The following is a 72,089-nucleotide window of genomic DNA, read 5'->3' as shown; positions in this document are numbered from 1 at the left end:
AGTTTTTTTTTTAACCACTCAACACTAGCAACCACCCGCCACCATTTTCCACCACCGTCTTCCGCCACCACCACCACCACCTACCATCCACCCCTCACCACCACCACTCACCACCCACCTGCCACCACCACCCACCACCTGCCTGCCGCCACCACTACCCACCAGCCACCCACCACCCACCACCCACTCGCCACCACCACCGCCACCGCCACCACCACCCACCACTCACCTGCCATCTACCCGTCACTACCCGCCACTACCATCCACCGCCTGCCACCACCACTCACCACCCACCTGCCACCACCTGCCACCACCAGCTACCCACCACCACCAGCCACTTGCCATCCACATGTCGCCACCACCCACCACCCGCCACTACTATCCACCGCCTGCCACCACCACCCGCCACCTACTTGCCACCACCACTCACCACCCACCTACCACCACCACCATCCACCACCTGCCACCACCAGCTATCCACCACCACCAGCCACTTACCACCCACCTGCCACCACCACTACCACCACCACCACCACCCACTCGCTACCACCTACCACCCGCCACCGTCACCCACCCATCACCACTACCACTCGCCACCTACCCGCCACTACCACCACCCACTCGCTACCACCTGCCATTGTCACTCACCCACCCGCCACCAGCGCCCACCCGCCACCCACCTACCACCACCACCCGCCACCACCACCACCACCACCCACTCGCTACCACCCACCACCCGCCACCTACCCGTCACCACCACCCGCCACCACCACCACCACCACCACCACCACCATCACCCACTCACCACCCGCCACTATCACCCACCACCCACCGTCACTACTTTTCACCACCGTCTTCCGCCGCCACTTGCCATTTCTTACTCTTTTTTATATTTTAAATTTTTTAAACATTTTGTTAATTACCAATCATTTTGCCACTCTGCCTCTACGACTATCATTACTACCACCATCACCACCACTCCACTACCACCATTACTACTACCATTACCTCTCATCCACCACCGCTATTCTATCTCCTCTACCACTACCACAACTTCACCATTAATCTCATTCGCTATCACCACTACCACCACTATCACCTCTTATCTACCACCTTCACCACTACTGCCGCTCCCTATCCTCTACCACAAAAAATTAGTTCCTGATTTTTAGTAACAAACAAAAAAAAATGGGTCGCAGAAAAATATTTTTCATTGATGACAAAAAATTAACTTTATTTTAATGGAAAACATTTTTTATTCAAAATGAAAAAATAATAATAATAATTTTTTATTCATTAAAATAAAAATGAAACAAATAAATTTTCAACCTTAATAACTAAAAGAAAACGAAAAATAAAAAAACAAAAATTTCATTAACTATAAAAAAAATTCTCTTCTCTTTCTCTCTCTCACTCATCACTCTTCTATGTCTGTCTGTCTGTCTCTCTTTCTCTCTATGTCTCTCGTCCATCTCTTTTCTCTTTATCTCTCTCTGTCTTTCTCTCGTTTGTATCTTTTCGCTCTTTTTCTCTATTTTTCTTTGTCTATCTCTTTTCACCCATTGTTTCATCTTCTTCTCTCTCTTCTCTTTCTCTCTATTACTCATCACTCTTCTCTCTCTGTCTGTCTGTCCCCTCTCTCTCTGTGTGTCTCTCACTCATTTATCTCTTCTCTCATACCTTTTCTCTCTCTATCTCTTTCGCTTATCTCTCTTCTCTCTATCTCTTTCACTCATCTCTCTTCTCTCTCTGTCTCTCTCGCTCATCTCTCTTCTCTCTGTCTTTTTTTCTGTGTCCCACTCTCTGTCTCTCTCTCACTCATCACTCTTCTCTGTCTGTCTGTCTGTCTCTGTCTCTGTCTCTGTCTCTTTCTCACAAACAGTGATGGGAAAAGTCAAAGCGTCAAACTTCAAAGCTATCCCCCTTTTTTTCATCCATTTTCTTCATCTCTCGCTTCTCTTTCTCGCTCTTACTCATCACTCTTCACTCTTTGTCTATCTGTCTGTCTGTATATTTGTCTCTCTCTCTCTATGTCTCTCACTCATCTATCTCTTCTCTCATCTCTTTTCTTTCTCTGTCTTTGTCATTTATCTCTCTTATCTTATCTCTCTCATCCATCTCTCTTCTCTCTATCTCTCTCATCTCTCATCTTTCTCTATCTTTCTCGCTCATCTCTCTTCTTTCTATCTTTCTCTCTGTCTCTCTCGTTCATCTCTTTTCTCTTTATGTCCCTCTCGTTCATCTCTCTTCTCTTTATCTCTCTCTGTCTCTCTCGTCCATCTCTCTTCTCTCTCTGTCTCTTTTCTGTCTCTCACTCTCTATCTCTTTCTCTTTCTCTCTCTCTTTCTCACTATGTTTGCGTTACTCACTCTCTCCCTCCCGTCTTCTCTATTTACTGAGCTCCCTTTCGATTTATCAATCCACTACAAGAAAATGCACTTTTAGCGACCACTTTGTCTCTCTCTCGCTCATCACTCTATCTCTCTTTCTCTCTCTCTCTCTCTCTCTCTCCTCTATCTGTCTCGCACTCATCTCTCTCTCTCACCACCCACCTCTTCTACCACCTTCACCACTACTGCAAACGCCATTCCACCACCACCACTACTTCCACTGTCGCCACTTCACCTCTATGACTACCATGACTACTACCATCGCCACCACTCCACTACCACTACCACTGCCACCACTGCTACCACTACCACCACCACCACCACCACCACTACTACTACTACTACTACTACTACTACTACTACTACTACTACTACTACTACTACTACTATTACCTCTCATCTACCGCCGCCATTCCGTCTCCCATACCACTGCCATAACTTCATCACTAATCTCCTTCGCCGCCGCCACCACCTCTTATCCACCACCTTCACCACTACTGTCGCTCCCTCTCCTGTACTACAAAAAATTTGTTTGATTATGATTTTTTAATAAAGTGTTGAATTGAGTTTTGAATTGTATATGGAATTGAGTTTTGAAAGTTTGATGTGACATGTGAAATAAGAAATTTTGTTTGGCGATGAGTTTTCAAAACTTAATTCAACCTATAATTGATAATCAAACACACAACTCATAACTCGATATCCGTATTTTTGATCAACAGTCATAACCAAACTATTTTTAAAATACTCAAATAAAAAAATATTTTTTTTTTCAATTAATTGTTTTTAAGTAATTTTTTTTGAATATTTTTTTTTCAAATCATTTTTTTTCAAACAACTTCTATGTCAATTATTTTCTGTCAATTAATTTTTTAAACCTGTATAAATATTAGAAATATTTAAAAAATTAAAATATTAAAAATATTTTAAAAATTAAATATTAAAAATATTCCAAAAATCAAAATATTAAAAATATTCCGAAAATCTAAACCAAACAAAACCTAAAGTTCCCCCCCTTTTTTTCCCGTCTTTCCCCCTTTTTTTTCATTTCCTTTCAAGTTTGTAGAGCCTAAGTTTCGAAACAACATTGTCTCTCTCTCTCTCTCTCTCTCTCTCTCTCTCTCTCTCTCACTCGCGGAGGCGAGCGGCGATTGGCGATCTCACTACTTTTTTGTACTTGGGTTTGATCTTTAATCCTTATATAAATTCCTTTAATCCTTTTTCACTGTTCTGTAGCTAATCTCACTACTTCACTGTTCTTGAGTTTGATCTAATATCTGGTGTTCCTGGAGTGACGAAGACAGAGAGGTTGGGTACACTCAGGGCTATCTTCACAACCCTAGCTACAATGATGTCTGTTCTGGGACCACGAATCACTCGGAGGTCGTTAGGGTTCAGTATGATCCCAAGGAGTGTAGTTACGAGTCCTTGCTTGATGTTTTTTGGGCCAGACACGACCCTACTTCGCTTAATCGTCAGGTGGGTATGTTTAATTTTGGGTTTTAATCGATGAATTTGTGATTTGGTTGTTGAATTTTGATGGGTTTTGGTTGAATTGCTATGAAATTGAGTTGAATTGGTGTTTGATTCTTGTATCTCTGCTTATATGGTGAATTGGCGATTGTTTCGTGGGTGAACACACACGCTCAAATTAATGGCTTATTGGTTTCCCAATTGTTAGGATAAGGATTATTCATTGTATTTTGTAGCTAGATGCTTGAATTTTGGGGGCTTTTGATAGACAATGACAGGGTTTGATTTTTTTATGGCTTTTTGTTGATTTCATATGGAGAAAGAGTATTTTTTTAAGGACTTGGTTGAACTCAGTGCATGTGTTCATTATTGATTTCATATGGAGAAAGAGTGAGTTTTTAACGACTTGGTTGTCCTCGGTTCGTGAGTGTTCACTATTGGCTTCAGGCATGAACGATGACCTCCCGTTTGGCACTAATATTGCTTCATATTTAGTTATTGATTTGTCATTGAAATCTATGGGTTTTGTTTTTTTTATTATATATAATTATTAGTCACAATTGGGTTTGTGTAATTGTTATTGTTAATCCTCAAGAAATGGATAAGAGAAGATTTTATTTATTTATTTTCATTTTCTTTTCCCAAGATCCAAACACTGTATGTTTGGCTAAATGGGTTTTTAAGATTTTGATTCTATTGCTGTATAGAATGCTTGAAAAGAGGAGTTTGAGCTATATAGATGGCCCAGTTCCAGTGCCTCTAGACGATTCATTCCTGGTGGAAAACGTACAAAGGATCTGCGTTTGTGACACGGGTTCGTGTTTATTTTGTACAAATTTTAGGGTATCTGTTTGTTCTTGTTTTTGGGATCTGACATTTCATTGTTGGTTGTTGTAGATGAATGGGTGGAGAACCATGATATTCTTCTCTTCTGGCAAGTCAAACCCAGTGTGCATGTGTTCCAGGTGATCTGTTTTTCTTATAGTGTATTGAGTGTAATTATTTAAAAAAAAAAAATCCATTTAGGATGTGGAAATAGCATTGATTCTTTCAACATGGTGGATCTCTCTATGAAACATAGACACGGATACATGATGGGGATAAGGGTATGACTCGATAGGAATACGTTGATATGAAGAATTCTAAAAAAAGTCAGGAAAAATGTAGTGTACATGTTAGGTATTTGGAAATTATGAAGAAAAATGTAGTGTACATGTTAGGTATTTGCTTGGCAACTTTTTACTTTTTGTATCAAGACTTATCTTGAGGGAGGAGGAAGGGTCTTGATTGTGACAAAACTCGAAACATACCTCATATGTGCAAATTAAACAATCCCTTAGGTTATTTTTACCAAATGAGGTCAGAATATGATTAATCTAAATCTGTGATTTGCTCATCAAAAAAATTAATGGTGAAGGTAAATTTAGTATCGAATCAAAACTTTCGACTCTGTTAATTGAGAAATCGAAATAAATCATTTGCTATTGTTTAATTTTGTTGATTTGATGTAGATGAGAGGTTTAAGTGATATTTTAAAAAGTTTTATAAAGACTTGTGGAATCCACTGGAGAATAAAGTGAAGAACAAAAACATAAAAAGCTACTCTAAAAAATGCATCTCTTCTTAATTTTTATTGCAAAACATGTATTATTATTAATCTTCAAATACTGTTTGTACTAAATTGACGGACCAATGATTGGGTGCCACGTGTGCATGTAACAAAAAATGTGTAATTTTAGCAGAATCTTTGGTGACAAATTTTGGGAAGAAGGTTACAATGATGGAATTCTAATTTGACCAAATCCCAAGGGCTTAGCGACAAGAGCATGTGTCTCCTTCTCTTTCCTTTAATGATATATGCAGATATATATATATATATATCTAATAAAACAGGACTGGTTTTGAAAATGTGTTCAAATGTGTAAGAGATACAATTCATTTGAGACTAGCATAATTAAGTTACATAACATGCTGTGAGACTAGCAAGGCCTGTATGAGATTAGCTTTTAAACTTAAGAATAGAATGTAATTATTTTTGAATTTGAGATACTTCTACTTATCTTAGAGTAGTGCTATTGTATATCATTTTCCTTTATCTTATTGTTGGATTCCCTCTTCTTTAAAAAATAAATAAAAAAACAAAAAAACAAAAGTCAGTTTTGACACTATATCAATGTGTACTGCAGCCATAATATGGGATCATGTACTAAGTTTCATCTTCCAATGATTAGCGTAATTGAACTAATTCATACAAAAATATGTGGCCATAGTTGTGCATTATAGTTTTAGGAAAGAGGCGCAAGCATGTTATGACAATTGAAATTGGGTTAGTTTCTCGATCTCTTTTATAGCAGTTAATATTTTAGGAGTTAAGTTACAATGTAAGTCAACGTCTCTTCATAAACTCAAACCTAATGAGTTTCTTGATCTCTTTTTTTGCCATGTAATGAGTTTCCTCCAAATATTGTTCTTTTTTTAATCAACAATGGGGAGCCCGAGAGACCATTGATAGTCCATGTTGGACGACTAGGAGTTGAGAAGAGTTTGGATTTACTCAAAAGGTAAGCACACTGTCAGTATTTTTTCCTTTTCACTCAATTCTCGTGATCTTTGTGATTTCCTGTTTTGCTCGTATCATGAATGATATTGAAGAACTGATGAAGAATTTTTCGTTTGGGTTGGCTAAGCACACTGTCAGAATTTTTTGTAATTGTATAAATTTACAGGCAATTTCCAACAACGAAAAAATAATTGAAAAATGAAATAAAAAATTGCCATTTTTAGACATGGGTATTTTGTAGTAAGTGATGCTGCTGCTTGGATTTTGTACAAGGTACCTGAAAAGGTTGTGTCAAAGCCTTGCTCACATGGTGTTTGATTTTTGTTCTGTCTAAGATTTTTGACAAGCTTTATGTGATTTGAGCTGCTAGTAATTTGGTATTTATTTTCTGAATTTCATATGCTAGGCAATCAACATATTTATTTACATGGTATTTTCTTAATTATGTCTATTAGATTGAAGAAGATAGTCACTGAATTCTTTTAGCAAGTGGTTTTCAAGGATTTTGCTTGTAGTGTTGTAAATGGAAAAAACACTTGTGGACCGAAGATGCTGATGAGCAAATTGCGAATAATCAGCCGGGCTGCGTGCGGGGTGTCCTTCATGCTCTTGACTATCATCACTGGCATTACAATGTTAAGAAGCTGCTACCCCACAAGAAGCATAATGGACCAAGACATGTGAAAGGTAAGCAATATGAATTTGCACTGTGCTTTCTTCTTCTTGGTGACTATGGATGACATACAGGGTTAGAAGTCCAAACTTGGTGCTCTATTTACTATTTTGGTCTTTGTAGAACCTTTGAGTGTACACACAATGCTTGTGCAAAGATACATAGTTTATGAACGAAGATGATGAATAGAGTTTTAAATTTCTAAATCAGTTTCACATGACAATTTTTAAACTTACCAATTGTTGTAGGCATTTTTGAAAAATCAAATAGGCGTGACAGAGAAAGTGTTCACATCAACCGACTTATACACTTTATATAATAATATAGTATAGATAGTGTATACATATATACATATGCCAATCAAAAGACATAGAAGTACTTACATGAATGTATATGCGTGAAGATGTGTATATAAATCTTTTATGTTATTGTAACCATCATGTCGTCATTTTGTTCAGGGTTAGGGGGGTACTCATATTTGTTGGAACCTTGGTGGTGGGCTGGGATGATAACTAGTAAGTACCATTAATTTGTTCTGCTTGGCTTCAAAGCTCCTCGTTGTTGTTGTTTTGTAATTTTTTTTTTCCCTGTATTTTTTTGCTTTGTGCTATTTTGAATCTTTCAGTTAAAAGATTGCAGTGTTAGGACATAAAGTTAATCTTTTGCTTTAAAAGATACATCAGAATGTTCTCTCTTACAGCATGAAAAATATTGTTCATGCTTTATATTTGGCCTACCTACCAACCTAAATCTTTTGAATTTGGGTGTTTATAATATGGGTGGTCCTTTATTGACAACTTGTGCATCAATATTTTTTAATCTTAGATTTTTCTGGGCAGTCCACTAAATTGTGTATTTATTTGTTGATTTGTGTTTAGAAAAAATTGATTGGTGTGGAAGTTGAAAATTTTCTCTCAATTATTGCTTTTCCACAACTGTGGCAACAAGTTTTGTTGATTAGGTGTGCTCTCATTTTCATTTTATTTTTGAACAGGGTGTTAGGAATATTAATTAGTGTCAACAACATATATATACACATAATCCTCGTTTTAATGATGCAATTGGGAGTTTCTAAACCCACCACATACCCGCCATGTTCATCTCTGCACCTATATTCACAAATTTTTCTTCGTAACATACAAGATATACAATGCATATAGTGAGTGTAGAGAGAAAATAAGCGAGTGTATTTAGAAGCTCCAATAAATTCTTTTCATAAATGCAGCCTCTACTTCTCCAAAACCTGCTGCGGCTGGTGATAGTAACTGCAATGTATGTACTCTCCCCCCTTCTCACCCCCCTCCCCAAAAAAAATGGAGTAAATTCTTGAGTTCTTATTTATTTATGGTTACCTAGAATTATGGTTCAACAGTAATAATAATATACCTTCACAAAAAGATCGTACACAAGTTGTATTGAGATTTATCATTTTTAAATACTGTGCTTATTAGTGACCTCCTAATTACAATGTCATTGACACTGAGCTGCTATGGCATCTAATTGTTAACAGGGAAGTTACTTCCAAAAGGATTAAGATCAAGCAGAAATGATTAATGTTCCTATTTTGGTTTGTTGAATTAACTTTTTAGTTTATTCATATGCATCAACGGTTTCTGGATTAATTTGTGTTTTTATTTTTCAGGTCAGAAATTTTTTGGAGAGATGCAAAATATGGTTCAAGAATTAAAGAACTTAGTTTTTTTTAAGTTTTTTCATTTTTAAATATATGTAAGCACAGTTAATTTTTTTTTATTTAATTCCTTTGTATATACTTTTGAATATTTAATTTTCATTTATGAAATATATGACGTTATTCTATTCAATATGTAGTTATGATTCAAAATATAGTATATAGTGTGTATTACATTCTTCAAATGTGCATACAAAAATAATATTGATTATTTTTCAAATATGTCGAATCCTTTTTTTATTACAAATTTTATTAGTTATTAATCACACTTAAAAGGTGTGATCTAAATGTTATTAATCACACTTTCAAAGATCACACTTAAAAGGTGTGATCTAAATGCTATTAATCACACTTAAAAAGTGTGATTAAAAATGACCCTTTTTAATCACACTTTCAAAGATCACACTTAAAAAGTGTGATCTAAATATTTTTAATCACACTTAAAAGGTGTGATCTAAATGTTATTAAGCACACTTAAAAAGTGTGATTAAAAATGACCATTTTTAATCACACTCCCAAAGATCACACATTAATAAAACTTAAAAAGTGTGATTAAATAACATACATCACACTAAAAAAGTGTGATCTTTATATGTTTTTGTAGTAGTGAATGGTTACTAATTCACTGTTCTTCATTCATAAGCAACACAAAGCTAGTACTATTGCAACATTTGCCATACTGGTCCATGGAAACAAACAATAGCTAACAATACAAAAGGCCTAATAGCTTGTAAAAAGTATGCAAAAGAATAGCTATTACACAACATCTGCCATACTTTCCATGGAAACAAATCATAGCTAATTAAATATAAAGTTTTAATAGCTTGTGAAGAGTATCAGAAACAAAATAATAACTAGCATACATACCTCCCTCAATCAGATAGAACCACCTTTGTCGCTAGTATGGGTTGATGTAAAGAAGAGTAGCAAATCCAAACAAGAAAGTGATGTATGTTCCAACAAAACTTGCATAAAATACAACTGGATCAATATCATACCATTTCCCCTCTATTTCATCTGAAGATGATGTTGTTGGCTATGGCAAGTAAGAAAGGGTTGTGCAATTTTTCTCCAATGGCGGTCCACAAAGAAATGGATTTCCTTCATAACTTCTTGATTCAAAAGTCCCAAATTGTACTATCCCATCTTGTATTTTAACCGATAAATTGTTGATACCCAAGTGAGAATTTGAAGATCCAAAAAAATCAAGCTTTGTGAAATATACCCAAATCAAGTTTCTGAACATTCTAAGCATATCATCACAAACCCAGGAAAAAAAAATTAAAAAACTCTGAAACTTTTTTTAATGGCTTTGTGTATAGGGCAGCCATTAAAGACAGAGGAAAGTGGAGGAACAGAGAGGAGAGAACAGAAAGGAAGATGAAAGGTTGGAAAGTGAAAGTGTTGAATATCATGTTCATGACATGAGAAAAAGAGCCAAACTTGCGATAAACACATCCAGAAGTTGTTCCTGCAAATCACAATAAGAAAACCAAAAATATATATATATATTCCATGAAAGATAAAGTTAGTTCCATGGAGTGTTTGTTTGGATCTTCAATTTCTGGGTTTATTTATTTATTTTTTTTAACAAAGTTAAGATCAAAACAGTGCAAGAGTATTTCCAGAACCGAACTTGCAGGACCAGAGCTTCAAGTCATTGTTTGAGAAAGAGAGGACCGTTTGCTTTTTTCAGAAAAAAGAAAAGAGACGCACAACACAGTGTGGTCCACAAATTCCGTCCTCACTAAGTCGGGGGGTTGTCGCTGGGAATCGGGATGCTCTCCTTACTCTCTCCCATTGCCATTTTACTTGTTAGGTTATTGGGCTCACTTTTGGGTTCAATTTCAATGATTCGAACTGTTTACATTTTAAAATTTATTGAATATATGATACCTGTAAAAAATCAAATTGATCAGATATTAGAAAGCATGTGTTCAGAAAACTGTTTATTAAATTTTTTAAAAAAATAGCTTTTAATTCGATGATCCGAACACGTAGTTTCTGATATTCGATTAACTTGATATTTTACAAGTATGATATACTCAACAAATTTTAAAATGTAAATGGTTTAAATTATTGAAATTGGGCGCAAAAGTGGGCTCAATGACCCAACAAGTAAGGAGGTAAGGAGAGAGAATAAGGAGAGGACCCTACGTCTTTGTGCGGGCCCTTTTGTGTGGATGTAGTGGGATTGGAGCCTAAATTCTGAAATTTGAGAAGGAATTACATGTAAGTGGAGTTAGGGAAAAAAATTATCAATATATAGAGAAATTACATGTAAGTGGGAGTAGGGAAAGGTGGGAGTTGGAAAAAAAATTATCAACAAATCAAGGAATTACATGCAGGTGGGAGTTGGGAAAAAAAATTATTAGCACATGGAGGGGTGCAAATGACACTTGCACTCTCACAGCCTTTCATTTGCATCCCACTACAGACATATTTGCACCCTCATGTGTGTAATTTTTTCTCCCAACTCCCTACTGCATATAATTCACCCTATTTTTTCTGTGGATCAATCGTTTTTCTTTACAAAAATATAAAAGTTTATGATTTTAATTATTAATATTTATAATATTTATTTAATTTAAAATTTTATTTTTGTTATGATTTAATTTTTTAACATAATTATATTAACTTTTATTTTTTATTTTTTATTTTTTATGAAGATTGACGTAATCAAAACTAATTAATAAAAATGATAAGTAGATTTTAAAATTAATAAAAATAAATATACATTTTAAGTCAATATACCTTTCTGTTTAGTTGCTTATCTCTCAATATTACCACCTCCAACTTGCTTTGGATTATCAAATCCAATTCAAGCCATTACTTTGTATAGTGCTGAAATTGAAGAGGCCCAAATCTATAGTCAAGCCAATCTACCGCTAAGATGAAGCATTTCTGGTGAAGGAGACTGGATGAATATATGGAACATTTTTCTCATTAGAAACAACTTTTTTACAAACACTTGGAACCTTGAAGAAAGAGAAAATGAGAAAATCTTCCACTAGAAACAGCTCCCTTGGCTTACATTGTATTTCTGTTAAAAAAAAGTGTTAGAATTTATCAATAAACCCTACACCTACCACACACACTCACCTACTCCCAAATCCTCTCCTATATAATAAGCATTCTTGTAATATCAACACACAACAATCTTGTAATATATCAATCAATCAATAATACATCAATTTTAACATGGTATCAAAGCAAGGTTAAGAAATTAGTATTTTTTTCGCTTCACCGGCGGGCGGCAACCTCGCCTTGGCCGCCCGCCGGACCTCAACCTAGTCCGCTAGAATTTTCGACACATACCTTCACTCTTCTTTACCACCTCGCCGAAGCAAACCCAAAATCCCTCTGAGACATTTCGTCGAACACCATGTCTGCAACAATGATGGCCACGACAGCACCCTTCCGATCTCTCTCGACGAAATGCTCGTCCACTGTGAGGCACCTTCCAAAATCACTGCCGCTAAAGCAATTGCAGTAATGTCACCCAACTTTGCTATCTCTCTCTCTCTCACTCACTGTTCTTCTCTTCATCCACTCAATTCACCTTTATTGTGAGCAACCCATGTCGACAGACTCCTTCTTCGAAGCCTATTCCATCATTTTTTTGGCAAGACACAGAGGCATTGAGAGAGTTCAAGAACGGACTCGATCCTAACTCAGTCAGACCCGGTTCGTGTCTGAGCTCATGGGACTTCACTCTCGATCCATGCGACAACCTCTTCAGCGACAAATTCACATGTGGGTTTCGATGCAACCTCGTTATTTCAACGCTGAGTCGAGTCACCGAACTCGCTCTCGACCAGGCAGGTTACGTGGGTTCACTCGCTTCCACCTCCTGGAACCTCCTCACTTTTCAACCAAGTCAATTCAATGGTGTTGTGTTCCATGGCAGCTTGGACACCAACAGACCTTTTCAAAGACCGGTGTACAATGCGAGAACAACCGTGTTTCCTTCCGCCACCAGCTACACCATCCTCCACATCATCAGCGATCTCGTCTCCCTCCTCTCATTCACTTCTCTCGTCGACAAAGTATAGTTTTTCAGGCAAACCCTTCTCACCAAAACTTCCATACTGATGCAACCAACCTCATCCATGTACCCGAGCTGGTAAATCAAGTCAAAAGATGAAGATTTTGATTCACCATCCCACGTCAGTGAGAAAGAAAAGTTTGGATCCGTTACAGAGTCGAAAGACATCATAGTGCCTGCCAACGCACTATGATCTTGTATATATTTTTAATGCTCTTTAATGCTCTTCTTGTTTCAGAGCTTAGACCCACAAGTTCTCTCCAAACCACGATCCGTCAGTGCGATTCTCCAACCCATCCTTTTATTTTTTTCCTTCTTTCCACACACTCATGTTCCCCACTCCACTTTCTTTTCTTTTTTTTTTATATTTACTTTACTCCATCTTTTAAACATAAACCGACACACCACCTATTTTACACAAATCCATTTTAATTTTCTTCTTTTATTTCTTTATTTATTTATTTCTTTTTTTTCTTTTCATCCATTTTACACCGCCACACATTACCAGCGCCCATGCTTTCCATTACTATATTATTATTATTATTTTCTTTTATTTTCAACACAAAAAAAAAAAAAAGCCAGAAGTAGAAGAACTACACACCAAACTCATTTTATTCATGTTGGGGGCCACCCCGATCACTATGTTCCACCATACCACCAAAAAAAAAAAAAAAAAAAAAAAAAAAAAAACAAACAAACAAACAACACACCCACACCAACAGTGGGATTTTTCTTCTCTATTCTGCTGCCGGTCTTTTCTTCTTGCCTCCGTCCTGGGCAGTCCTTGCCGGTGCTGCCTCCGTGCTTCCTCGACCACCAAGCCAGTTGCCTCCTCCCTGCTCCTCCACTCCCGCATCTGGTGGCCCTCCAAATCGGAACATCACGGTGGCCTTCCGCTTCAGCTCCTTGTTTTCTGCCCTTAGCACGCTTATCTCTGCTCGCGCATCCTTATACATGCGTTGGAGCAGAGCCAGCTGGGAGTTTACATGCTGCACCTCATTTGTCCTACTCTGCAGCCGGTTCGACAAATTTGTGACCGCCGTCATGCTTTCCACACATGCCTTCAAAGTATACTGATTGGCCTCCACATCCGACTGCACTGCCATTCTTTGCTCCACCGACCGCATCGGAAAGTTCAACGGAGCAAACTCCGGGGCGCTTGGTTGAGGTTCCAGTGCCACCGCACCAGTTCTCTCTCTTGTTGACTCGTTGAGGTCGGGAAAGAGGGTGAGCAGTCCACGGGAAGACGAAGACGAAGCCATTTTCTGGGCAATAGAGTGTTACAGACTCTCTCTCTCAGCACAACGAAGAGTTTTTCAGACTCTCTCTCTCAACACAACGAAGTTTTTTTTCAGAGGTTTTTCGCAGCTTTTCTCTGCCTCAGCCTCAGCATCAACCTTGGTTAAATAGCCAAGGCAGCCACGCGTATCGCGCGCCTCTTGCCACCAGCCGACAAACGGGCGCGCCAACCAAGGCACCCACGTGCCTCGCCATGATGAATCCGGCACACCTTTTGATGAATTGGGCTCGCCTTTTGATGGCACGCCTTTTGAAAAATTGGGCACACCTTTTGAGGGTGTAACTTTTACAACGGTCCGACATGACCCTATAAACTGTCCCGACATTGATTCCGGTTAGCCTTCTACAACGGTCCGACATGACCCTATAAACTGTCCCGACATTGATTCCGGTTAGCATACAGTGTCCTCTACCACGTTATGACACCACCATCCAGTGTCCTCTACAACGTTATGGCGCACCCATCCAGTGTCCTCTACCACGTTATGACACAACCATCCAGTGTCCTCTACCACGTTATGACACCACCTTTCAGTGTCTTCACCAACGGTCTGACACGACCATACAGTGTCTCCTATCCTTTTTCTTTTTTATGTATTTTCTTGTTTTGTTCCTCTCTCCAAACTCAAGTTGGTTAGTTCCTATCCTCCTTGAGTTTGCGGGGGGCTGTTAGAATTTATCAATAAACCCTACACCTACCACACACACTCACCTACTTCACCTACTTTCCTACACCTACCACACACACTCACCTACTCCCAAATCCTCTCCTATATAATAAGCATTCTTGTAATATCAACACACAACAATCTTGTAATATATCAATCAATCAATAATACATCAATTTTAACAAAAAGGCTATTTGGATCATATATTTTGGATAGAAATTTGGTAAAAGAAAAGAAAATGAAAATGGAGAAAAATTTTAACTTATATTTCATTTATGGTTTTTACACTTTTTTCATTTTTTCTTTTTAAATCTTTACTCAAAATTTATAATCCAAACAAAGTCTTAGAATAACTCCAACAATGTACTATTACTAATAATGAATGTTTGACAATTGACTTTTAAATTTTACTATTTTGTCTTTAAAAAAAATGTCATGCCATGTATTTTTTTATAATAAATTTACTAAAATCAATAAATTGATATTAAAATTAAATTTTATATTTTAAAAAAATATTAACCATCTTATTAAAATAATTTAAATTTAAAATACAATTGAAAAGCATTCCAAATATATAAAACGCAGTCACTTGATAACTTTACTCTTATTGTCTTGACCATATATGTTCAAATTTCAATAAAATCATACGAAATCTATGATGGAATTTAAAAGTTTGAATCATGGTGACGAGCAATGTGTTTAATCTATTTGAGTGTTGGATCTCATGATAAACTAATAAGTTGAAGTTTTTATTAATATTAATTATTAGAGTGCATTTAATTTTTAAAAAATAAAAATTTAACACATGCATTGTTAGGGTGGAGTCTCTTAAAATATGACATTTTGACACTATAGAATATTAGAATATGACATTGGCTTGATTAAAATTGCATGATCTACACACACACACAAAAAAAAAAAAACAAAAAACAAAAAAAAAAAAAAACAAACAAAAGAAAGAAATGGCCTTTTACATACAATATCATCTTTTTCGTCTTTATGCAACCTTCTGTGAAATAAACTCATCAACCTTGCTAGTTTACTATTTATGATGATTTTCAACAAGGAACGAATACCACTCAAGTTTGAAAGAACCTTAGGTACAACTTTTTCAACAACGATTCATATCACTAAAAAAAAAAAAATCACTAATAGCACTAATGTATTGGGAATGTCCAAAAAAAAAAAAAAAAACAAGGCATAGGCAGTGGGCCGCCCACTGCCACATCATTAGTGGCGCCCACTACCACATCATTACTATTAGAACACCACTTTTAGTGCTCTCAACTATTTTTCTAACTTTTTTGGTTTCTACAGCACTAGTAAGAATAATCTTATTTGTACACTACAAAAAAAAAAAAAAAAAATCAGTATATATTATTTAAATATAAAATTCTGAACAAAAGTTAAATATTTGGATATGAATTTATGAAAAAAAATAATTATTAGGACATAAATAGTGAACGAAATATATATCTGAACAATTCATTTTTATTCAAAAGTTGATGTTCAAATATTTGACTTTTGTTCAAAAATTTATATTCGAACCACACAAATAGAGTGTATTAAGATCAGGGGCAGAACTAGGAATTTTGTTTCGGAGAGACCAACATATATGCATAAAAATACTGAATTAGTTTTGGTACATTAGTAATTTAATATAATTTCCTATATAAATGTTGTATTAAAAGTATTTCACAAAAAAATTAAATAAATCTAAAAAATAATATTTTTTAGTTTTGAACTATTAGATCTCAATATACAATCAGTTAAACCACTGTTTTGTGTTATTTTATTGATTGATATAATCCAATAAAAAAAATATGAAAAATGTTTAAGACTCCTAAAACATGACCTTTAAATTTACATGTCAGTTATTTCTTTAGAAATCAATTAATTAAAACCTAACTTCTGCCATGTCATTGTGAATAAATTTAGGAGTAACATTTTAAGTTCTCTAACATTACTCATAAGAAAAGTATACATACTATTTAATTTTTAAAATTTAAAAATTAAGTGACATATATCTCTTGTATTAATAAAATTGACTCTATTGAATTGATGCTATTATTTAAAATATGAAATAATTAGAGATTATTTCATTACATATTGTAAAATACTAATGAAATAAAAAGTTAGTAAAATAATTCTTATAAAATTAAAAAATCATCTCATTATACATTTTATAAATATTCATAAATATGAAATTAATAATAAATTATCAAAAATCGAGGGGCCGGACCTACACAGTTCTGCATCCCGAGTAAAATATCAACTTATAAAAGCTGATAGAAGTGTTTCAAATTTTCTTTCCGATGTAGCGAAAAAAAAAAAGAAGTGTTTCAAATCAGCAACAAAAAAAAAAAAAGGTTGAAAATAAGTAGACAATAATGGCTACTAATGGTTGTTTTTTATTCATAAGAAATAGAAAGTTAACTATTACAAACATTTGTTGTGCTTGTCCATGAAAACAAACCATGCATAGCTAATTATACAGAAGGTTGAAAACGTAAAAGCTTGCAAACAGTATTACAAACAAAATAATAACTTGACTACATACCCTCTTCAATCAGATAGAACCACCTTTGTCGCCAGTACGAGTTGATGTAAAGAACAGCAGCAAATCCAAACAAGAAATTAATGTATGTTCCAACAAAACTTGCAGAAAAAGCCACTTGATCGATATCATACCATTTCCCCTTAGTTTCATGTAACAACCCTCACCCCAACTTAGTCGTACTTGCATACATTTATGTATGATCTTGTCTTGTCATGTTGCATTTGCAAATCTTGCCTTGCTTTGCTTGAGTGTTGCTCGCATACTTTGTCCTTGCCTGGTATGTTGCCGAGGTCATCCTTAGCCTAGTCACCTTTGAATCCCTTTTACACTTAGCAGTACCTTGGAATCACTTTGGTTGACCTCCATCTTCACCCTGGCATATTGGCCGAGATGTCATTATCTAGGTCGAGGTGTGCAGCACCAAAGCCGAGATGTGTATTATCTAGGCCGAGATGTTGTCCTTGCACCTAAGTGATCTTGTTCCTGGATTGGTATGACCTAGACCGAGGTGTGGCACATCTAGGCCGAGGTATGGCACAGCTTAGTCAAGTGTTGTCCTCCCAAGCCGATGTCAATATTACCCTACTTGCCGAAGCTTTGTCCTTAGCCGAGATCATCACTTGACGGAGTGCTCTTACCGTCTAAGCATGTTGAACACACTTTGTCATAGTCTTGTCTTGTCAAGTCAGTCACCTTTTGGTGAGGAACCAATTAGCTAATGCCACGTGTCCCGGCAGAGGGTTAAGTCTGTGACTGTTGAGAAAACATATCATTTTGTATCAAATCGTGCCTTTTAGAGAGAGAAGCTCTAGGGAGAAGAGGAAGAAGTTTTGAGTGAGAGAGTAGATTTCCAAGCTTGATCGTTGGAGTTTGAACCGTTAGATTCGAGTTTTGAGGTTAGAATCTTAATCTACTTTTGTTGTTCTTATTGATCATCTAGTTGCATTGCACGATCGAATCTGTTCTGCATGCCATGCATTGATTTAAAGTTAGTTTTAGAAAGAGAAGATAGTGTTCATGTGTTCATGAAGAAAAGTCTTGTTTTGATCCGAAAGTTTGTATCAAGAACCATGTTTTTGTGTTTGTCTTCTTAAGATCTTCAAGTATGGGCACCCAGGTCCATGTTTTCGAGCTCATAGCATGAAATCTCAGATTTTTGTAATAGCAAGCCATGATTTGAGCATGCATGTTCTTCATCTTCTTCTTCTTCTTCACCTTCCTGTTCGTCATGTTCTTCAAAGGGAAACCCAGATTTTCCCGACTTCGCTTTTGAATGTGGTCGTCGGGACCACACCTTGGCGAGAAGGTGTGGGACCTCGGCCAAGACCTGGTTGGTGCCCAGCATGTTTTCCCGTGATGAGAAACAGTGGTTGTGTGGTTCGATTTAGTTTTGAAGAATGCCGAGATCATTGCATTCATGTAAAGCTTGTTTTGAGAATGCATTTCATATCCATCTTTGAGCATCTCTTCTTGTCTACTTGAAGTTCCTTCAGTAGTATTTTCCATGTGATTGTAGGTCTTTGATCTTTGCCTTGAGCCTACACCCAAAGAACTATGCGAGTAGTATTTTTAATAAAGCTATGTTATCATGTTTTGATAAGCTTTGCTTTGCTTTGTTTTGAAAAGTATTTGATCAAGCATGAATGATTATCCCTATTTTGTGTATCAAGTATTAGCTTTGTTTTGGATGACATTCTTGGAAAGTCCCTTGTGCTGGAGGACTCTAAACTTTTGCAGTACAAGTCCTTTTCGTGTTAGAGGACTTTAAGCCTTTGTAACATAGGTCCTTTGTGCTAGAGGACTCTAAACTTTTGTAGCACTCTTGTTCGAGATATCTCCCTTGCCACCGACAGCCTTGTACGGGTGGGTTTGTTTAATCGATTCCGGGTCGATTATTCCCTTGTTTTGCCACTGACGATTTACCGCGTGGGTTTGTTGTTCGGTATGTCATCATTTTGTAATATGTTGATGCTAGTAAGCATCTCTTGGAACTTTGAAAGATTTGATGGATGATCTTGGTTCATCCTTGATTTGTATAAGTTATGATATTTATTGTTTTGAGAAGACTTCGGCTATTATTCATGCAAACCTTTATTACTTGTACCATTCACTGAGTATCCAAGTTCACCCTCTTTATATATATATATATATATATATATGTAGGAGATGAGCAGGACGGCGGCGATGCCTAGATGTGTTTTACAAGCTTGTTTTGGATTCATGTTATGTCGGTTCGATTAGTTTTTATGTCGGCAATCTTGAAGATTATGCTTCTCGACTTGTAATACTTGTATTTTGCATACGTCGGCTTGAGAAGCCTTTTGATCAAGATGTAACGTGTTTTTGTTTATTAATCAACCGATTGTAAAATCATATTATGTATGTCATTTCATTTGATCTATGCACAGCTCTTTTGGACCACTTGGATTTTAATTTACTACTTCCGCATTTGTAAGCCCCTTATTTATACTCTGTGTGTGTGTGAATCCTCGTAAGAGGCCTTGGTAATTTCGGATTACCGGCCATCATGACACCATCCTACTAGGGGCAGTTTGGGGTCCTGACAGAATGGTATCAAAGCACAAGTTCCTTAGTATACGTTATTCACACACTTTGAGTCCTAAGGAGCATAGGATTTCCCTTAGAAGGATGTTAGGATTGCATCATATTGCTTGCTATTTGAACAAGGTGTGCATCGTCTCGGCATGTTTAATTGTTACTTGTCTACGTGTTCATTTGCTTATTTTGTTTTAAAGTCACACTTTGCATATTCATTGCATCATGAGGAGAGGTAGACCTCCAGTTGGCCGAGATCAGTCCGAGGACAGATTAGACAGACTGGAAAGGTTAGTTGAAGGTTTGGCCCGCGAGTTGAGCCAAACAAGACAGCAGTACGCTAGTGCTACTTCGACTCAGGCCGAGCAGACAAACGGCCGAAATGCAGTTCCGCCTCCACCTCCCCCTCCTCCAATACCACAAGTGCTCCCACAGCTAGCCTTATATGGGGGCAGCACGATAGCTTTGATCAGAGAGTTCAAGAAAATGAAGCCACCGAGATTCCAAGGGGGTATAGAGCCGATGAAAGCCAAAGCGTGGGTTTTGGAAATGGAAAAGCTGTTCGAGATCTTCCCCAGCACCGACGCTCAGAAGGTGTCATTGGCAGCATTCACGTTAGATGATGACGCTCGCAGATGGTGGATGATGGTCCGAGAAGGCAATCCAGACTTGACCTGGACCCGATTTTTGGAGTTGTTTTACAACAAGCATTTTTCCCTAAGTGTTCAAGATCGCAAGACTACTGAATTTCAGACTCTGATGCAAGGCAGCAAAAGAGTGGCTGAATACGACCGTGCTTTTACTGAGTTGGTGAGGTATGCACCCCACATGGTCAACGATGAATATATGAAGGCTAGAAAGTTTGAGAGTGGGCTTCGTGGACCGATACAAGACCGAGTTAACATGCTTAACATGCCGACTTACATCGGAGTGTGGGATAAAGCCATTCTGGCTGAAACTAACTTGAACAGGTACCAAAGTTCAAGAGACAGCCAGAGAAAGAGGCAGAATTACGACGATCGCCGAGCACAATTTGGTACCAAGAAGAAAGCAAATGTTGGCAGTTCGAGCAACCCAAGGCAGGAAAGTGGTACTAAGCCGACATGCTCAAGTTGTGGGAAGCCACATTTCGGGGTCTGTTGTCGGGCGTCTGGAGCTTGTTATGAATGTGGTGAAATAGGTCATTATGTGAGAGACTGTCCTAAGACAAAGACTGATGATAGCAAGAAAGGCGAGAATACCTCGGGTTCCGTATAGAAAGGTAACGTCGGGAAAGGACAGATGAGGCAGGGCAGAGTTTTTGCACTAGTACCAGGAGACACTCAGAATGCTGAGACAGTGGTGTCAGGTATACTCCCAATTTGCTCTCAAGATGCATATATATTGGTTGATTCGGGTTCTACGCATTCATTCGTATCTGCTAAGTTTGCCGAGAAGATTAATAGGAAACTAGAACCCCTTGATTATGTGTTATTTGTGTCTACTCCATCTGGGAGATCTATGATTGTTGCATCCATTTATAGAGCATGTGTTATCGTGATTAAGAATGTTGAGTTATTAGTTGATTTGATGCCATTGGACATAACCCATTTTGATGTTATATTGGGAATGGATTGGTTAGTAGCAAATCACGCATCCATAAATTGTGTTTCTAAAAGTGTCACGTTGAAACCCCCAAGCCTAGCCGAGGTTACGTTTCAGGGTAAAGGAGTAGTGTCCCCACCTTACTTAATCTCATCCATGAAAGCCTATAAGTTGATCCAAAAAGGGTGTCATGGTTATTTGTGTAGTGTACTACGTAATCTAAATGGAAGTGTTGAGTTAGCCGATGTTCCGGTTGTTAATGAATTCCCTGATGTCTTTCCTAATGATTTGCCTGGTCACTTAGTTGATAGAGAGGTAGAATTTACTATTGACGTTATGTCGGGAACCCAGCCTATCTCTAAAACACCCTATACAATGGCCCCCGCCGAGCTTAAGGAATTGAAACTGCAACTACAAGAGTTGTTAGACAAGGGTTTTGTTAGGCCGAGCACTTCACCTTGGGGAGCACCCGTATTGTTTGTTAAGAAGAAGGACGGTACACTTCATCTTTGTATTGATTACCGGGAACTAAATAAGGTAACCATTAAGAATAAGTATCCATTGCCGAGGATAGATGATTTGTTTGATCAGTTGTAAGGAGCACGAGTCTTTTCTAAAATTGACCTTAGGTCGGGTTACCATCAACTTAAGGTTAAAGCCGAGGATGTTGAGAAGACCGCTTTTCGAACGAGGTACGGCCACTACGAATTTTTAGTAATGCCTTTTGGAGTGACCAATGCCCCTGCAGCATTTATGGATTTGATGAACAGAGTCTTTAAGCCATATCTAGACGAGTTTGTGGTTGTCTTCATTGATGATATATTGATCTACTCTAAGAGTAAAGCTGAGCATGAGGATCATTTGAGACTTACCTTATGGACTTTGAGAGAACGGAAATTGTATGCTAAGTTTAACAAGTGTGAGTTTTGGCTTTCCACTATTTCATTTTTGGACCATGTGATTGATGGAGAGGGTATTTCGGTCGATCCTAGTAAAATTGAAGCCATTGTGAATTGGCCGAGGCCGACTAATGTGTCCGAGGTTCGTAGTTTTCTGGGATTGGCAGGTTATTACAGGAAGTTTGTGAAGGATTTCTCAAGGGTTGCAATTCCATTGACACAACTGACTAAGAAGGGAGCAGCTTACGAATGGATTAAGGATAACGAATCAGCCTTCCAGGAGTTGAAAACGAGGTTAGTCACAACACCAGTTCTTGTACTACCATCAGGTAATGAAGAATTTCATGTTTATAGTGATGCTTCGCATAAGGGCTTGGGTTGTGTATTAATGCAAGGGGGTAAGGTCATAGCATATGCATCTCGTCAGTTGAAGCCACATGAGAAGAACTATCCTACCCATGATTTAGAACTAGCAGCCGTAGTGTTTGCTTTGAAGATTTGGCGTCACCATTTGTATGGAGCTTCTTGTCAGGTTTTTACAGATCATAAGAGTTTAAAGTACTTGTTCACTCAGAAAGAATTGAATATGAGGCAGAGAAGATGGCTTGAGTTGTTGAAAGACTACGACATGCAAATTCAATATCACCCAGGTAAAGCTAATACCGTAGCCGACGCTTTGAGCAGAAAGATGGTTGGAAATTTGGCCTGCCTAACCACGATCTCAGTGGAGCCGACTATTGTTGAGGAAGTAAAGACAAGACAGATGGAGGATGAATTCTTCAAGAAGGTAGCCGATGAGATTATCACAAACCCGAGATCAGGGTACACCATTGAAAATCAAGTGCTCAAGTTTGAAGGAAGATTGTGTATGGCCGAGGTCCCAGAGTTGAAAAGAAAAATTTTGCAGGAAGCTCATGGTTCCAAATTTGCTGTTCATCTAGGGAACACCAGGATGTATCAGGATGTAAAGCAAACGTTTTGGTGGCCGAATATGAAAGAAGAAATAGCCGAGTTTGTGTCCCAGTGTTTGCATTGTCAACAAGTGAAAGCAGAACATCAAAGGCCAGCAGGGCTTCTCCAACCTTTGCCGATTCCTGAGTGGAAATGGAAACACATCTCCATGGACTTCGTGGTTGGTTTTCCGAAGACACAAAAGGGTATGGATTCGATTTGGGTTATCGTGGATAGACTAACTAAGTCAGCACACTTCTTGCCTGTTAAGACCACCTTCAACGCCGATCAACTTGCTTTATTGTATGTGAATGAGATTGTTAGACTTCATGGAGTGCCGATGTCCATTGTGTCAGACCGAGATCCGAAGTTTGTTTCCAAATTTTGGCAGAGTCTACAAGGAGCTTTCGGAGCCGAGTTGAGGTTTAGCACAGCTTTTCATCCCCAGACTGATGGGCAAATAGAAAGGACAATTTAGACACTTGAAGATATGCTTAGACTATGAGTATTGGACTTCCAAGGAAGTTGGGGCGTACATTTGCCATTGGTGGAATTTACCTACAACAACAGTTATCAAGCTAGCATTGGCATGGCGCCGTATGAAGCATTGTATGGAAGGAAGTGCAGATCGCCGATATGCTGGACCGAGGTAGGAGACAAAGCTATACTTGGTCCCGAGTTAATCCAAGTGACAACCGAGAAGATTAAGCTCATTCAGCAAAGAATCAAAACTGCTCAGAGTCGACAGAAGAGTTATGCCGACCAAAGAAGAAGGGAGTTAGAATTTGAAGTCGGGGATCATGTATTCCTAAAGATTTTGCCGATAAAAGGAGTTACAAGATTCGGGAAGAAGGGTAAGTTAGCACCCCGTTACATCGGACCTTTTGAAGTTCTTGAGAAGGTTAACCTCGCTGCCTACAGACTTGTTTTGCCGCCAGAGTTGAGCCAAGTCCATAATGTGTTTCATATCTCGATGTTGAGAAAGTATATTCGAGATCCACTGCATGTGATCGACTATTTTGGGATTGTAGTTAATGAGGATTTAGGCTACGAAGAGAAGCCAATACGGATTATCAATAGGCAGGTGAAACAATTGAGAAGTAAGGCGATACCAATGGTGAAAGTTGACTGGAAGGAGCATTACGGTGAAGATGCTACTTGGGAAATGGAAGAGGAAATGAAAGTCCGACATCCAGAATTGTTTCTGGAACAAGGTAACTCAAGTTTGGGGACCAAACTTCTTTAAGGGGGGTAGGATATAACAACCCTCACCCCAACTTAGTTGTACTTGCATACGTTTATGTATGATCTTGTCTTGTCATGTTGCATTTGCAAATCTTGCCTTGCTTTGCTTGAGTGTTGCTCGCATACTTTGTCCTTGCCTGGTGTGTTGCCGAGGTCGTCCTTAGCCTAGTCACCTTTGAACCCCTTTTACACTTAGCAGTACCTTGGAATCACTTTGGTTGACCTCCATCTTCGCCCTGGCATATTGGCCGAGATGTCACTATCTAGGCCAAGGTGTGCAGCACCAAGGCCGAGATGTGTATTATCTAGGCCGAGATGTTGTCCTTGCACCTAAGTGATCTTGTTCCTGGATTGGTATGACCTAGACCGAGGTGTGGCACATCTAGGCCAAGGTGTGGCACAGCTTAGTCAAGTGTTGTCCTCCCAAGCCGATGTCACTATTACCCTACTTGCCGAAGCTTTGTCCTTAGCCGAGATCATCACTTGCTGGAGTGCTCTTACTGTCTAAGCTTGTTGAACACACTTTGTCATAGTCTTGTCTTGTCAAGTCAGTCACCTTTTGGTGAGGAACCAATCAGCTAATGCCACGTGTCCCGGCAGAGGGTTAAGTCTGTGACTGTTGAGAAAACATATCATTTTGTATCAAATCGTGCCTTTTAGAGAGAGAAGCTCTAGGGAGAAGAGGAAGAAGTTTTGAGTGAGAGAGTAGACTTCCAAGCTTGATCGTTGGAGTTTGAACCGTTAGGTTCGAGTTTTGAGGTTAGAATCTTAATCTACTCTTGTTGTTTTTATTGATCATCCAGTTGCATTGCACGATCGAATCTGTTCTGCATGCCATGCATTGATTTAAAGTTAGTTTTAGAAAGAGAAGATAGTGTTCATGAAGAAAAGTCTTGTTTTGATCCGAAAGTTTGTATCAAGAACCATGTTTTTGTGTTTGTCTTCTAAAGATCTTCAAGTATGGGCACCCAAGTCCATGTTTTCGAACTCATAGCATGAAATCTCAGATTTTTGTAATAACAAGCCATGATTTAAGCATGCATGTTCTTCATCTTCTTCATCTTCCTGTTCGTTATGTTCTTCAAAGGGAAACCCAGATTTTCCCGACTTCACTTTTGAATGTGGCCGTCGGGACCACACCTCGGCGAGAAGGTGTGGGACCTCGGCCAAGACCTGGTTGGTGCCCAGCATGTTTTCCCGTGATGAGAAACAGTGGTTGTGTGGTTCGATTTAGTTTTGAAGAATGCCGGGATCATTGCATTCATGTAAAGCTTGTTTTGAGAATGCATTTCATATCCATCTTTGAGCATCTCTTCTTGTCTACTTGAAGTTCCTTCAGTAGTATTTGCCATGTGATTATAGGTCTTTGATCTTTGCCTTGAGCCTACACCCGAAGAACTATGTGAGTGGTATTTTTAATAAAGCTATGTTATCATGTTTTGATAAGCTTTGCTTTGCTTTGTTTTGAAAAGTATTTGATCAAGCATGAATGATTATCCCTATTTTTTGTATCAAGTATTAGCTTTGTTTTGGATGACATTCTTGGAAAGTCCTTTTTGCTGGGGGACTCTAAACTTTTGCAGTACAAGTCCTTTTCGTGTTAGAGGACTTTAAGCCTTTGTAACATAGGTCCTTTGTGCTAGAGGACTCTAAACTTTTGTAGCACTCTTGTTTGAGATATCTCTCTTGCCACCGACGGCCTTGTGCGGGTGGGTTTGTTTAATCAATTCCGGGTCGATTATTCCCTTGTTTTGCCACTGACGGTTTACCGCGTGGGTTTGTTGTTCAGTATGTCATCATTTTGAAATATGTTGATGCTAGTAAGCATCTCTTGGAACTTTGAAAGATTTGATGGATGATCTTGGTTCATCCTTGATTTGTATAAGTTATGATATTTATTGTTTTGAGAAGACTTCGGCTATTATTCATGCAAACCTTTATTACTTGTACCATTCACTGAGTATCCAAGTTCACCCTCTTTATATATATATATATATGTAGGAGATGAGCAGGACGGCGGCGATGCCTAGATGTGTTTTACAAGCTTGTTTTGGATTCATGTTATGTCGGTTCGATTAGTTTTTATGTCGGCAATCTTGAAGATTATGCTTCTCGACTTGTAATACTTGTATTTTGCATACGTCGGCTTGAGAAGCCTTTTGATCAAGATGTAACGTGTTTTTGTTTATTAATCAACCGATTGTAAAATCATATTATGTATGTCATTTCATTTGATCTATGCACAGCTCTTTTGGACCACTTGGATTTTAATTTACTACTTCCGCATTTGTAAGCCCCTTATTTATACTCTGTGTGTGTGTGAATCCTCGTAAGAGGCCTTGCTAATCTCAGATTACCGGCCATCATGACATCATCCTACTAGGGGCTATTTGGGTCGTGACATTTCATCTAAGGATGCTGTTTTTGGCGAGTATGGCAAGTCAACAATGGCTGTGCAATTGTTCTCCAATGGTGGTCCACAAAGAAATGGATTTCCCTCATAACTGCTCGCTTCAAAGGTCCCAAACTGTGCCTTCCTGTGTAATATTTTACCAGATAAATTGTTGTGAGCCACAATGAACACTGCCAAAAAAATTAGATTGATTAGATTTGTTGGGATGTTTCTGCTCAAATTGTTGTAAGAAAGGTCCAAACTTTCTATTTGAGTAAGGTTTGAGAAGGTCTTCGGGATGGGTCCAATCAAGAGATTGTGAGACAAGTTCAGTGCACGAACACTACTTAACTTCCCTAGTTCAAAAGGTATTTCGCCTGTTAGTTTGTTACATGACAAATCCAATCCAGACATGAAGTTAAGGATGCTGCCAGCCTGGTAGGAGTTAGTCCTACTCTTAGTAATAAACTCAACTTCATCTACTTTATCATATGTGCCATCGGGGCCACCAATCTCAAAGACCATATCTAGATGTGGAAGTAGGACATTTTCATACACATAGAAGATATGCCTAGTGCTGTAAAATTCTAAAGGTGTTTGAGCGAAAGCAAGATCAGTAGCCCCTATTGCCCCAAATGTGATATTACTTAAACAACTTGGTATAGACCCCGTAAAAGAGTTTTTGGAAAGATCCATCAAGCTTATCTTATTCAGTTGGCACAGTTGTGTTGGAATGGAACCACCCAATTGGTTTCCTCTCAATATAAGAATGCTAAGGTTGGCAAGTAACCTAATGGACAGGGGAATGCTGCCAGACAAGTTGTTGTCACTAACATCCAATGTCACAAGTTTTGATAAATTAATAAGTGCTTCTGGAATGAATTTCGTAAAATGGTTCCCTTGCAAATGCACATGCTCCACGACTCCCAAGTTTGGGTTTGAGCAAGAAGTAAGTGTTCCCAAAAATGAGTTATGAGAGATGTCCATGAACACATTTGGAATCAGTGCACATGGGAACTGACCATTAAATGCATTATTTCGCATGATCAATGTTGTCAAACGTATCATGTTATTCATCGAGTCTAGAATCTTACCTGACATGTTGTTGTTGCTAATATCCAACATAGAAAGTTTAGACAAATTGAAGACCACATTTGTCAGAGGCCCTGTGAACTGATTATCGTTCAATCGTAAATACTCTATCTGAGTCAATTTGAAGTCATCTGAAAACATTTGGCCATAAAATTTGTTATTTGATAACGCTAAAGAACGTAGAGATCTGCAATTTCTGACTAACTGCTTCGGTACTTCTCCTGAAAGATTATTACTGGATAAATCTAGAACCTCCAAAATTCTCATCTTACCATTTGAGGATGGGATACTACCTCCAAAAGCATTCCAGGATAGGTTTATGTGTATAAGATATGGAACCATCTCCCCCATATTAAGTTGAATATGCCCAATTAATTGATTGTCTGAAACATCCATCCAACAAGTATAAGAATTGTAATATGGCGACAAATGAAATTCACCAACAAAAGAGTTATTCCGCAGACTTAAATATTCCAGTTTCGTATTGTTCACAAGTAGCCAGTTTGGGAATGAACCTTCCAAGTTGTTGTGGGAGAGATCAATAAAACTTAGTGTGTTCTGGTGAAGAAGAAACTTCGGAAAATCACCAGAGTGCTTGTTCAGATTACAGTTTGGTAGCACAAAGACCTTCAACTGAAACATGGGTAACCAATCTTTATATTCAGTTTCCACCTCAAATTTGTCATTATCACTTTTAATTGCAACCACCTCAAGCTTGGAATGGTTCACAAATGAGCTAAATGAGAATAATCCCTCAAAACGATTATGCCTAAGATCAATGTACTCTAGGGAATTAAGGCTGCCCAGCAGAGATGATAAATGGTTTCCTGTGAATTCGTTACCAGAAACATCAAACAACCTGAGAGATGTCAAATTGCTTAGGCATGAAGGAAGGATTCCTTCAATGTGGTTATAGCTGAGGTCGAGCTCTTCAAGTTTCTTCAGTTCACATAAACCTGCAAAAGCAACAATTTTATGTAATGGCCATCTCACTGGTCATGCTAGAAGAAATTTATATGCTACTCTTTAAAATGTTTGCTATTATAAGAAATTGACTACCTCTTAAGAGAAAAGGTAATGATAGTTCAAAGTTTTCATCAATGATGAACAAATTAAACAAGCACAAAGCAATGAACTTAAATAATAATAATAATAAATAAATAAATAAATAAATAAAACCCAGCAAATTAGCATCTTTATTTAAATTTCTTTTTGTCTGGCTTTTAGTTTGTAACAACTACATTAACAAACCATCATGGTAGATTTTTACCTTGAATGGGTAAAGAACCATTAAATTTATTTGAATTCAAATATAAAGCTTTCAGAGAAGATGCCCCTATGAATGGAGGAACACTCCCATAGAAACCATTCTGTTGCAAATCCAAGATCTTCAGATGGTAGAAAGATGCCAAACCTGCCAAAACATATAATAAAAGATAAATGATGCCAAAAGAACGTACAAAAATAACAGAGCTCAAAAATGATCTTAAGATTAGAAAAATAATAATAAAGACGATGAATTGACTTCCATTTGAAAACAAATTAACAATGTAACTTAAAATGAAAAATTTCTTGCCTTCTATTGGCAATGTTCCATTGAGCTGATTCCATGAGAGGATGAGGACCTCCAAATTGCTAACATTTTAAGTCAGTTCTGTTACCAAAGTGAAGGGACAATATGTTAAATACATTGAAACAAAGAAAATAGAGATGAACAGAATTGGATTTGATGTTGCAATGCAACCTGCATTTATGAGCACCTCGATTACCAAATTGAAGGGACAATATAAATATACTAGCGTATGCCCAACACTATTTAAATTTACTTTTTTATTTGATAAAATCACAAATTTATTATAAAATTTTGGAGTTCTCACAAAACTCCTCACAAAAACTCACTTTTGCTTATATAATATATAGCTAGATAGATAGATATGCCTAATATACATACAATTTCCACAGGCATACGTACAATATTGCTTTTGCTTATATAATTATACGAAAATTGTACGTGTATCCATAATGTTCTAGTGTATTACGGCCATACATACATTGTATGGAAATATGTATAAAATATATTAAACAAAAAGGAAAAAATAAAAAAATAAACAAATAGAGAGAAAAATAAAAACGGGAGAAAATAAAAAAATGAAAAGAAAAAAGGGAGGAATGTTGCATCATGAGATCATGGAAGGATGGATGAGAAAAGGAAAAAGTAAGAGAGAGAGAAGCAAAAAAGTAGAAAATATATTTGTAGAATATTTTTTGAGGAAATATATCTTAGCCATTATTTTATAATTTGAACAGATCTGAGCAATCCAAATATCCTAATAGGACAAAAATATGTTGAAGATTCAAAAACCGTCCTAATTTATTAAAATATGTTGAAGATTCATATAAGGTCTAAATTTATGAAGTCTATTAGGTATTCAGTATATTTAAAAATAATAATTAATTGCTCAAATTCATTTAATTTGTGGACTGTAAAATTCATTAATTTAATCTTCACTACACACAGTAAAATCTGGCTCCTAATTCAGGGATGGTAGACTTTTCCATATAATATGAATAAAAATAAGTGAACAAAAAGGAGAAAAAAAAAAAAAAAACAAATAGAGAGAAAAATAAAAATGGGAGAAAACAAAAAAACAAAAAGAAAAGAGAGAGGGTGGTGGGATCATGGGATCATGGAAGGATGGATGAGAAAAGGAAAAAAGTAAGAGAGAGAAGCAGGGAAATAGAAAATGTACATGTAGGAGAATAAGGAATGGATCACATCATTTATCTAATTCTTATGTGAATACGGGACAGAAGGAATAAGTTAACCGACCTTGAACCTTCAATTAATCCAAAACAAAGTTAGGATAAATTACATTGAGCTCTCTAAAAATTTAAAGTACTACTCCATAGTTGCATGTTTTGTGCAACCATGCCTGATGCTATTGTTCTTCTTCTTCTGTTATGAAAAACAAAGAACCTACTTTTATGAAATGTTTCAGGATATACTCAATTTATGGGCAGTTGAGACCTATAACCATAAATAAATTCAAGAACAGAGAGAGAGAGAGAGAGATCCATTGATACATTGCATCATAATCTTTGTTGAAAGAGAAAACACGGGAAGGGAAGGGAGGGTGGCAGTGGGTTCACATGGATTCACATACTGACACTATTGCCCATTGTGTCAACAGTAGTAGGACATTGAGTTAGTGAGTTTACAGCAATTTACAAATGTCCCTTTCAAAGAAAATGACCCATTTCCAAGGAGAACACACTCAACAAAACCACCACCCACCCTGCCCCATCATTTTGTTCTCTTCTCTCTTCCAATAATCCCATCTCTTTGGCTTCTTCCCTCTTTTCGTGTTTCTGTTTCCATTCTTATCTCTCTCTCTCTCTTTCTCTCTCTCTCTCTCTCTCTCTCTCTCTCTCTCTCTTCTATTCATTTAGACTCTGTTTAGATCATGAATTAGATAAATGAATTTGATTTTTGAGAAATTCTCTCTACAATCTAAAAGATCAATGGCTATTTACTATGAAAATTTATCTAAATTTCTTCTTCAAACTTACAAATATTAAAAAGAAAACAGAATATTTTCACAAACATAATCAAGTTAAGAATATTTTGACAACCATAATCAATTCTCTCTGCAATCTAAAAGATCAATGACACTTCATACATACTACTACTACAAGACATTGCCATAGTTTTTGTGGCAAATTGCTTGATTCACCCCAAGCATTGCCCTAAGTTTTAATTTCAATCACATTTCAATAACAATGCCCTAATTTTCAGCATTTCCTATATGATTTCTGTGTGTTTTCACACACATATATATATATATATATATATATGTGTGTGTGTGTGTGTGTGTGTGTAAATAGAGACAGAGAGAAAGAGAGGGAAATCGAGAGGGAGATATAGAGAGAGGGAGAGACAGATGCGAAATGGAGGATATACCTAGAAGGGAGTTCAGGGGATGATCCAGCAAGCCTTGCGATGATGGCGATGGAGACAAAGCTATAGAGAAGAGGGCAGAGGTGTGAGTGAGACCCAGTGACAGAGACGTGAGTGTACCAGTGTATAATCGAGTATATATAGAATCAAGGTTGTGTATATATGATTTGTGTGTGTACATGTATGTGTGTGTGTGTAAATAGCGAGAGTAAGAAAGAGGGAAACCGAGAGGCCTCTATGAGAAGGAGGCAGAATTCGAGAGGGAGATACAGAGAGATAAAGAGAGAGAGAGAGAGGCGACATGGAGGACATCCCTGGGAGGGAGTTCGGGGGATGATCCAACAAGCCTTGCAGTGATGGCGATGGAGACAAAGCAGAATCAGATGCAGGAGTGCAAGAGGGAGGGAAATGAACTACTTTTGCAATAAAAATAAAACAAACAAATATTTATTACCGACCAAAATTAATTTTCGTTGCTAATAAATTTAAGACAAATCTAATATTCCCTCCAAAATTTTGTGGCACGTTTGGCTACTGAATTATAGTCAGTATATAATTAATCATTAGCAACCAAAATTGAAATAGTCGCCAAAACCCAATCATTTCCACGACTAACACACAATTAGTAGCCAAAAATTAAATAAATACAAATTAAAAAAATTATAATAGCCAAAAGACTCTGCAATTCGCGACGAACATCATATTTAGTCGCCGAAAATTATATTTTCAACAACTAACACGTAGTTAGTCGCCAAAAGTGAAGACAATTCCCACTACAGATTATTTTAGTAGCGAAATAGCAGACTTTTACCAAACAAAAAAGTTTAGTAGCTAATAAGTGACCATTTGGCAACCAAATATTGTTTGGTAGCTAATGTGTGAACCATTGGCAACCAACAAATTTTTAGTAGCTAATGTGTACCCCTTTGGCGACTAAATTTAGTTTAGTCGGCAAAATTAGTCACATAATCTGTTTATTGTTGTAGTGACAGTTAACCCATAATGACATGACAAATAGGTTATCTCCTTCAAATCATAAATAATTAAAAATATATAAATTATGTCTTCTATGATTAAATTTGTGATAAATAAAAAATTAACACATAATTTATCATATTATTGTGAATTTTAATACATTAAGGCCTATTTTAAAAATTAATTTTTAATATTTTTTTTATAAAAGTACATTTTTTGACTTTTTAACTATTTTAATCAAAATAACCCAAAATTGTGTTTGGTTTATGAATTTGAATAGAAATTTAGAAAATAAAAAAAATAAGTAAAATATAATTACATTCATACAACTTTTCTTTTCCTATTTTTAAATCTTTACTTAAATTTATGAACCAAACATTTTTTATTTTTATTTTTTTGGTACAAGAAAATCCTCACATCCTCCTGCAGATCCAAGGCAACACTCGTGGCGAAAACACCAAGGTGTCCTGTTGTTCATTCCAAACCAAAAACTATAACATGGGAGCTTGCATCGACCCCTCAACACAAGTTCCGTTTTAGACTTGCGTAGTGGGGGAAAATTGAACCCACACTAAATACTATGTTGATAGCAACTTGAGTGTTACTTAAATTTGTGATATTGACCAAAGTCCATATCCACTTTTGTTGACCTTATTCATAGTTTGGTATGCAAAAAGCATAGGTTTCTCATCGTGGAAAAATTTAGGATAAATGATAAATTGAACCATTAGTCTATGTTGGATAAATTACATCATTAATTTAGGTAATTTAAGTGAAGAGTCACTTTAGTTATCGAAGTTCTAATTTAAATAACTTGAATGCTACAATTTCAATTTTATTGAAGTGTAATTCCTCCATCACTTATTGTTAAAATTTTGAATGGAAAAACTATGTACAAATTAGAGAAACCAAAATGAAATTCTAAACAAACTATAGGGATCATCGATGTAATAAATAAGTTACACCAGTGGTCGCTATAGTTTTATTTGAATTTCACTTTGATTCCTTTAGTTTTGTACACGATTTTTTTCCATTCAAAATGTTAACAATCCATGACAGAGAGAGACTATATTTCAACAAAATTAAAAATGTAGATTAAAACTGCGAAGATCAAAATAAAATTTCGCTCAAACTAAAAGAACCAGTCGTATAATTTACCCAAAAATTTGCTGCCTTGTCCAGGAGATTAATGTTTTGGGACCAGTCGTATACTGAAAAATTGTATAGTTACATACACAATAAATCTGCACATATAGATTACTAAACGACTACATAAGTTGTAAATGTAGAATGTAAGTTTTGAAGCGTTATTATTATTTTGTAATGTTGTGATAGCTCTATGTTGTACTGTATCTTTCAGTTAATATATTGTTGCAGTTATGTTTTCCTCAAAAAAGTTGTGAGTGTAATAAATAAATAAATCATTTGACAATCAAACATGCTGATTTTTATTAGTATGCCTGGAGCGTAACTTACCGTCTCAGATTTGGGTTAAGAATGGAGTGTGATGAAAATTAAAAGGGTGTATTATGGGGGCCATGTGCAAAACGCATCTAAATCACATATTAGTATTTCTAAGTAATTTTTGAGTAAATTTTTCTAAATTTGTAATATTGCTCTATTTTTATTAGATGTTGAAATAGAACGCTGTATATTTTACCACAAAATGTAAAGTGAAGTACTAGATCATCCTATATAGAGTATATCCCGAAGTACTCCTATGGCCAATCTTTTCCTTCTACCTTTTCAAATCCATGATCTAAACATACCTTAAATGGAATGCCATACTTACCACCCGTTACAAAATAACATGACACCTCCTAAAGCACCATGTAAAGTAAAGTACGTAAATTTTCTTCTTGGTTCGCATAACACTCTGCAAAATTTCCAGATTCTACATACTTTTAGGACCCTACTGCAATAGTCAGCAAGCTCTGCAAAATTTCGAGAAATAACAGAGGTGTCAGAGAATCAATTTGGGTTTATGCCTGGTAGGTCAACAATGGAAGCGATCTATCTTTTAAGGAGAGTAATAGAAAAGTATAAAGAAAAGAAAAGAGACATTCATATGGTGTTTATCGACCTTGAGAAAGCATATGATAGAGTGCCCCGGGATATAATATGGTGGGTGTTGGAGAAGAAATGGGTGACAAAAGATTATATTGACGTGACTAGGGACATGTATGAAGGGGTGGTGACCACTATTAGATCGCCAGCTGTAGAGACAAATGAATTTCCTATCACTGTAGGGTTACACCAAGGATCTACCTTAAGTCCTTATCTTTTTGCTTTACTTATGGACGAGTTGACGAGAAATATTCAGGATGACGTGCCATGGTGTATGCTTTTTGCAAACGATATTGTGCTAGTGGATGAGACTAGAGAAGGAGTTAATACAAAGTTGGAGATTTGGAGAACAGCTCTTGAATCTAAAGGATTTCGGATAAGTAGAACTAAGACAGAGTACATGGAGTGTAAATTTAGTAATAGTAACAATGAAAGCAAAGGAGAAGTGAAGATTGAGAACCAAGAACTGCCTAAGAGTGAACATTTTCGTTATTTAGGGTCGATTATCACAACAATAGGAGAGATTGATGCAGATGTGTCCCATAGGATTAAGGCGGAATGGTGTAAGTGGAGAAGTACATCTGGGGTATTGTGCGATAAACGAATACCCACTAGACTAAAAGGTAAGTTCTATAGAACGGCTATTAGACCAGCTATGTTGTATGGGACGGAGTGTTGGGTAACCAAGAAACAACATGTAGATAAGATGAGTGTGGCTGAGATGAGGATGCTAAGGTAGATGTGTGGTAAGACTAGACAAGACAAAATTAGGAATGAGTGTATTCGGGAATGGATAGGAGTAGTACCGATAGAAGATAAGTTGAAAGAAAATCAATTGAGATGGTTAGGTCATATTCAACGGAGACCAACAGAGGCAGTAGTGAAGAGATGCGATGCTGTAACGGTAGATGGAAGTGTTAGGGAACGGGGTAGGCCTAGATTAACATTGGCTAGCGTTATAAATAGAGATATGAATCTACTTAATTTGACTAATGAAATGGCCTTTGATAGGGCCGTGTGGAGAAGAAGAATTCATGTAGCCGACCCCATTTGATGGGACGTAAGGCTTTGCTTGGTTTGGTTTGGTTTGGTTCGGTTTAGCAATATTTCCAATTAAAGCATGAAATGAAATGAAAAATAAGTAACCAATAATGGTTACTAATTCACTGTTCTTCATTCATAAGCAGCACGAAGCTAGCACTGTTACAACATTTGCCATACTAGTCCATGCAAACAAACAATAGCTAATAATACAAAAGGCCTAATAGCTTGTAAAAAGTATCAGAAACAAAATAATAGCTATTACACAACATTTGCCATACTTCTCCATGGAAACAAATCATTGCTAATTATATAGAAGTCTTAATAGCTTGTGAAGAGTATCATAAACAAAATAATAACTAGCATACATACCTCCCTCAATTAGATAAAACCACCTTTCTCGCTAGTATGGGTTGATGTAAAGGGGAGTAGCGAATCCAAACAAGAAAGTGATGCATGTTCCAACAAAACTTGCTTAAATACAATTGGATCGATATCATACCATTTCCCCTCAGTTTCATTTGAGGATGTTGTTGTTGGCGAATAAACAATGGTTGTTCAATTTTTCTCCGATGGCGGTCCACAAAGAAATAAATTTCTCTCATAACTTCACGCTTTGAAAGTCCCAAACTGTGATTTCCCGCCTGGTATTTTACCCAATAAATTATTGTGAGCCACAATGAATCTATCTTTCTGTCTTTTGTTTCAGAAACTAATTAGTTTAGGCAACTATATATGTCGGATGTGTAGGGAAAGAGAGAGAAACATATGCGTTGACCAAGAAATTTCAGCAAAATCAACAGTTTGTTTAGTGGTAAGAGTGGAGGTAAAGGTGGACAATGATGGTGGTGGGGATGGAGACAAAGGTGGAAGCTATTGCTGCTACTGTCATTGTGAAGCCTCTGTATTGACCATACCCTATTGAACCTCTCAAGAGATGGAACCCTTTGTCCACCAACATCCATAACTACTATAACCCAAATCACACACCGTTACCCAACACCGCTGACAATTGTTTCAACACCAATTACTGTGAAATCCTCTTCTTCCATCATGAACCGCAAAACCCTTTCTTCCATCGACAATTTTGAATCACATAAGAAATGGTTAACAGGGCTGCAAATGAACTAAGCTATTCACGAACAGGCTCGGTTCGGCTCGAGATGAGCTCGAGCTCGAATATTAGGCTTATTTAGTAAATAAACCGAATTTGAGCTCAAATAAATTTGGCTTGTTTACCTTTGTTTAAATTATATAATAAATATATTATTTATATATTAAATAATATAAATAATATTAAAAAAAATCTTATCGAGCTGAGTTGAGCTTGAGCTCGATCTCAATAAACGAGCAATCAAACTCGAACTTAGCAAAGTTTGACTCGGCTCATTTGCAACCCTAGTTATAGATAGGAGGCAGTGATGATTTGGCAATAGAATCATGCTCCATTGTAGAGGGCGGGATGAGGCTCTATAGGATATGTAAATGTTAGCCACCTATAATGGATGGGGAGTAGAAGGAAAATGATGGAAGATAAAGGTTGATTTAGGAGAAGAGAATGAAGAGAACGGAGTGGTGAGGAAAAGAAAAATGGGGGTTAAAAATGGTATTTTGTGAAGTTTAGTTGCTGACATAAAAAAAAAAAAAAAAAAAAAAGGGTCTTAGACTGGCTTAACGGCTCACTAATGGGATGGATATTTTGCAATGCAATTTTAAACCTTCAGAGAGGGGAATATAATTTTTTAAATTTCAAGAGGGAAATTGTATTAGATACAAACCTCAAGCAATATCAATGTAATTTATCCAAAAAAAAAAAAAACCTCCAAACGAGGCTACACCTCTTGAAATTTGTTTAAAATACAAGTTGTCCCTATGGTTTTAGAAATTACATGTACTCCCTTGTTAGAATTTTTTATTTAACATAATTAATTAGAAAAAATAAAATTTATAACTACTCTCCTAGATAATAATAAAATTACTTGACTTATTAATTAAAATATAGTTATGATATTATTAAAAATTATTAACTGAATTCATAATTTATTAATAAAATGAGTCATCTGTTATTTGATTAGATCATAGGAGACAATTTATATTTTAAGCAAATCTTATATGGTGTATTTGTAATTTATCTATTTTTGTTTGAAGTGAGTTTTTTATTTTTATTTTTTTATGAGATGAAAAAAAAAGCAGTTAAGCATTTGTTTAATTTTGAATTTTTAAATACATTTTTTGAGTTTTCTATTTTTTTTATATTTCGTTGTCTTGATTTTTTTTTTCTATTTTAAATGTATCGTATAAAATTTTGATTAAAATATAAAAAAAATTACTAAAAATACAAAAATATTAAGCACAAAAAATTCAAAAAGTCAAAAATTGTATTTGAAAACTCAAAATCCAAAAAGACTTGTTTTGGAAATGACATGTTTCTCCATTTGTTTGGGTATAAAATATTTTCCGTATTTTCAGTCGTTTGGTATAACGGAAAACAAAACTTAATGGAAAACATTTTTTTATGATCAGTGGAAGACAAGCTTATTTGGGCGGAAATTTTTTTCACTTTTAAAAGACGAAAAATTTTATTCGTGCCATTACATTACCACCACTACCATCGTCTCTTCCACCACCATGGCCACAACCACCGTCGCCGCCGCCACTGCCACTACCATCTCTACCTCATTATTACGATTACTACTATCACCACCATCATACCTCTATTACCGCCACCGCCACCCCTATTGCCGCTCCATGGCCACCGCCGCCACCGCTGCCGTCGCCACCACCACTACTTTCACTTCTAGCTTGCTGCCACCACTACCACCGCCAGTAATGCAACCATTAGTACATTAATTTCAAGAATGCAACCAAACATAAGAAAACGTTTTCTATGGATAATATTTTCTAAAAAAAAGTCTTTTTATAGTAAATATTTTTCGTCGAAACAAACGGAGTGTAGTTTTAGTAGAAAAATATAAATAATTGAAATATATGATTATTTTTTAGTCAATCTTTAAAATTGTTTTTTAGTATTTTTTAATCTTTTAATTTTTGACCTTTTTTAATTCTAAAATCTGTTTGAGTTGGAATTTTCAAAAATAAATTTCTGAATTTTTATTCCATATATTTTTATTTTTAGTGAATTTTTAAAAACATTTTGAGTCATTTTTTTTTTTAAATTCACTTGATCTTCATATACTTAAAAACTAAAAATTTGTGAAAATTCTTTTTAAAAATTTATTTAATACAAAAAATAACTAAATAAAAAGTACAAAAATTCAGATATTTTCATAATTTGTTGTTTTGAATGCACAACAATGCAGGGAAGTACGGCATGGTAAAAAAAAAAAAGGGAGGGGGGAGGGGGGAATTCTTGCTTAGAATCGACGATTGTGCTTAGGGGCATTCGGTTTGGATTAGTTTGGGATGAAATTAGTTTGGATTAGTTTGTGATGAAATGAAAATCAATTCATTGTTTACGGTTTCATAAAAATTAGAACCATTAAATGTTAGGCTTAGGGACACCAAGGAAATAATCAACAAGCAATCACACATACAAATGAGACATAAATATTTACGTGATTCAGCCCAATGCCTAGGTCCACAGACAGAAATGAGAATTTTTCTAAAATAGAGCAAATACAAAGCAGAATAGGAGAAACACTCTCACTCAACTCACAACTCTTTGTCTCTCAAATTTCTGATGATACAATTCACCCTCTCCCTATTATACACAAAGATGAGAGAGAGAAAGAGAGAGAGAGAGAGAGAGAGAGGGGGGGATAAACCCACCAAAATTTCTAGCATCTGTTGGTGAGAGTCAATAATGGCAACAATGTGACGAGAAGGGAGAGATGCTCAGCTCAGACTTCCTTTACTTGTGGTGGAAGTCGTCATACGCCACTCTTCGCTTTGCATGCATGTGAGTTGGAACTAACAATTCTCCCCCTCTATACCCACATGTATAACTAACTTCTCACTTGAAGTCCATCCCAACAATGTCTTTGCAAATTTTGAGTTTAACTCTCGTGACCACCTTGGTAAGCATGTCAGCTAGATTCTTATTTGTATGGATTTTGATCAGTTCCAATAACTGATTTGCCATCACTTCGTGTATCCAATGATACCGAACATCAATGTGCTTCGTGCGAGAATGGTACATAGAATTCTTGCCAAGGTTTATGGCACTCTGGCTATCACAATGTACCGTGAACTTTTCTTGCTTTAGTCCCAACTCTTGGAGAAACCACTTTAACCACAACATTTCTTTCCCAACTTTTGCTGCGTCAATATACTCTGCCTCAATTGTGGATAAAGCAACACACTTTTGCAGCTTGGACTGCCAAGACACAGCTCCCCCTGCGAAAGTGAACATAAATCCTGATGTAGATTTCCTACCATCAAAATCTCCCGCCATATCTGAATCCGTATAGCCTTCCAAGACTAGTTTAGCATCTCTAAAGCACAAACACATTTTTGTTGTACCCTTGAGGTACCTTAGAATCCACTTGACTGCTTCCCAATGCTCTTTCCCTGGATTGGAAAGGAATCTGCTTACTACTCCAATAGAATGAACAATATCTGGTCAGGTGGTCACCATTGCATACATTAAACTCCCTACAGTGGATGAGTAGGGAATAGCCTTCATCTCTTCTCTTTCTTTTGTAGAGGAGGGACAAGAATTCTTGCTCAGTTTGAAATGATTAGCCAACAAAGTACTGACTGGCTTGGCATCTTTCATGTTGAACTTTTCAAGCACACGTTCAACATACTTCTCTTGTGACAACCACAACTTCTTGGCTTCCCTGTCACGCATAATTTTCATGCCCAAATTTGTTGTGCAGGGCCTAGATTCTTCATATCAAAGGACCGTGATAATTCCTTCTTCAGTGATCTAATTGCTGTGGCATCTTGTCCAACAATCAGCATGTCATCAACATAGAGCATGAGTATGATGAAGTTTCCACTAGAAATTTCCTGATGTATACACATTGGTTTGCAACAGTTCTCTTATACTCATGGCCCACCATGAATGAGTCAAACTTCTTGTACCACTGTCTTGGCACTTGTTTGAGGCCTTAGAAACTCTTCTTCAATCTGCAGATTAAGTTTTCTTTCCCTTTGACTTCCAAACCTTCTGGCTGCTCCATGTAAATTTCTTCCTTTAGATCACCATGGAGAAATGCCATCTTTATATCCATCTGTTCAAGTTCTAAATTCAAATTGGCCACTAGTCCCAAAACTTCTCGAATGGATGTCATCTTTACAACTGGAAAAAGGATTTCATCAAAATCAATACCTTTCTTCTACTGAAAACTTTGATAACCAATTGAGCCTTATATTTGACTAGCGCTCTGCTGCCATCTTTCTTCAACTTGAGCACCCACTTGTTCTTCAGTGCTTTTCGACCTTGGGGAAGTTTTACCAAATCATAAGGCTGATTTTTCTACAAGGATTACATCTCTTCTTTCATAGCTTGCTACTAAATACTCTTCTCCTTACGATTCTGAGCTTCTTGAAAACCTTCTAGCTCCCCCTCATAAGTAAGCAAAATATACTTAGAAGCAGGGCATTTTGACGACGACTTAGACTCTCTTGTTGATCTTCATAACTATGGACCAATAGTCTCTGGCGGAGAGGGTTATGGCTCCCCTTGCTCAACACCCTTTTCTTCTGGATCTTCTTTTTCTGGAAATCCATCCTGCAACTCTACATCATTGGTTGCATGCTGCGGTAGCTCTTCTTCATTAGTTGCATGCTGTGATGGTGCAGGATTCAGAACAATTTCTGAAATATTATCAACTTTGGGTTTGGCTGGTTGCCCAAAGTCTTCTGAGGTTTGGCCTTCTTGAAACACCATATCTCGTCTTCGAATGATTTTCTTATTTTTCGGATCCCATAATCTGTATCCAAACTCTTCATCTCCATAGCCAATAAAAATGCACGGAGTAGCTTTATCATCCAGCTCCTGCTTGTGCTCCTTAGATACATGTGCAAATGCTTTGCACCCAAACACTCTCAAATAAGAGTAAAAAATCTCCCTTCCAGACCATACTTTTTCTGAAATCTCAAAATTCAGTGGAACTGATGGCGATCTGTTGATCAAATAGCAAGCAACACGAACAACTTATCCCCAAAATGGCTTTGGCAGCTTTGCCATTTTGAGCATACATCTGACCTTCTCTACAATGGTTCGGTTCATTCTCTCGGCTACACCATTGTGTTGTGGGGTTCCAGGAACAGTCTTCTCATATTGGATGCCGCTAGTAGAACAGTAGGCTTCAAACTCCTTTAACGTGTACTTGCCTTTATTGTCTGTTCGGAGACACTTTAGCTTCTACCTAGTCCTCCTTTCCACCATAGCATGGAATGTCTAAAAATGCTGGAACACCTCAGCTTTGGTCTTTAGAACATAAACTCATACCTTCCGTGATGCTTCATCAATAAACGTCAAGAAGTATTTTCTGCCACCCAAAGAATCCACTTCTATGGGACTGCATACATCAGAGTATACTTTGCTTAACAACTCTGATTGTCTTCTCGATGAGGAATAGAAAGAGACTCTATGTTGCTTTCCAAATAAACAGTTGTCACAAGGGTTCAATTTCGCATCTTTGGTAAAAAGAATAAGAGACTTCTTTGCCAGAATCTCTAACCCTTTCTCACTCATGTGACCCAGCCTTTTGTGCCACAAATTTGGTGATGCCTCATCTTCTACTGCGTTGAGGCTATCTGCATTCACCTCCACATGAGTCTTGTACAGCATGCCACTTGTCTGTCTTCTGGCTACCACCAGAGATCCTTTTTTTAACTTCCACATGCCTTTGTCGAAGTAGTTCTCATAGTCTTATCGATCTAAGACTATCCCTGAGATAAGATTAAGGCGTAAATCAGAAACATGCCTGACATCTTTCAACATCATCGTGCACCTAACTTTGGTTTGGATATGAACATCGTCGATCCCCACAATCTTCGAAAAACTGGAGTTACCCATCTTTACTGTACCAAAATCACCAGCTTGGTACGTACTAAAGAACTCCTTACGGGGTGTGGCATGGTAAAAAGCTGCTGTGTCTACCACCCACTCAGTGTCGCTGTCTGAAATGTGGAGGCATTTTTCTTCTTCAACAGAGAATAATGCAATATCCTCTAAGATAATAACTACAGTGTTCCCATCTTCGGTCTTCGACTATTTATTTCCTTGTTTTTGTTCTCCCTTCAAGGCATAACAATATTTCTTTATGTAACCCTCCTGGCCACAATGGTAACACTTGAACTTTGGTCACCTCGTACCTTCTCTGGATTTCCCTCTGTCGTGAGATCTTCCTCTGCTACATGCTCTACTTTTGCTTCTTCCCCTATCTCTGCCTCGACCTTTATTTTCTGTAACAAGTTCATGGGACTGATCTCTACCTATGTCTTTCTTTCTTGCCTGTTCACTAAATAGCGCATCTGTAACCATGCTCATGGTCAGTTTTCCTTCTGGGGCAGAGTTGCTAAGGGACAACACTGTCTCCTAACTGTTTGGCAAAGAACTGAGCGGCAATAGGGCTTCCATCTCATTATCTAACTCCATTTTGACAGTTGCCAGTTGGTTCATCAGTTTTTGAAACTCACTGGTGTGTTCAAAAACAGAGATACTGCCTTTTAGCTTCAAATTTACAAGTCTTCTCATTAGGAGGGCTTTGTTCCGAGCAGTCTTCAACTGGTACATGCTTTCTAACTTCATCTAGAGAGCATAGGCATCAGTTTCCTGGGCGACATGGTGGAAGACACTGTGATCGATCCATTGTCTGATTTGGCCAATGGTTTTTTGATTCTTCCATTTCCAGTGTTTGTTGTTTTCCGTTGCTAGTTTGACTCCATTAAGCTCAATGGGGTTAAACAAACCTCAACAATATAGGACATCCTCTATTCTGAGCTTCTAGATTGTACAATTAGAAGCATTCAGCTTGATCATAGATCCCGAAGTTGATGTTGAGTCCTTCATTAATAATTGTCTCTACAGAAAATGATCTCTTTTTGAAAAATCAAACTTCGCTGTTGAGTCCGGAATGATCAAATTGGCCGAAAAAACACTTCGGATTGCCAAAATAAAAACTACAAATTTTTGAAATCTTCTTTGCAAAATTTGACCATACAGATGTGTCCGAAATATTCCAAATAGTTGGAATCCACTATTGGATCGTCAAAAACAGACTCAGAATGGCTCAGATCAAGCCAAAACAGGTTGAACAGTTCAAATTGGTGAAATCTGGTGCAACTGAGAAGCACCGAATTATTTCTTTGGCTCAGCTGGCGTCAAGATGACGTTAGTGGCTTGGCGCTGGCGGCGCAGCTTAGTCAGCGGCTCGGTTTGGTCAATAGCTCAAGCCAACGGGTCAGAGCGTGGGTCGAATCGTGGGTCAGCCCGATGACATCATCACCACGGGCACTTCCACTCGTCTTTTCCCTGGTTTTGCGTGTGAAGCACGTGCTCCCAGTCGCTGGTGAGTGGGAACGGCGTTAGTGGCATGTGCGGTCTCCTCCGATCTCCATTTTTGACGCGGTTTTTTCTTGTGTGCTCGTTTCGTCAAGAGCTTCCACCTGGTGTGATCAAAAGTGGATTTTAACCACTTTGATTTCTGGGCAATTCTGAAAAAACGCACTCTGTTTTTTCGAAAAAGACACAACTTGGCGCTAAGACCATTTTGTTAGGCTTAGGGACACCAAAGAAATAAACAACAAGCAATCACACACACAAATGAGACACAAATATTTACGTGGTTCGACTCAATGCCTATGTCCACAGACAGAAATGAGAATTTTTCCAAAACAGAGCAAATACAAAATAGGGGAGGAGAAACACTCTCACTCAACTCACAACTCTCTATCTCTCAAATTTCTGATGATACAATTCACCATTTCCCTCTCGTTTCTATTTATACACAAAGATGAGAGAGAGAGAGAGAGAGAGAGAGACAAACCCACCAAAATTTCTATCCTCTGTTGGTGAGAGTCAACAATGGCAACAACGTGAAGAGAAAGGAAAGATGCCCAGCTCAGACTTCCTTCACTTGTGGTGGAAGTCGTCATACGCCACTTTTTGCTCTGCATGCATGTGAGTTGGAACTAACATTAAAATCATGGAATCAATCTGGATCAAATCGTTTAAATGTGGTTTGATTTGATTTGGAACCACAATTTCACATAATTTGTTCACGAGAAAAATCATAAAACGTTTTTAAAAAAATTCAACCTATCATAAATTATAAAAATAATAATAACATTCCCATCAAACAAACTACTCTCATCGTATTCACCAATTACGTAAAAACATAACATTAAGCAAACATTTTTCAACATTAATCTGTCATATTTTTTGAAATATAAACATGCACATTATTCTACCATTAACTAAAACAAACATAATATCTAGTAAATAAACATATGTGGTTTAAGTTAGACGATCTGGTTCAGTTAAAATCCGAAATCGTGAACTTTATTCAGGACCACCCTGCAGAGGCCGATTCTTCAATTTTTCAAACTAGGACTGAACCACAAATTAAAAAACCAAACCAAACCTACCAAATTAGTCTGGACCGGTTCAATTTGCAAATTTTGTTTCCTCACTCAGCCTTGTGCTGCCGATAACAACCTTTTATACAAATTCAGGTCAAATTTTACTCATATCTTTTGAATTTCGTTGTTGATTGGTTCTTAATCAGCATTTTAATTTTTTTATTTCTGTTGGAAAAAAAAAAAAAAAAAGTTATCTATGCCTTAATTGCCTTTGATTATGCGTAGAAAATAAGACAAACCTTAATGTTAGTCTTCCCATAAACTATATAATTGGACAATTGCAAACAATTCTGCCGTAAATCATCTAGTCCCATTACTATAGTTTAAGCAAATAATTTCAAGTATGACTTTCTTTAGGCAGATAAGTTATAAGTTTACTCAATTGAAACTTACTGAATCATCACCTCAAATTTCATGCCTCCTGAAAATTAAATTTTTTCTAATCATTTTATTCAACAAGAAGCCACAAAAGTCTTGAAAGTCAAAAGTAGCAGGTATAAAGTGAGTTGCGTTACATGTTGGAGAGGGAAACAACAAAGCAATTGGGATGGGTTGACTACAATCTCAAGTTTGAAAGAGGTATTTGGAAATTAAGGATTTTACGGATACAAAATAAATCACATAACTAATTGTAAAATACTCATTTATGTAAGCCTAATAGCAGTTGTGTCTAAAGTACAATCGTTAATATTTCAGTTCAAATTGACAGCATGGGAACTTCAGGCACTATAATTCAATTTTTAGTTTCAAAATGAAGTTTTAATACATTAAATGTTAACACAACATGAACAGGTACGAACATGACAATAACACAAAAAGTAAATCAATTGAGTTATTATTGAAAAAATTCCGCCACAAATCCTAGATGACACAACATGAATGTGATTAACACAACATGATTTTCACCCTTTACTTTCGCCACAAGTAAATCAGAATAAAAATTGCATGAATCTAGAGGGACAAAAGCACCAGTGGGACAGTATAAAGGTATTTGTTTAATTGGTTAGCATGCTCATGAGTAACAACAAATAGGATAATATAAAAGGCTCCTAACAATATTCCAATTATCAAATAAAGGAAATGAAACTAAGTTATCAATAATGGTTACTAATTCACTGTTCTTCATTCATAAGCAACACAAAGCTAGTACTATTGCAACATTTGCCATACTGGTCCAAGGAAACAAACAATAGCTAATAATACAAAAGGCCTAATAGCTTGTAAAAAGTATGCAAAAGAATAGCTATTACAGAACATCTGCCGTACTTTCCATGGAAACAAATCATAGCTAATTAAATATAAAGTTTTAATAGCTTGTGAAGAGTATCAGAAACAAAATAATAACTAGCATACTTACCTCCCTCAATCAGATAGAACCACCTTTGTCGCTAGTATGGGTTGATGTAAAGAAGAGTAGCAAATCCAAACAAGAAAGTGATGTATGTTCCAACAAAACTTGCATAAAATACAACTGGATCAATATCATACCATTTCCCCTCTGTTTCATCTGAAGATGATGTTGTTGGCGATGGCAAGTAAGAAAGGGTTGTGCAATTTTTCTCCAATGGTGGTCCACAAAGAAATGGATTTCCTTCATAACTTCTTGATTCAAAAGTCCCAAATTGTACTTTCCCATCTTGTATTTTAACCGATAAATTGTTGATACCCAAGTGAGAATTTGAAGATCCAAAAAAATCAAGCTTTGTGAAATATACCCAAATCAAGTTTCTGAACATTCCAAGAATATCATCACAAACCCAGGAAAAAAAAAATTAAAAAATTTTGAAACTTTTTTTAATGGCTTTGTGTATAGGGCAGCCATTAAAGACAAAGGAAAGTGGAGGAACAAAGAGGAGAGAACAGAAAGGAAGATGAAAGGTTGGAAAGTGAAAGTGCTGAATATCATGTTCATGACATGAGAAAAAGAGCCAAACTTGCGATAAACACATCCAGAAGTTGTTCCTGCAAATCACAATAAGAAAACCAAAAAAAAAGAAAAAATATTCCATGAAAGACAAAGTTAGTTCCATGGTGTGTTTATTTGGATCTTCAATTTCTGGGTTTATTTAATTTTATTTTTTTTAACAAAGTTGAGATCAAAACAGTGCAAGAGTATTTCCAGAACTGAACTTGCAGGACCAGAGCTTCAAGTCATTGTTTGAGAAAGAGAGGACCGTTTGCTTTTTTCAGAAAAAAGAAAAGAGACGCAGAACTAGGGCTGCAAACAAGCCGAGCCGAGCCGAGCTTTAGTATGTTTGGGCTTGTTTATTAAGATTTTAACGAGCTTGAGCTCGAGCTCGAGCTGAATAAAAAATTAACGAACCGAGCTCGAGCCGAGTTGGCTTAGGCTCGACTCGAGCTCGAGCCTGTTCACAAGCCTTAACGAGCCAAAAAAATTATAAATTCATACCTACATGTGAGACTAAAGTCACAATTAAAACTTTGATTATACAATTATATATACAATATATATAAACATACTAAAAAAAAGTTCATATTTTACTAAAATAATAATATCAACTATCACTATTATGTAAATGTACTATCTATAGTTAACTATTATTTACATTTATATTTTTTAAATATATAAATAGCATATTTCTCTTATTTTTTATACATATTTTTATATTATTTAATATATAAATAATAACTATTAAACGAGCCAGCTAACGAGCCGAACTTTAGAATGTTTGGGCTTGTTTATTAAAAATTTAACGAGCTCAAGCTCGAGCTCGAACGCAGAAAAAATTTAACGAACCGAGTTCGAACGAGCTCTTACCGAGCCGAGCTCGAGCCTGTTCATGAACGGCTCTGTTCATTTGTAGCCCTACGCACAACACAGTGTGGTCCAGAAATTCCGTCTCACTAAGTCGGCGGGTTGTCGCTGGGAATCGGGATGCTCTCCTTACTCTCTCTCATTGCCTTTTTACTTGTTTGGTTATTGGGCTCACTTTTGGGTTCAATTTCAATGATTCGAATTGTTCACATTTTAAAATTTATTGAATATATCATACCTGTAAAAAATCAAATTGATTAGATATTAGAAAGCATGTGTTCAGAAAACTGTTTATTAATTTTTTAAAAAAAATAGCTTTTAATTCGATGATCCGAACACGTAGTTTCTGATATTCGATTAACTTGATATTTTATAAGTATGATATACTCAACAAATTTTAAAATGTAAACGGTTTAGATTATCGAAATTGGGCGCAAAAGTGGGCTCAATGACCCAACAAGTAAGGAGATAAGGAGAGAGAATAAGGAGAGGACCCTACGTCTTTGTGCGGGCCCTTTTGTGTGGATGTAGTGGGATTGGAGCCTAAATTTTGAAATTTGAGAAGGAATTACATGTAAGTGGAGTTGGGGAAAAAAATTATCCATATATAGAGAAATTACATGTAAGTGGGAGTAGGGAAAGGTGGGAGTTGGAAAAAAAATTATCAACAAATCAAGGAATTACATGCAGGTGGGAGTTGGGAAAAAAAATTATTAGCACATGGAGGGATGCAAATGACACTTCACTCTCACAGCCTTTCATTTGCATCCCACTACAGACATATTTGCACACTCATGTGTGTAATTTTTTCTCCCAACTCCCTACTGCATATAATTCACCCTATTTTTTATGTGGATCAATTGTTTTTCTTTACAAAAATATAAAAGTTTATGATTTTAATTATTAATATTTATAATATTTATTTTTTTTAAAGTTTTATTTTTGTTATGATTTAATTTTTTAACATAATTATATTAACTTTTATTTTTTATGAAGATTGATGTAATCAAAACTAATTAATAAAAATGATAAGTAGATTTTAAAATTAATAAAAATAAATATACGTTTTAAGTCAATATACCTTTCTGTTTAGTTGCTTATCTCTCAATATTACCACCTCCAACTTGCTTTGGATTATCAAATCCAATTCAAGCCATTACTTTGTATAGTGCTGAAATTGAAGAGGCCCAAATCTATAGTCAAGCCAATCTGCCGCTAAGATGAAGCATTTCTGGTGAAGGAGACTGGATGAATATATGGAACTTTTTTCTCATTAGAAACAACTTTTTACAAACACTTGGAACCTTGAAGAAAGAGAAAATGAGAAAATGTTCCACTAGAAACAGCTCCCTTGGCTTACATTGTATTTCTGTTAAAAAAAAAGGCTATTTGGATCATATATTTTGGAAAGAAATTTGGTAAAAGAAAGGAAAATGAAAATGGCGAAAAATTTTAACTTATATTTCATTTATGGTTTTTACACTTTTTTCATTTTTTCTTTTTAAATCTTTACTCAAAATTTATAATCCAAACAAAGTCTTAGAATAACTCCAACAATGTACTATTACTAATAATGAATGTTTGACAATTGACTTTTAAATTTTACTATTTTGTCTTTAAAAAAAATGTCATGCCATTTATTTTTTTTATAATAAATTTACTAAAATCAATAAATTGATATTAAAATTAAATTTTATATTTTAAAAAAATATTAACCATCTTATTAAAATAATTTAAATTTAAAATACAATTTAAAAGCATTCCAAATATATAGAACGCAGTCACTTGATAACTTTACTCTTATTGTCTTGACCATATATGTTCAAATTTCAATAAAATCATACGAAATCTATGATGGAATTTAAAAGTTTGAATCATGGTGACGAGCAATGTGTTTAATCTATTTGAGTGTTGGATCTCGTGATAAACTAATAAGTTGAAGTTTTTATTAATATTAATTATTAGAGTGCATTTAATTTTTAAAAAATAAAAATTTAACACATGCATTGTTAGGGTGGAGTCTCTTAAAATATGACATTTTGACACTATAGAATATTAGAATATGACATTGGCTTGATTAAAATTGCATGATCTACACACACACAAAAAAAAAAAAAAAACAAAAAACAAAAAAAAAAAAAAACAAACAAAAGAAAGAAATGGCCTTTTACATACAATATCATCTTTTTCGTCTTTATGCAACCTTCTGTGAAATAAACTCATCAACCTTGCTAGTTTACTATTTATGATGATTTTCAACAAGGAACGAATACCACTCAAGTTTGAAAGAACCTTAGGTACAACTTTTTCAACAACGATTCATATCACTAAAAAAAAAAATCACTAATAGCACTAATGTATTGGGAATGTCCAAAAAAAAAAAAAAAAACAAGGCATAGGCAGTGGGCGGGGCCTACTGCCACATCATTAGTGGCGCCCACTGCCACATCATTACTATTAGAACACCACTTTTAGTGCTCTCAACTATTTTTCTAACTTTTTTGGTTTCTACAGCACTAGTAAGAATAATCTTATTTGTACACTACAAAAAAAAAAAATCAGTATATATTATTTAAATATAAAATTCTGAACAAAAGTTAAATATTTGGATATAAATTTATGAAAAAAAATAATTATTAGGACATAAATAGTGAACGAAATATATATCTGAACAATTCATTTTTATTCAAAAGTTGATGTTCAAATATTTGACTTTTGTTCAAAAATTTATATTCGAACCACACAAATAGAGTGTATTAAGATCAGGGGCAGAACTAGGAATTTTGTTCGGGAGAGACCAACATATATGCATAAAAATACTGAATTAGTTTTGGTACATTAGTAATTTAATATAATTTCCTATATAAATGTTGTATTAAAAGTATTTCACAAAAAAATTAAATAAATCTAAAAAATAATTTTTTTTAGTTTTGAACTATTAGATCTCAATATACAATCAGTTAAACCACTATTTTGTGTTATTTTATTGATTGATATAATCCAATAAATAAAACATGAAAAATGTTTAAGACTCCTAAAACATGACCTTTAAATTTATACTCAATGACGTGAATATGTTACATGTCAGTTATTTCTTTAGAAATCAATTAATTAAAACCTAACTTCTGCCATGTCATTGTGAATAAATTTAGGAGTAACATTTTAAGTTCTCTAACATTACTCATAAGAAAAGTATACATACTATTTGATTTTTAAAATTTAAAAATTAAGTGACATATAACTCTTGTATTAATAAAATTGACTCTATTAAATTGATGCTATTATTTAAAATATGAAATAATTAGAGATTATTTCATTACATATTGTAAAATACTAATGAAATAAAAAGTTAGTAAAATAATTCTTATAAAATTAAAAAATCATCTCATTATACATTTTATAAATATTCATAAATATGAAATTAATAATAAATTATCAAAAATCGAGGGGCCGGACCTACACAGCTCTGCATCCCGAGTAAAATATCAACTTATAAAAGCTTATAGAAGTGTTTCAAATTTTCTTTCCGATGTAGCGAAAAAAAAAGAAGTGTTTCAAATCAGCAACAAAAAAAAAAGGGGTTGAAAATAAGTAGACAATAATGGCTACTAATAGTTGTTTTTTATTCATAAGAAATAGAAAGTTAACTATTACAAACATTTGTTGTGCTTGTCCATGAAAACAAACCATGCATAGCTAATTATACAGAAGGCTGAAAACGTAAAAGCTTGTAAACAGTATTACAAACAAAATAATAACTTGACCACATACCCTCTTCAATCAGATAGAACCACCTTTGTCGCCAGTACGGGTTGATGTAAAGAACAACAGCAAATCCAAACAAGAAAGTAATGTATGTTCCGACAAAACTTGCAGAAAAAGCCACTTGATCGATATCATACCATTTCCCCTTAGTTTCATCTAAGGATGCTGTTGTTGGCGAGTATGGCAAGTCAACAATGGCTGTGCAATTGTTCTCCAATGGTGGTCCACAAAGAAATGGATTTCCCTCATAACTGCTCGCTTCAAAGGTCCCAAACTGTGCCTTCCGGTCTAATATTTTACCTGATAAATTGTTGTGAGCCACAATGAACACTGCCAAAAAATTTAGATTGATTAGATCTGTTGGGATGTTTCCGCTCAAATTGTTGTAAGAAAGGTCCAAACTTTCTATTTGAGTAAGGTTTGAGAAGGTCTTCGGGATGGGTCCAATCAAGAGATTGTGAGACAAGTTCAGTGCATGAACACTACTTAACTTCCCTAGTTCAAAAGGTATTTCACCTGTTAGTTTGTTACATGACAAATCCAATCCAGACATGAAGTTAAGGATGCTGCCAGCCCGGTAGGAGTTAGTCCTACTCTTAGTAATAAACTCAACTTCATCTACTTTATCATATGTGCCATCGGGGCCACCAATCTCAAAGACCATATCTAGATGTGGAAGTGGGACATTTTCATACACATAGAAGATATGCCTAGTGCTGTAAAATTCTAAAGGTGTTTGAGCGAAAGCAAGATCAGTAGCCCCTATTGCCCCAAATGTGATATTACTTAAACAACTTGGTATAGACCCCGTAAAAGAGTTTTTGGAAAGATCCATCAAGCTTATCTTATTCAGTTGGCACAGTTGTGTTGGAATGGAACCACCCAATTGGTTTCCTCTCAATATAAGAATGCTAAGGTTGGCAAGCAACCTAATGGACAGGGGAATGCTGCCAGACAAGTTGTTGTCACTGATATCCAATGTCACAAGTTTTGATAAATTAATAAGAGCTTCTGGAATGAATTTCGTAAAATGGTTCCCTTGCAAATGCACATGCTCCAGGACTCCCAAGTTTGGGTTTGAGCAAGAAGTAAGTGTTCCCGAAAATGAGTTATGAGAGATGTCCATGAACACATTTGGAATCAGTGCACATGGGAACTGACCATTAAATGCATTATTTCGAATGATCAATGTTCTCAAACGTATCATGTTATTCATCGAGTCTAGAATCTTACCTGACATGTTGTTGTTGCTAATATCCAACATAGAAAGTTTAGACAAATTGAAGACCACATTTGTCAGAGGCCCTGTGAACTGATTATCGTTCAATCGTAAATACTCTATCTGAGTCAATTTGAAGTCATCTGAAAACATATCGCCATGAAATTTGTTATTTGATAACGCTAAAGAACGTAGAGATCTGCAATTTCTGACTAACTGTTTCGGTACTTCTCCTGAAAGATTATTACTGGATAAATCTAGAACCTCCAAAATTCTCATCTTACTAATTGAGGATGGGATACTACCTCCAAAAGCATTCCTGGATAGGTTTATGTGTATAAGATATGGAACCATCTCCCCCATATTAAGTTGAATATGCCCAATTAATTGATTGTCTGAAACATCCATCCAACAAGTATAAGAATTGTAATATGGCGACAAATGAAATTCACCAACAAAAGAGTTATTCCACAGACTTAAATATTCCAGTTTCGTATTGTTCACAAGTAGCCAGTTTGGGAAGGAAGAAATGGAGGTAAGAGGAGATGGATGGATTCCAGTATTTCGCAGGAAAGCAAGGGTATCCAGGAGACCTCAAGATATTCACACCGTTTTTGTGGATAATCTACCGGAAACTCTAGATCCTAAGGGGCTGTTCTCACTGTTCTCAAAGTTTGGAGTCGTAATGGATGTTTACATCCCGATCAAGAGGAGAAAGGCAACAAGCTCATGCTTTGGTTTTGTCAGATATAATTGTCCAGTCGCGGCGAAAGTGGCTATTCAAAAGGCGCATGGCACTTGGTGTGACAATCGCGAGATCAAGGTAAAGATGGCGGAGTTCATCAAAGCCCAAAGCAAACATGGGCAGCAGCGGGTGCTGCAGAAAGGCGTAGGTAATACAACCCATACAAATCACGTCAGTATGCCCAGTATACGGAATACTGTACAAAGTTATGCCGATGTGGTGACTGGTACAAGGACTGCAAAGGACGAAAGGATAGTAGTTAAAGCAGAGGAATATGGAAATAGGTGGCTACACGACAGCCTAGTTGCCAAACTCAAGCCTCTCTGCCTTGTATCTGATTTCAGATTAGAAGTGACAAGCAGGTATGGACCTGACACTCACGTTAGAGAGATCGGAGGCAAATCGGTGATTCTCTCTTTCAAATCAGAAGAGGCAATGAATAGTGCAAGGAAGGAGTTGGAACTTTGGACCCTCGAATGGTGTGAGTTCATAACACATTGGACCAAGGACACAGTCATTGAGCATGAAAGGGAGGTATGGATTAGCTGTTATGGAGTACCCCTCAATCTCTGGAACTCTACCAATTTCAAGAGTATTGGCATGCTATGGGGTGATGTCATTGCGATCGATAGAAGCACACTTGAAATGTCACACCTTTGCTGTGGTAAAGTCAAAATAGCAACCAAAGTAATGGAATGCATTAACCAAGTGATAATTCTGGATTGCAAAGGCACACTCCACCAGATCCGAGTTTGTGAAGAGCAAGTAGTCATCATTGAAAACCCAAGTTTCTCTAATATTCATATGCAGGAGGCCACTTCTGTTAATGCAAGCAGGGGGGATGAGCACTCTGTTGACAATGGTGTAATCCTCAGGAAAGAAGATGATGAGGTGGCAATGAACGATGAGGTGGAGCCTGCAAGGAACTCTGGCGGTGGCGCGTGTACACAAGGAGCATTAAAGGAAAAGGAGTCGTCAGGTAATGATAGTCTGATGGCTATCTCTGTAATAAAGGAGACGGCTCGGGACTTGGAGAAGACGAGTATTGGAGACGCATGCTTGAGGAATGAGACAACCATGTCAGACAACATCGGCTTTGTTGCAGACTGTGAAAACAGATTAGTTGATGGGCTTATCTCCACTCCTGGCTTTGCGAAAAGCGTCAGTGGGTCTGATTTACCCCAGCCCAGCGTGAATCTGGAAGTGTTTTTAGGCCCAGTCCAGTTTGTTCATTCAAACCTCACCATGCCTCTAATAGTCCATGGGCCTAATAGGGTGGACCTAATAGGGTGTGCTGACCCAACCAACTCTGGGTTATCACAACCCAGGGATGTTATAAGCAGAGCTGACCCAACCGACTCTGGGCTGCATCAACCCGTAGCAGCTGCTCCCTTACTGCAGTCAAGACTAAAGGGGGGGACTAGTAAAGCAACAGAGGTTAGCAGATTTCACTCTGCAGCAAAGTCACACCGTTCGAAAGCTCCAAAGAAATCAAAGGCCAAGGTAAATGGAGGTGCAAGATTTAACAAGGGCGTGCTTCTCAGAGCTGCCACTAAGGCACTGTCAGACTCGATCTCATTGAGTAGCAGCTCGGGCAAACGAAGATTCCTTCTAAATGAGGCACAAGCCACCTTACAAATTGGCAATCTTCTTGGCATTAATTGTGAAGGAAAAGAGGCCAAAGTTATTGAGAAGATCATGGAGCTTGAAACCCAAGACCTGGAAAGGAGGAAGCAGCTTGACGCTGCTAAAAAGTACTGATCCTGCAAGCCTAGGTGGTTTGGGAGCCTTAGTTTTGTTTATCAATGAAGTTATTTTCTTGGAATATTAGAGGGTTGGGGAATCCGGAGAAAAGAAGGAAATTAAAGGAGCTTCTTAGAGTAAGAAAAGTGGATATTGCTTTAATTCAGGAGACCAAGAAGGCAGAGATTTCAGAACCATTTGTTAGATCCTTATGGCCTGGGGACCAAATGGAGTTCATGGCTGTTGACGCAGTAGGGAATGCAGGTGGGCTGTTGTGTATTTGGAAACCTGAGGTTTTCTCTTTGTCAGATTGTTGTTGCAGCAAGAATTTCATTTTGCTCTCAGGTATCACCTCTCTAAACTTTAGATGTATTATCGTCAATGTTTATGCTTCTAATGATTTGCTGAAAAGGAGGAGACTGTGGGAACTATTATGCAGTCTTAGAACCACTTTCACTCATCCTTGGTGTATTGGGGGTGATTTCAATGAAGTCAAAAGTATAGGAGAAAGGAAGGGTTGTGTTAGAAGGGATGTGGGGATGAAGGATTTCGGCAATTTTATTGAAAAAATTGGAGGGGTAGACTTACCAATGCTGGGCAGAAGATACACCTGGGGTCGTTCTCAGGATGGTGATAGGTGGAGCAGAATTGATAGGTTCATTTTAAATCCCGAGTGGCTTGAATCTTTTAGGTTCAAACTTTGGGGTTTGCCTAGATCCTTGTCTGATCACTGTCCTCTGTTGCTAATGGAGGATGAGAGGGTCTGGGGTCCTAAACCCTTTAGGTTTATTAACTCTTGGGCTATGCACACCAGCTTTTATCATACAGACAAGCAAAACTGGGAGCACTTAAATTTGGAGGGCTGGGCAGGTTACATCCTCAAGAAGAAGCTACAAGCTCTTAAACTGTGTCTGAAAAAATGGAATAAGGAGGTATTTGGTAACATCAAGGAAAATCTCCAGGAGAAGGAAGCTGAACTTCATTCATGGGACTTGCTAGCTGAGGTTAGAACTCTCCAAGTTGATGAATCTGCTAGAAGGATGGAATTACTAGGGGAAGTTTGGAAATTGAGAAAGATGGATGAGAGATTATGGTTACAGAAATCTAGGCTTAACTGGTCATTGAAAGGTGATAAGAACACCAGGTTCTTCCACATTACTGCCACAAACAGACATAACAGAAATTCACTGGATTCAATAGAAGTCAATGGGATCTCAGTGGTGCAACCTGTTGAAATCAAAACTGCTGTGATGAATCATTTCAAATTACTCTACTCAGAGCATTGGAAATGTAGGCCTAAACTAGGAGGCCAATTTAATTCCATTAACATGCACAATAATGCATCAACCATGCTGGAAAGTGTCTTCTCTGAAGAGGAAGTTTCGGCTGCTATTAAGGACTGTGATGGAAACAAAGCCCCAGGTCCGGATGGCTTCAATCTGTCCTGTTTCCAAAAATGCTGGAATTTTATGAAACATGACATTCTAAACTTTATGAAAGAATTTCATGAGAACAGTACTTTGGCCAGGGGTCTTAATTGCTCATTTGTGAGTCTTATCCCCAAAAAGGATAATCCTGTATCTCTGTCTGACTTCAGGCCCATCAGTTTGATTAGTTCCATATACAAAATCCTTTCCAAGGTACTAACCAAGAGACTGAAGCTTGTTTTGCCTATCATTGTGAATGAAACTCAATCTGCATTCATTGGAGGTAGAAATATAATGGATGGTGTGCTCATTGCTAATGAGATTGTAGATTGGTGGAAAAAATCAAATAAGCAAGGGGTGATCATTAAGCTTGATTTTGAAAAAGCCTTTGACACGGTGAATTGGGAGTTCTTATTTGATTTGCTTGCAAAGTTTGGTTTTCGATCAAAATGGCTGGGCTGGATGAAAACTTGCTTATCAACTACAAGTATTTCCATCCTTGTCAATGGCTCACCTACTGATGAAATCCAACCGGAAAGAGGTCTCAGACAGGGCGATCCACTCTCACCCTTCCTGTTCAATATTGTAGCAGAGGGGTTGAATATCTTACTTTCAAGAGCTAAGGTTATGGGCTTACTTAAAGGTGCTAATGTTGGACCTAATGGGCTGGAATTCACTCACCTGCAATTCGCTGATGACACCATTCTCTTTTGCGAGGCGGATTCAATGGAAATCACAACTTTAAAGAGAATACTTAGATGTTTCGAGATTATGTCAGGTCTGAAAATTAACTTCCACAAAAGTGTTGTTTGTGGTATTGGAATCTCTGAGACTTTAGTCAATGACTTCTCATCAAAACTGAACTGTCTCACTCAGAAGCTACCATTGAAGTATCTTGGTCTTCCACTTGGTGCCAACCCTAGAAGGAAAGCTACCTGGAAACCGGTTCTGGATAAATTTAAAAGTAAGCTTTCTGGATGGAAAAAAAGACTTTTATCGTTTGCTGGTAGACTCACCCTTATTAAGTCAGTTTTATCAAACCTCCCTATCTTCTACCTTTCCCTGTTCAAAATGCCAAAGGGTGTAATCAAAGAGGTGGATAAAATTCAAGCTTCTTTTCTGTGGGGCGACACCGAGGTCAAAAGAAAGGTCCACTTGGTCAATTGGAAGGTTGTTTCTATGTCAAAAAATCAAGGAGGATTAGGTGTTCGAAGTTTGGGTCAAGTTAATGAGTGCTTACTTGCTAAATGGTGGTGGAAGTTTTGTAATGAAAAACAAGCCCTTTGGAGAAGATTGATCTGTTGCAAGTACAGCAGCAGATCCGGTAGTTGGTTTCACTCCCAAGGTACTATTACTAATTGCTCTTGGATCTGGAAGGACATTATGGGTTTAGCTGCTGATAACCCTACCTTACTCAACTATTTCTTGGTTAACTCAGAATTGGTTGTTGGTAATGGGGCCAATATCTCATTCTGGAAGGATGGTTGGCTAGGTGGTGACTGTCTTCAATCCCTCTTTCCTAGACTATTTTGTCTTTCTTCTGATAAAGATGGTTCTCTTAAAGATTTCATGGATAGAAAAAGTAGCTACCCCAACTGGAACTTAACCTTTAGGAGACCTCTGTTGGCTTGGGAAGAGGAGGAAGTCCAAAATTTGCAAGTCCTACTGGGCAATGGGCCATTATTAAGGCATGAGGTGGAGGATGGTATGAGATGGAAAGCTTCGAATCAGGGTGCCTTTAGATCATCTGACTTATTCTGTTGGTTGCAGTCTAATAGAGGTCCAGTTGTGTCCATGCCCAAACTTATCTGGAATAACATCACACCACCAAAAGTTCAATTTTTTTCTTGGCTGGCTTGGAAAGGCAGAATCGAAACATCCGTGTTCCTTCATAGCATTGGTGTTCTTAGCGGCGAGGCTGTTACCCAGTGTCACTTTTGCAGAGAAGAACCTGAGTCCCTTAACCATGTATTACTCCTTTGCCCCTTTACCTGGAAAATTTGGTCTGACATCATAGATTGGTGGGGTTTTCTCTGGGTATGTCTAGGCTCTGTGGTGGCCTTACTTGATTGGTGGAGTGGCACTAAAACCAGAAAGAAGGAACTCCAAACATGGAAAGCCTTACCACTTGCTGTTTTATGGTCAATTTGGAAGCTCAGGAACGACTGTGTGTTTAATAGTGCTCAACCTAACTCCCTGCAGCTTTGCGAGCTTATCAAGATTAGAGTTGCCATTTGGTTGAAGAGTCACTCCATTGGGAACTCTTGCTCTTATTCCATCCATGATTTTATATTTAACTTCAACCAGACCAGGAGGTGCCTCTGATGAATTCTGTTTCTGTCAAGTGCTCTGTGTGTGTGTTCTGCTTCTGTGTGTGTCTTCCCTTCTTGGTTATTTTCTGCGTGTTTTCTGCTTTTGTTGTGAGAACTCTGTTTCTGTGTTCTGCTCTGCATTATTCCGGGTGTGATTTTGGGGCTTTTGGCGTCTGTGTTCTGCCTGTGTTCTGATTTTGGGGGATTATTGGAGGTTGAAGCTTCTGTGTTCTGCCTGTGTTCTGCCTGTGTTCTGTGTTCTGCCTGTGTTCTCTGCTGTGTGTCTGTGGCTTCTGTGTTGTTTGCTGTTGCAAATGCACATAGGAGTTTGGCTGGTCTGTTTCTAGTGTGTAGGTAGAAGGTGTCTGTCACCAATACTTGGAAATATTTGGAAGGCTGATCTGGCCTGTTCTGGTTGCTCCCTTGGTTGTATCTGTCTGTTTGGTCCTGCAGTTGGAATTATGCTCTATGTATCTGTCTGTCTGTTTGGGCCTGCAGCCGTGTGCTTTACTGTGCTTCAGTTTGAAGAATTATGCTCTATGTTTGGTCCTGCAGTTGGAATGGTCTGAGGTGCATAGGAGTTTGGCTGGTCTGTTTCTAGTGTGTAGGTAGAAGGTGTCTGTCACCAATACTTGGAAATATTTGGAAGGCTGATCTGGTCTGTTCTGGTTGGTCCTGCAGTTGGAATTATCTGTCTGTTTGGTCCTGCAGTTGGAATTATGCTCTATGTATCTGTCTGTCTGTTTGGGCCTGCAGCCGTGTGCTTTACTGTGCTCCAGTTTGAAGAATTATGCTCTTTGTTTGGTCCTGCAGTTGGAATGCAGTTGGTTTGTTTCACGTTTAGTGGTAGATCTTATTTATTATTCTGTTTAGTCAATGTTTAGGTGGCTGGTCTGGTTTTTCTTTTTTTCCTTTCCCTTTCTCTTGCTTTCTCTGGATTGGTTTCTCGCCAATCTTGGGTCAAGTGCTAGCAGATGATTTTGCTTCCCTAGTGGTGCCAACCTAGTTGGGATTGCTAAGGCCTGCGGTGATGCTTTTGCACTTCCCTCTTTATTGATGTAAGTTGTATGCTTGTTCTGCTTTCTTCATCAATAAAGCTCTCTTTTGCTTATCAAAAAAAAAGTAGCCAGTTTGGGAATGAACCTTCCAAGTTGTTGTGGGAGAGATCAATAAAACTTAGTGTGTTCTGGTGAAGAAGAAACTTCGGAAAATCACCAGAGCGCTTGTTCAGATTACAGTTTGGTAGCACAAAGACCTTCAACTGAAACATGGGTAACCAATCTTTATATTCAGTTTCCACCTCAAATTTGTCATTATCACTTGTAATTGCAACCACCTCAAGCTTGGAATGGTTCACAAATGAGCTAAATGAGAATAATCCCTCAAAATGATTATGCCTAAGATTAATGTACTCTAGGGAATTGAGGCTGCCCAACAGAGATGATAAATGGTTTCCCATGAATTGGTTCCCAGAAACATCAAACAACCTGAGAGATGTCAAATTGCTTAGGCATGGAGGAAGGATTCCTTCAATGTGGTTATAGCTGAGGTCGAGCTCTTCAAGTTTCTTCAATTCACATAAACCTGCAAAAGCAACAAATTTATGTAATGCCCATCTCACTGGTCATGCTAGAAGAAATTTATATGCTACTCTTTACAATGTTTTCTATTATAAGAAATTGACTACCTCTTAAGAGGAAAGGTAATGATAGTTCAAAGTTTTCATCAATGATGAACAAATTAAACAAGCACAAAGCAATGAACTTAAATAATAATAATAATAATAATAAATAAATAAATAAATAAAATCCAGCAAATTAGCATCTTTATTTAAATTTCTTTTTGTCTGGCTTTTAGTTTGTAACAATTACATTAACAAACCATCATGGTAGATTTTTACCTTGAATGGGTAAAGAACCATTAAATTTATTTGAATTCAAATATAAAGCTTTCAGAGAAGATGCCCCTATGAATGGAGGAACACTCCCATAGAAACCATTCTGTTGCAAATCCAAGATCTTCAGATGGTAGAAAGGTGCCAAACCTGCCAAAACATATAATAAAAGATAAATGATGCCAAAAGAACTTACAAAAATAACAGAGCTCAAAAATGATCTTAAGATTAGAAAAATAATAATAAAGACGATGAATTGACTTCCATTTGAAAACAAATTAACAATGTAACTTAAAATGAAAAATTTCTTGCCTTCTATTGGCAATGTTCCATTGAGCTGATTCCATGAGAGGATGAGGACCTCCAAATTGCTAACATTATAAGTCAGTTCCGTTACCAAAGTGAAGGGACAATATGTTAAATACATTGAAACAAAGAAAATAGAGATGAACAGAATTGGATTTGATGCTGCGATGCAACCTACATTTATGGGCACCTCGATTACCAAATTGAAGGGACAATATATATATATATATTAGTGTATATTAGGCTTAGAATATAATTGTAATCTCAACACTATATAAATTTATTTTTTAATTTGATAAAGTCACAAATTTATTATAAAATTTTGGAGTTCTCACAAAACTTCTCACAAAAACTCGCTTTTGCTTATATAATATATAGCTAGATAGATAGATGTGCCTAATATACATACAATTTCCACGGGCATACGTACAATATTGCTTTTGCTTATATAATTATACATAAATTGTATGTGTATCCATAATGTTCTAGTGTATTACGAGCATACATACATTGTATGAAAATATATGTAAAATATATTGAACAAAAAGGAAAAAATAAAAAAATAAACAAATAGAGAGTAAAATAAAAACGAGAGAAAATAAAAAAATAAAAAGAAAAAAGAGAGGAATGTTGGATCATGAGATCATGGAAGGATGGGTGAGAAAAGGAAAAAGTAAAAGAGAGATAAGCGGAAAAATACAAAATATATTTGTAGGATATTTTTTGAGGAAATATATCTTAGCCACTGTTTTATAATTTGAACAGATTTGAGCCATCCAAATGTCCTAATAAGACAAAAATATGTTGAAGATTCAAAAATCGTCCAAATTTATTAAAATATGTTGAACATTCATATAAGGTCTAAATTTATGAAGTCTATCAGGTATTCAGTATATTTAAAAATAATAATTAATTGCTCAACTTCATTTAATTTGTGAACTATAAAATTCATTAATTTAATCTCCACTACACACAGTAAAATCTGGCTCCTAATTCAGGGATGGTAGACTTTTCCATATAATATGAATAAAAATAAGTGAACAAAAAGGACAAAATAAAAAAAATAAACAAATAGAGAAAAAAATAAAAATGGGAGAAAACAAAAAAACAAAAAGAAAAGAGAGAGGAATGTGAGATCATGGGATCATGGAAGGATGGGTGAGAAAAGGAAAAAGTAAGATAGAGAAGCGGGAAAATAGAAAATATACATGTAGGATATTTTTCGGAAATATATCCCAGCCGTCGTTTTAAAATTTGAATAGATCTAAGCCATCCAAATGTCCCAGTAGAACAAATGCGTGTAGGACAAATTCAAAAATAATCTTGTTTTATTATATAAATGTTGAAGATTTATATAAGGTCTAAATTTATGAAGTCTATCAGGTATTCAATAGATTTAAAAATAATAATTAATTATTCAAATTCATTTAATTTGCGGATTACAAAATTTATTAATTTAATCTCCACTACACAGTAAAATTTGGCTCCTAATTCGGGGATTGTAGACTTTTCCATATAATACGAATAAAAATAAGTGAACAAAAAGGAGAAAATAAAAAAAAATAAACAAATAGAGAGATAAATAAAAATGGAAGAAAATAAAAAAATAAAAAGAAAAGAGAGAGGAAGGTGGAATCATGGAAGGATGGGTGAGAAAAGGAAAAAGTAAGAGAGAGAAGCAGAAAATAGAAAATGTACAAGTAGGATATTTTTTGAAAAATATATCTTAGCCGTTATTTTATAATTTGAATAGATCTAAGCCGTCTAAATGTTCTAGTAGGACAAATGTGTATAGGACAAATTCAAAAACCATCCTGTTTTATTATATAAATGTTGAAGATTCATATAAGGTCTAAATTTATGAAGTCTATCAAGTATTCAATATATTTGAAAAATAATAATTAATTTTTCAAATTCATTTAATTTGTGGACCATAAAATTCATTAATTTAATCTCCATTACACACAGAAAAATCTGACTCCTAATTCGGGGATGGTAGACTTTTTCCATATAATATAAATAAAAATAAGTGAACAAAAAGGAGAAAAAAAAAAAACAAATAGAGAGAAAAATAAAAATGGGAGAAAACAAAAAAAAAAAAAAAGAAAAGAAAAGAGAGAGAGGAAGGTGGGATCATGGGATTATGGAAGGATGGGTAAGAAAAGGAAAAAGTAAGACAGAGAAGCGGGAAAATAGAAAATGTACATGTAAGATATTTTTTGGAAATATATCCCAGTCGTTGTTTTAAAATTTGAATAGATCTAAGCCGTCCAAATATCCTACTATGACAAATATGTGTAGAACAAATTCAAAAATCATTCTTCTTTATTATATAGATATATATATATATATATTTTTTTACAGGTCAATCAGTTAGTGCTTCAGGGCCAACTAAAAAAAATGATTTTAATTTTTTATGGTCTACAATGGCATTGATAGATTAGAAAAACCAGAAAAGGAAAACACAGCAAACAAAAACGTAGTTTCCACAGTTTGCTTGCCAGGAGGTGGAAAAGGAAATAAAGATGTGAAAAGTCACTTGGCCAATATGTAGTGTAGCTGTAAGATTTCATTTTCCTTTTAAGTCTTCTCAACACTCAAATGAAGCTTAAAAAATAAACTTTAAAAACCAAGAATTAAAAAAGAAAAGAAAAGAAAAGAAAATTCGTGCACTTTGGATAGAAAGTGGTCCTTTTATTGCATTGTCATGTAAGGATAGAAACTTAAGTGAGGGGAGAGCACCCAAAATCCGTAAGATGTCCTTACCGAAAGAATTACGACTTAGATCTAGATGTCTCATCTTGCTCCACTTAGATAGTAGTTTAGAATCTGAGCATATGACCACAATCAAATGCCATTAGAAGTCAACTACAGAGCACATAGTGAACATGACAGACTTATTGCTTTTATAAGTACTTCAAAAGATTTGCACTTCATAATGGACCGAACTGAGACTGGCTTTCTTTTTTTTTTTTTTGATCGGCAAGAGACTGGCTTTCTTGACATAGGGTAAGGAGGAGTAATTTTTTTTTTTTTAATTATGCTTCCTGACAGTTTTTTTTTCCCCAATAGTTTTGTGTGAGTAATCTAAGGCATGTTGGAAAAGTAGGGAATTAGGCAACAAACTTAAAACAAAATAGAAGATAAGCCCAGATCCAGCTTAAAAGATAAGTTGAGTTATACCTAGCATTGTTAGGGAGCTAAGTCCACATCCAGCTAATTCCAGCATCTCCAAGTTTTCGAGCGCTGTTAATTCCGCAATAAAAAAAAATAGAAGATACTAGTAAGATAAGGATGAATAACATATATTATTTTTGGGAGTAATATTAAAGATAGACATGCCTCGGGAAGGAAACAAATCTCCCAAGTTAGCGTAACCAAAAAAAAGATTCTTCAGAGATATCAATGAACTTAAACATAGAATGATGCTCTTGTTGAAGTAGTTGTCACTAAGAGATAAAGTGTCCAGCTTTTTCAATCTTGACAAGGTCTCACAACCTGCAGTAAATTATTGTAAACTTACGTTCATATTTATAGAACTATGATCATATTAGTTAATGCAAATTTAACTCGATCTATCTTTCAGTAAAGTTGTAAGGTTAAAAGAACGACATTAAACAAAACATATGATAATCAATCATGTTCATAGTTACCACTTTTGGTTCAGTTTTTTATTTTTTAAGATCATTGTCATTTTTTAGTTTATCCTAGAAAATCAAGTTGATTGAAGAAAGTGAGTCGTCCTCCAAATAATATATTCTGGAGATTACAAAGAGTTGAGGTAAATAATGGTTGAAGGAGAAATTAAGCTACATGGACTCCTCAAAATAAATAAAATACACGTAACACTTGAACAAGGGTGTGAGATATGTCTGACACTTTCCATATGACACTTCGTATATATTCATATTTAAGACTATCACTATATGCATATATTGTTGTATATTGCTATCAAATGAGTAAAATAGCTTTTTGACACTAAAGTGGTATTTGATAACCTAATTCAACACTTAAAACTAAATATATTAAGTAAAAATCAATTAAGCTTGTTTGATAACCACAAATGGTATAACTTAAAAATTGAAGTAGCTCTTAAAATGTAAGTTAAAAATTAAGAAAATTTTAAGTGATAGGAAACTTATCTAATTCTGACTGAATTTATAAATACTTACACATAAGTATCAAGATACACCATTATAACCTCACAACCTCCATCATCATCACTGCCGCTGCTACCATCACCACCTTCACTGCTGTCGCTGCCACCACCACCCACCACCCTTCCACGACCACCATCATTTCACTACTATCACAGTCGCCACTGCCACTGCCACTGACATTGCCACTACCACCAATACTAAAAAACTACTACAACCCTTGATATTCACAACCATTGCCACCGTTGCCATAACCACCACCACAATAAATACCATCATTACACCGCTGCCATCACTCCCTTTTTATCACTACTACGTTACCCCTCTACCATCACCACAACCACTATCTCTCTATCTACGCCACCATTGTTATTGGTGCTATAGGCATCATTGTTATCTCCACCACCACCACTGCCAACTCACTATTATAATATAAATTGAAAAATATAATTTAAAAGTAATAAATTTTAAATTTAATATTATACATATCAAACAAATTGTTTTAATTCAGTACTTAAATTTTTATCAAATAGCATTTTAACTTAAAAAATTCAATATTCAATTTTTAATACTTAATTTTTAATTTTATCAAACAGTACCTAAATGTCACATAAAACATTATTTTATCTCACATAATAGATTAAACATATATAAATATGATCATATGCATTAGGTCGTGGGACCCACAACTAAAAAGATTACTCCACTAATGTCATTCAAAGTATATTTTCTACGGTAGATTCTATGATCGGTTGCGTCTGTAGAATTATTGGTGAAAATAATGATAATGAATGAGTATACTTCCAGTGACTCAACTCCCCACATTAGGAGGAGCTTTTCTACCTATCAAGATTATGGTTCAGCTCATAATATTGCTGAGGTATTATGAACCAAATTAGTGATTACAATGCAAATGGATGGGAAAGGTAGTACATTATTTTTAGTAACTAACATCAAAATCTACAAATGACATATGGTTCTTCTACGCTTCTAATTGAAAACTTGAGGCAGGAATGTAAGTTTCAGGAAGTTGTAAGTTTTACCTTGGATCCCACTAATTAGATTAGAACTTAAATCCAACGTTTCCACATTCCCCAAATATGCCAATTCTGCCCAAAGAAACATCATAATAACAATATTTAATAAATAAAGTCATGAACTTATAACATAGTAATAACAATTAACAATATAAAATAGTAAGAATGATTATGTAATTATAATTATGATAACAATTTCTTGACTAAAAAAAAATCATAAATTTTAAGAGACAATGACACAAAAGAAGATACCGTGAGTTGGAAATAATCCGTCAAATTTATTCCCACCAAGATTAAGCGTCTTAAGGGATGTAAGTGCACTCAAAGATGGCAAAAGACTATTATTGAATGTGTTATGTTCGAGATTTAGAGTCTCCAGTTTTCTCAAAACTGATAGCTTTTCAAAACCTGCATGAAAATTTTGAGAAAATAAATCATGTAGACATCATGAAAGTATGCGTCAACATGAAAAGTTTGAGGAAATAAATCATCAGCTCTTGCTAATAGATAATTCAGTTAAAATATGCAGGAATTATAACTCAAAACATGTGTTACATGGACTCTTCTATATCATCAGAGTACTTGTGTCAACCTGATATAACATGGGTAAGGGTCTGGGATCTTAGTTGCATGAAGCAGGAGTGGAAGTGCGGAAGCGTGAACATATAGAAGTTTCTTAAGTTGGGAGCATCTCGGGGAGCACTTATATATTATGTATATATAATTTAAAATAATTAAAAAATACATAAATATATATATTTTAGCTTTATTTAAATATTTATTAAATATATAATGTGTATTTTTGTTATTTTTTTTATATACATATGTATTTTTTATTCGTAATATATGTCTATATATGTCTATATATATTTATTATTTTTAATTTGGTCAACACAACAGTCACATGGGATAAATCCAATCAAGGGTTATTCGGCCGAAACCCCCTTGTTGAGCCCCTTTTTAGTGCAAAGGACAACCTCAACTACTTTACTTTGTAAACCCCCTCAAGAAGTAATGTTTCCTTCCTCAAGGACAAATAAAAAATTGTTTCTTATTTTTCATACAAGATCTTGCCCTTTGATATATATGGTATAGATTTTAATCAAATCTTTCAACACGCTCTTTTCTTCATCAATTGTATTCTATAGAGTTCGTATTCCCAATAGATCATCAACTTTAAAATTCATCCGAATTTGTGAAAAAAAATCATCCAATTTTGATTCTGATGACGAGTACATAATTATTGAAGTTTTTTCAGATAAGAGTGAATATTGAACAATGTATATTTCGTTTATTATGATTTTTTTTATTTATTTATCAAATTTGATCAAATGAGAGTATTTTTGCTACCATTAGATTAATTTTACTTTGATTTGCTCTAGTAATATGTATCAAGTGCTTTATTTTGCTGATGCTCTATTTAAAAGTGAGTAAAATTTTACTCTGATTTGCTATAATAATATGTAATCTGTCTATTATTTGTTGATGTTCTATTTTAAATTAATAGTAAAATTTTATTTCGTTAAAGTTATTATTTCATTTTACTCGGTTAAAGCTATGTTTTTTGTAACTATTTATTAACAATTATAGTGACTATGATGCTTGTGATGATGATGGTATTCCATTATTTAAATAATAATTTTTTTTAATAAAATATAATATGAATCAAAGTAAAATTTTATTGTGAGATAAAGTAAAAAGCGACATTTAGATTAAAAGTTGTATTATTTTAAATTTTTAAATATTAAATTAGTCACAAGGATATTTTGATAATAGTGGTGTGTCAACTAAAATTTTTAATGCTTGTCCTTAATGCATGAAAATTTTATTATGAGGGGATTTTGAACAAATTTCTCATAAATCAACTAGCTGAATTTCACATATATTTGTGCAAGATACATTTTGCAATACAAATAATACAGAGCCAGTTGGATTTCACTACCTAAAAAGTTATATATCAAAAGTCACTTTGCACAAATACAAAATAGAAAATTCATTAAGTCTTAAACTTGAGTAGAAGACTTTCAGTCTCATACACAGGAAGAAGAGAGAGAGATAGAGAGAGAAACACGAGAGGGATTAAGGGTGAGAGAGATGATTTTCACTTTTTTATGTAGAACAAGTGACTGCAGATTTTTTGAGGCAATTAGACAAACACAAGTTAAGGAAACAACTTATTGACCAAAGGGGAAATGATAATTTTTGACAATTTTTACTTGGCAACCAAGAATTTCTATTAAAGAATATAATTTCCTTGGTGATCAAGGAATATTCTAATGAGTTGCTTTCTTATATCATTTGGTCTCCAAGTATACTATGTCCAAGACTAGTACTATTCTAGTTAATTAGTTTCTTATATTACTTGGTCTCCACGTATGCTTGGTGACCAAGACTTTATCTGGAATAAATAGTCATGTAAGCCTAAAGGCAAGGACATTCTTTATCAATATAATTTTCAAGTTACTCTATTTTCCTTTTATATTCAAGGGTATTTGTCTACTAGAACAACATCTAGTTTTGTGTGCATTCCACTGTGTCAAGTGATATCAGAGCAAAGATTTGGCTACCTTAATGGCACAAGACAGAGAAGTACACACAAACCCTACTAACGATGATTGTGGGGTTGGTGCTTTGTGGGAAGCATTTGAGAGACAACGGTAATTGAACGAGATTCGTGACATGATTGCGGGTTGATTCTCAATACCAACAATAGACCACCAGTGGTTGATCGGGCATGTGCTAAGGGAGTTGCCTAAGGCCAACCAATTAACCGAGACAGAGTTTGCGTCGGAGGAATAGCCCGAGGCCATCTTATCCAAAACAACTTGAGATGTCTAGCCTGGTATCAATCAGACAATGAATGGTTCAAGCCAAAGGTTGAAGAGGAGTATGGAGGTCGTCAACCAAGGAGACAACAACAATGGATCGATGACCGTCGGTTAAAAATTGATATTTCCCAATTCAATGGAAATCTACATATTGAAGAATTCCTAGATTAGATCTCCGAAGTTGAATGGTTTTTCAAGATGATAGAGGTTTCAGAGTCAAAGATGGAAAACTAGTTGCATACAAATTAAAGGGAGGCGTTGCAGTTTGGTGGGACCAATTACAAAGACTTAGACAATGACAAGAAAAGGACCCATTTGGACTTGGCGATGGATGAAGCAGCTTCTTATGGACAAATAACTACCGTCGGACTACGAACAATTTTTGTTCTAGCTTTATCAAAATAGCTCACAGGGGTCCAAATTTGTGTTTGACTACACTACTGAGTTTTCTTGACTTTCAGATCACAACAATCTGAATGAGACAGAAGGACAACGAGTAACCAGATATCTCAATGGATTGAAGCAAACAATTCAAGAGAAGATTGGTTTGGCAATTTTATGGGCATGGAGGAAGTGCACAACATGGTTCTTAAAGCCGAGTTGTTGGAACACAAGCCAACATATTTAGATTATCGATGGAAAACTACGAATTCTTCTTTTTCTACCTCTGAAAAGAAAAAAATGGTCCAAACGTCGACTGCTGCAAGCCAAGCCAGGGGTGTTAATGGCGGATGCAACTTGGAAACAAGTTCAACGGTTAGAGAAGTTTCTAATCCTTATGTCAAGCCAACAATGAAGAAGTGTTATAGGTGTGGCAAACTCGGCCACTGTTCCAATGTTTGTCCAGAGCAACGGCCAGTCAACCTAATGGAAAAAGATGATAACTTTGGAGCCGGTGAGGGCGTAAAATATGATGATCATGATCCATATGATGGGGCTAAGCTCACCATAGAGGATGGAGAACGAGTGAACTGTGTGGTCCAATGAGTTTTATTCACACCAAAGACAGAGGATTTTAATCAGCGCCATAATATTTTTTGATCATATTATTTAGTCAACTAGAAAGTATGTGATTTGATCATTGATAGTAGAAGCTATGAGAACTTTGTTCCAAAGAGACTGGTGGAGCACTTGAAACTACAAACTGAGCCACATCCCAATCCTTACAACATTGGTTGGATCAAGAAGGGCTCGATAATGAAGGTAACTGAAATTTGTCGAGTCCCTATTTCCATTGGAAAGCATTACAAAGAATATGTTTTGTGACGTGTTTTATATAGATGCTAGTCATATACGTTTGGGTAGGCCTTGGCAGTTTGATGTGGATGTCATCTGTTTATGTGGAAGACTCATAAAATTGCTATGGTTCCTTCACCACAACAAATAATGTCCAAATCACCTAAAGTACCAGGATAGTCTTTTCTTAACGTAGCTAGTTCAGAGGTTGAGTTTGTGACAATTTTAAAAGATTCAAAAAAAATTTATGTGATGGCTGACAAAGATTTAGTAAAGGAAAGAAAGAAGAAAGTAGTGGTACCAACTCCAAAGAAGATATAGTCATTGCTTGAGGAGTTTAAAAAGGCTTGCCATTGATGAACTACCCAATGAGCTACCACCGATGAGGGATATCCAACATCATATTGATTTTGTGTTGGGAGCTAATTTGCCAAACTTAATGCACTACTAGATAAACAAAAAGGAGAACGAGATTTTAAGGTAAAAGGTTGAAGAGTTGCTGCAGAAGGGGCATATTCGTGAAAGATGTGTCGTTCCAACTCTTTTGACGCCAAAGAAAGATGGAAGTCGGCATATGTGCGTTGGCAATCGAGCTATCAACAAAATCACCATAAAGTACAGATTTCCTATTCCACGTTTGGACGATATGCTTGATATGATTGAAAGCTCAAAGTGGTTCTCCAATATTGACTTACAAAGTGGGTATCACCAAATTCGAATCTGGCTGGAAGATGAATGGAATATGACATTCAAGACCAATGATGGCCTCTATGAGTGGTTGGTTATGCCATTCAAACTTTCTAATGCTCCTAGTACTTTTATACGGGTTATGAATCAGTTATTGAAGCCATTTACTGGAAAAATTGTAGTTGTTTATTTTGATAATATCCTGATTTATAGCAAATCTGAAAGAAACCATATAGAGCATTTGTGGCAAGTGCTAATAGTCTTGCAGGAGAACAAGT

At 36.2% G+C, this 72,089-nt stretch overlaps 3 protein-coding genes and 1 long non-coding RNA gene across 4 annotated transcripts; 1 reads left to right on the top strand and 3 right to left on the bottom strand.

Moving 5' to 3' along the window:
• The first annotated feature begins 6,958 nt into the window (after positions 1–6,958).
• Positions 6,959–8,977, top strand: LOC145813631 (uncharacterized). Its single transcript, XR_014356821.1, has 3 exons — positions 6,959–7,110; positions 7,555–7,611; positions 8,739–8,977. It is a non-coding gene; the product is annotated as an uncharacterized LOC145813631 (long non-coding RNA).
• Positions 8,978–26,982: 18,005 nt separating this feature from the next.
• On the bottom strand, positions 26,983–40,934 carry LOC114298599 (receptor like protein 21-like). Its single transcript, XM_082908145.1, has 6 exons — positions 40,740–40,934; positions 38,834–38,935; positions 29,657–29,715; positions 29,351–29,565; positions 28,521–29,036; positions 26,983–28,463 (listed from the first exon to the last, which is right to left on the bottom strand). Exons 1-6 carry the CDS (start codon positions 40,932–40,934, stop codon positions 26,983–26,985), a joined length of 2,568 nt encoding a protein of 855 aa, XP_082764271.1.
• An 11,124-nt stretch (positions 40,935–52,058) lies between these two features.
• On the bottom strand, positions 52,059–53,802 carry LOC114279804 (cuscuta receptor 1-like). Its single transcript, XM_028222078.2, has one exon. It carries the CDS (start codon positions 53,800–53,802, stop codon positions 52,156–52,158), a length of 1,647 nt encoding a protein of 548 aa, XP_028077879.2. The 3' UTR covers positions 52,059–52,155.
• Positions 53,803–60,777: 6,975 nt separating this feature from the next.
• Positions 60,778–61,987, bottom strand: LOC145812911 (receptor-like protein 9a). Its single transcript, XM_082908144.1, has 3 exons — positions 61,873–61,987; positions 61,567–61,710; positions 60,778–61,250 (listed from the first exon to the last, which is right to left on the bottom strand). Exons 1-3 carry the CDS (start codon positions 61,985–61,987, stop codon positions 60,778–60,780), a joined length of 732 nt encoding a protein of 243 aa, XP_082764270.1.
• Between the last annotated feature and the right edge of the window lie 10,102 nt (positions 61,988–72,089).

The sequence above is a fragment of the Camellia sinensis genome, chromosome 15 (genome assembly GCF_055761805.1).
Source record: "Camellia sinensis isolate YWXY chromosome 15, ASM5576180v1, whole genome shotgun sequence".
Taxonomy (NCBI): domain Eukaryota; kingdom Viridiplantae; phylum Streptophyta; class Magnoliopsida; order Ericales; family Theaceae; genus Camellia; species Camellia sinensis.
This window is presented reverse-complemented; position numbering and strand designations above follow the sequence as displayed.

Bases quoted from the DNA above. Each gene is read 5' to 3' on its own strand.
- LOC114298599 (XM_082908145.1), bottom strand. From the start codon at position 40,934: ATGCGTGACAGGGAAGCCAAGAAGTTGTGGTTGTCACAAGAGAAGTAT. The intron at 38,936-40,739 runs GTAGGGAGTTTA...TGGCGGTGGTAG, and splicing joins CTATTCCCTACTCATCCACT to TGGTGGCAGCAAGCTAGAAG. The intron at 29,566-29,656 runs GCAAGAAATTTT...TCTAATCTTAAG, and splicing joins TGGAACATTGCCAATAGAAG to ATCATTTTTGAGCTCTGTTA.
- LOC145812911 (XM_082908144.1), bottom strand. From the start codon at position 61,987: ATGTATTTAACATATTGTCCCTTCACTTTGGTAACGGAACTGACTTAT. The intron at 61,711-61,872 runs GCAAGAAATTTT...ATGTTTTGGCAG, and splicing joins TGGAACATTGCCAATAGAAG to GTTTGGCACCTTTCTACCAT. The intron at 61,251-61,566 runs GTAAAAATCTAC...TTGCTTTTGCAG, and splicing joins TGGTTCTTTACCCATTCAAG to GTTTATGTGAATTGAAGAAA.
- LOC114279804 (XM_028222078.2), bottom strand. From the start codon at position 53,802: ATGGGGGAGATGGTTCCATATCTTATACACATAAACCTATCCAGGAAT.